Source organism: Taudactylus pleione, unplaced genomic scaffold (genome assembly GCF_031769625.1).
Source record: "Taudactylus pleione unplaced genomic scaffold, aTauple2 ptg000587l, whole genome shotgun sequence".
NCBI lineage: Eukaryota > Metazoa > Chordata > Amphibia > Anura > Myobatrachidae > Taudactylus > Taudactylus pleione.
Genome location: NW_028284989.1, coordinates 745,577 through 817,665, shown reverse-complemented (window position 1 = coordinate 817,665; position 72,089 = coordinate 745,577). Strand labels below are relative to the sequence as shown.

The 72,089-nt window shown below is 46.2% G+C and overlaps 1 protein-coding gene across 2 annotated transcripts; it reads left to right on the top strand.

Annotated features, from left to right (window-relative positions):
* Nucleotides 1–34,587: 34,587 nt before the first annotated feature.
* Nucleotides 34,588–68,991, top strand: LOC148481238 (SH2 domain-containing adapter protein D-like). 2 transcript variants are annotated; one of them, XM_088453775.1, is made up of 8 exons: nt 34,588–34,642; nt 35,050–35,142; nt 46,854–47,153; nt 55,750–55,867; nt 59,899–60,081; nt 62,371–62,575; nt 62,650–62,763; nt 65,930–68,991. In XM_088453775.1, the coding sequence occupies exons 3-8, from the start codon at nt 46,866–46,868 to the stop codon at nt 66,114–66,116; spliced, it is 1,095 nt and encodes a 364-aa protein (XP_088309901.1). In that variant the 5' UTR covers nt 34,588–34,642; nt 35,050–35,142; nt 46,854–46,865; the 3' UTR covers nt 66,117–68,991. The 2 variants fall into 2 exon arrangements, with proteins under 2 accessions (XP_088309901.1, XP_088309902.1); XM_088453776.1 differs by lacking the exon at nt 34,588–34,642 and adding an exon at nt 34,655–34,719.
* Nucleotides 68,992–72,089: the final 3,098 nt, after the last annotated feature.

The window sequence follows — 72,089 nt, the reverse complement described above, 5'->3', positions numbered from 1 at the left end:
AATCTTGTTTCTCTCAACCAGTGAAGTCCAGAGGCGAATGGGAGATACTGCGTAGTGTGCAATGTATTTGTATATGGTGTTAGGAACTGAGACACTGTGTGATCAAAGATTTGGAGATTATTTATTTTACTTCTGCTGTTTATTTTATCACAAGCGTCCCACCTTTATTAATGTAACACGGGACTTCCTCCCGCATACATTCTCTGTACAGCAAACACATGATACTGTAGCAAGGGATAATGGCAGCACGGGCATTTAGAAAAACAAAATCAATCTACTTTGTGCGATGGAAATCACTTAATGATAAAGATCATTTACTAAACGCAGAGTGCTGATTCTGTGTCACACGTAATACAATCGACATTCCAACTAAAGGTTTTCTAACACCACCATAACTCCCGCCTACTGAGTCACAGGTATCTACTGTTTGCGATCGCAGCACGGTCAACTGGGCAACATCGCATCGCCGTGGGAGCACGCAGATAGTCCGTACACACTGAACAATCTGGCCGATATATCATTTCAGGCCGAATAGGAATGATATATCGGACTGACATCATCCTAGTGTGTACCCAGCATTAGACTACAGGAGGGGAGATTAGGCACTAGTGGAGGGTTAGGCTACAGGAGTGGAGGTTAGGCACTAGAGGGAGGATTAGCCAACAGGAGGGGAGGTTAAGTACTAGGGAGAGGGTTAGGCTACGGGAGGGGAGGTTAGGCTACAGGAGGGGAGGTTAGGCTACAGGAGGGGAGGTTAGGTACTAGGGGGAGGGTTAGGCTACAGGAGGGGAGGTTATGCTACAGGAGGGGAGGTTATGCTACAGGAGGGGAGGTTAGGTACTAGGGGGAGGGTTAGGTTACAGGAGGGGAGGTTATGCTACAGGAGGGGAGGTTAGGTACTAGGAGGAGGGTTAGGCTATGGGAGGGGAGGTTAGGTACTAGGAGGAGGGGTAGGCTACGGGAGAGGAGATTAGGCTACAGGAGTGGAGGATTAAGCTATGGGAGGTTAGGCACTAGGGGGAGAGTTAGGCTATGGGAGTGGATGTTAGGGTTAGACACTAGGGGAGGGTTAGGCTACAGGAGTAGAGGTTAGGCACTAGGGGTAGAATTATGCTATGGGAGTGGAGGTTAGGCACTAGGGAGAGGGTTAGGCTACGGTAGTGGAGGTTAGGCTATGGAAGGAGAGGTTAGGCAATGGGAGGGAAGGTTAGGCACTAGGGGGAGGGTTAGGCTATTGGAGGGGAGGTTTGGCACTAGGGGGAGGTTTAGGCTATGTGAGAGGAGGATAGCCACAAGGGGGTGGGTTAGGCTATGGGAGTGCAGATTAGGGTTATACACTAGGGGAGGGTTAGGATTACCAATATATTTACCGCCGGAAGCACCACTGGTTCTGCTGGAAGTCATCACCTCAACGCCGGAGCAAGAAGACACTGGAAGAACAACACCACCTGCTGTACCAGGTAAGACACCACTACCACCAGAGATGTTTCTAATAATGTTCACATTTCATCGGTGTCGACATGATGAATGTCAATGTGGTCATATCGACATGCCAAGCATGTCGACATTATTACCATGTCGACATTCTCATGTTAACATTATGAATGTTGAAATGATGAGTACTGACAAAATGGATCTCCGCACTTCATCATTATTAAAGTTATGATACATTGCGCTCCAGTGGCCATGCAGGAGGATGTGTTGATATGGGGCTGTGAGGTGAGGAAATGTGTTGCTATAGGGAGAATGGGGAATGTGTTGCTATAGGGGGAAAGGGGGATGTGTTGCTATAGGGGGAAAGGGGAATGTTTTGCTATAGGGGGAAAGGGGGATGTGTTGCTATAGGGGGAAAGGGGAATGTGTTGCTATAGGGGGAAAGGGGGATGTGTTGCTATAGGGGAAAGGGGAATGTGTTGCTATAGGGGGAAAGGGGGATGTGTTGCTATAGGGGGAAAGGGGGATGTGTTGCTATAGGGGGAAAGGGGAATGTGTTGCTATAGGGGGAAAGGGGGATGTGTCGCTATAGGGGAAAGGGGAATGTGTTGCTATAGGGGGAAAGGGGGATGTGTTGCTATAGGGGGAAATGGGGATGTGTTGCTATAGGGGGAAAGGGGAATGTGTTGCTATAGGGGGAAAGGGGGATGTGTTGCTATAGGGGGAAAGGGGAATGTGTTGCTATAGGGGGAAAGGGGGATGTGTTGCTATAGGGGGAAAGGGGGATGTGTTGCTAGATGGGATGGCTACACCCCCAGTGGTGGTACATTCTGCTTTTACTATTGTCTCCATAGGGACCGTTTCACAATGCTGCAGGGACTTTTTCGCTAGTAAATTGAATGTATTTTACATGTTTAAGCAAGTGACCCCTTCAGTGAGTACGGTCTCCTAATACGGCCCTCGGACTAGAAAAGTTTGTGCACCCCTAAGCTATATGCTGTATCAATAACCCCAATTACCTGCCATATGATAGGCAGAAACACCCATTAGCCAGTTATATGCTGCACAGCTGCCAGGCTCATATTGTACAGATATACTACAGTAGCCCATTAATTGCACAGATTATGCCCATCAACTGCCATCTACCTGATATACAGATACCCCCTATATGTCAGCTATAGAAAATAAGGTTATGTAGCATAAGAGGCCGTTATGCTGGCCACAGGGTATATATATATATATATATATATATATATATATATATATGTATATATTACATTTAGGTGCACACCTTTTTCTCCATATAACACATGCTATGTAACTATTTATTTTACAGTCATTCACTCTGCAAATACAAATCTCAGATCTTCTTTTGTTTGTAAGATTTTATTGACTTTTACAGGCAGCTTTATCCCAAAGGTTTGTCTCTTGCTGAGATTCAGATGAGAGAATGTAAATATGTTTTATGTTGAATACACAAAACGTAACCATTTGTTATTATATTGGCCTTTACCCGTAGCAGTATCAAACTGGACAAGCTTATTGTGGCCTATGTAATATAGGGGTATTGTATGATTAAGGCAAAAACAAATACACAAAACCATGAAAGGAGGACTAATAACTTTATTGGGCTTTTGTGCACTACTGTCATTTCATTAAACACAATTTTCCTGTGATAGAGAGTAAGTGGGAGAGAGTGTGAGGATCTTTGGTGAGTTATACTGATCATATATTATTTTGATATTATATTATTTTATACATTTATTCTTATTTTATTATATTCACAATATTATATTATCTGTTATATTATTATATTTTTGTTCTTTTATTTTTAGACTGATCCTATATTGATTATGACGAACCAGGGTTTGGCATTCCTGCCATGCCTCTCGGTTTTATGAACAGGATGGGTTTGGGAAGTCGGCACTCTGGATCCCGGTGGTCAGACTCTCGTTACCGGCATCCTGACCAGGTTAGAATGCCGACGCCCCCAGGTAAGTAGGCCTAACCTAACCCTAACCCCCCCTAGTGCTTAAACCTAACCCTCCCTCCCCGCATACTAACCCTAACCCCCTAACCCCTTACCCTAACTCCAGTATTTACCTTCAGGATGTCGGCGCCAGTATTCTGACAAGTGTCGGGATTCCAGCATCGCCATTCTGACAGCATCCCATATGGACATGTGTAGGTGTCATCATCACCTTGAAGATCACCATCACTGAAGGTTATGTTAAGACCTTTATACCGTAGATCAGGTAAGCCATATAATTATAATAATGTTAATGTAGTAATATATAAGGTTGTCAGAACCGACAGGGTGGGTGGCAAGGCCTGGGTAATGGGGAAATATAACAGCAAGTTGGCACCTGTGTTAAATTAATTGACAGCTATAGGTTTATTCTTTTCATAGTGATACCGGAGACAACTATGCGGAGCCAGTGGTATTTACCATCGTGTTCTCCATCTCTGCTGCCCTTGGTAAGTGTCTCATATATATTGTGTATAAAATACATTTCTTGTTAATGTTACTAAAATGCTTCTATGATAACTAGGACCCTCGTCTTATCCGCACGTTCCCCTGTCCCACCCCCATCACACCTGGTGACTTTCCACATTCACCTTGTAACCGCCATCCAGCGCGAATTGCCGCTGCACCCGCCTCCTCCTCCTCCTCGCCTGCTCTGGGTCCTGACCTGGCAGTGTTACCGACCTCAGGTAGTGTATGGTCACTGTGTGAGCCGGAGGGAGCTACAGTATATGGATTCCTCTTCACACTCCAGAAGCTTTTTCCAAAGGAAATTGGAGATAGCCAACTTGGGATAAGCTCCGAACACTTACAGCTTTCAGAGGCTGATAGAGTAGCACAATCACATTATCCCCATACAGTATACTATATATATATAGTATGTGTATGTATATATATATATATATATATTGTGTATGTATGTGTGTATATGTATATATATAATATATATATAACATTCCAAATGGATGGCACTCACATGAACACTATGATAATGGCCAGGTGCCTTCAGTGGAAAAGACAGCACTTCCCCATGTATATATCGGAGTGCCGCCGACCTGCTGCAGATAATATATATATTTTCGCTGAGTTCTTCCCCCTTTTCTCCTGTCTCACTGTTTGTCCCTCATTCCTCCCGTTATACACTGCAGGCTTGCAAAAGGAGGGCCTTGGCCGTTCACTTAAAATCTCCATTCTGTACAGGTAACTGTGGGCCTGATTCAGAGCCGGACGCTCTGACAAGAGCGCTCGCTCTAAATCAGGACCGTCCTACCTAAAATTGGAGTGGCCTCCTGGCCACTCGCATAGCTGTGGGTGACCACCCACAGCTTATGCGAGCGGCCAAAAAGATGGTCGTGATGGTCAAGACTATCGCGACCATCGGGCTTGCGACGAGACCCTTGCGGTAGGGTCTCGTCTGCCGCAAGCCCGGAGTGCTTTTGGCTCTATCAGAGCCAAAAACACTCCCACTGACATCACTAATGATGTCAGTGGGGCCGGCCCCAGACGTCTGGGCAGCCACGCCCCCGGCACGCCCACCAAAGGGGACGTGCTGTCACTCATCATCGACAGCACGCCCCCTTTGGTGCGAGACCCATAGCGACGGCTTGGCCGTCGCTAATCGGGTCTCGCGCATGCGCATGACGGAGCTCCCTCTGTCGTGCGCATGCGCACTTGGGCACCATCGACCCGCTTGCAAGCGCTCAGCGCTCGCGAGCAGGTCTGAATTAGGCCCTGTGTGTGTATGTCTGTGTGTGCGTGTGCATGAGCAAGTGGTATTGATGTTTTGCCTTACACACTGGAAACACTAATTTAAAAAACATGAGAGTATTTTATTACACCTACTGCAATAACTGCATATATTACAGTAATGCCATTGGAGCAAGTTAAATACATCATTAGTACTGCATATATATCTATGATGTATGTATCTTGCTCCAGCGACACCTACTGTAATATATGCACAGGTTAGTTAGAGGTTGGGGGGCCCCAAACTGGTATCTTGCCTAGGACCCCATGAGGTCTATATCTGGCTCTGGTGACTTGTGTATCGGTCATGTATGTAACTATGTCCCCAACCATCAATATGGTTATGTGCCAGGAAAATACATGTAAGAAAGTACAATTACATTTACTTGATAAACATGTTGAAACTAAAAATAGCTGCACTGAAAATGAGCATACACCTTTAAATATGCAAATGACTTTATGGTGACAAAACAGTAGCATTTTATGGCATCACAGCTGGGAGCCTCAGTATGTGCTGCAAATACCATTATCCTGTGATAGCGAGTTGTGGGAGAGAGCCTGAGGATCGATTTATATTACTTTGTTCATTTATTACTTTATTGTTATATTATATATATTACTTTATAGTTTTATTCTTAGCTTATTGTATATATTTATTAGTTTATAGTTTTATTCTTATGTTATTGTTCATAGTTATTATTTTATAGGATTATTCTTATTTTATATATATATATATATATATATATATATATATTATTTTATAGTTATATTCTTATTATATTTATCTTATTATTTTCTATTTACTGTATATTATTTAGTTATATTTTCTATTTATATTATATATTAGATTTTTATTTATTTTTATATTGATCGTAATATAATGGGGATCCAGGGCTTGGTACTCCTGCCTTGCTTATGGGTTTTCTTGACCTGTGTCGGTGTCATCGCCACCTTGACATTGACGATCATTGAAGGGCATGTCAACACCTCTGTGCCATACATCAGGTAAGCCATATAATAATAATAATGATAATTTAGTGGCTGATTCAGAGATGTAAGCTATGCCGATATTTATGGGGTTGAGCGATTATCTGTAAACTGCGCATTTACTCGCAGTGTGATTGGCAGTCGGGGAGTATTTGGGGGAGGTAACAGGGAGTGGTAGGAAAAGGCCGGCGTGCACCGACGCAGCAGCGGCGACAGCGCCAATAACATACTAATCAGAGTCAGGACGATAGTGATATATGAGGCTGTCAGAGCAGACAGGCAGGGTGGATGGCAAGGCCTGGGTAATGGGGAGATATAACAGTCACATAGTTGGCACCTGTGTTATATTAATTCTCAGTTATATGTTTATTCTTTTCATAGTGATACCGGGAACTACTACCCAGAGTCTCTGGTATTTACCATCGTGTTCTCCATCTCTGCTGCCCTTGGTAAGTGTCTCATATACATTGTGTATAACATACATTTCTTGTTAATGTTACTGAAATGCTTCTATGATAACTAGGACCCTCATCTTACCCGCACGTTCCCCTGTCCCACCCCCATCACACCTGGTGACTTTCCACATTCACCTTGTAACCGCCATCCAGCGCGAATTGCCGCTGCACCCGCCTCCTCCTCCTCCTCGCCTGCTCTGGGTCCTGACCTGGCAGTGTTACCGACCTCAGGTAGTGTATGGTCACTGTGTGAGCCGGAGGGAGCTACAGTATATGGATTCCTCTTCACACTCCAGAAGCTTTTTCCAAAGGAAATTGGAGATAGCCAACTTGGGATAAGCTCCGAACACTTACAGCTTTCAGAGGCTGATAGAGTAGCACAATCACATTATCCCCATACAGTATACTATATATATATAGTATGTGTATGTATATATATATATATATTGTGTATGTATGTGTGTATATGTATATATATAATATATATATAACATTCCAAATGGATGGCACTCACATGAACACTATGATAATGGCCAGGTGCCTTCAGTGGAAAAGACAGCACTTCCCCATGTATATATCGGAGTGCCGCCGACCTGCTGCAGATAATATATATATTTTCGCTGAGTTCTTCCCCCTTTTCTCCTGTCTCACTGTTTGTCCCTCATTCCTCCCGTTATACACTGCAGGCTTGCAAAAGGAGGGCCTTGGCCGTTCACTTAAAATCTCCATTCTGTACAGGTAACTGTGGGCCTGATTCAGAGCCGGACGCTCTGACAAGAGCGCTCGCTCTAAATCAGGGCCGTCCTACCTAAAATTGGAGTGGCCTCCTGGCCACCCACAGCTTATGCGAGCGGCCAAAAAGATGGTCGTGATGGTCAAGACTATCGCGACCATCGGGCTTGCGACGAGACCCTTGCGGTAGGGTCTCGTCTGCCGCAAGCCCGGAGTGCTTTTGGCTCTATCAGAGCCAAAAACACTCCCACTGACATCACTAATGATGTCAGTGGGGCCGGCCCCAGACGTCTGGGCAGCCACGCCCCCGGCACGCCCACCAAAGGGGACGTGCTGTCACTCATCATCGACAGCACGCCCCCTTTGGTGCGAGACCCATAGCGACGGCTTGGCCGTCGCTAATCGGGTCTCGCGCATGCGCATGACGGAGCTCCCTCTGTCGTGCGCATGCGCACTTGGGCACCATCGACCCGCTTGCGAGCGCTCAGCGCTCGCGAGCAGGTCTGAATTAGGCCCTGTGTGTGTATGTCTGTGTGTGCGTGTGCATGAGCAAGTGGTATTGATGTTTTGCCTTACACACTGGAAACACTAATTTAAAAAACATGAGAGTATTTTATTACACCTACTGCAATAACTGCATATATTACAGTAATGCCATTGGAGCAAGTTAAATACATCATTAGTACTGCATATATATCTATGATGTATGTATCTTGCTCCAGCGACACCTACTGTAATATATGCACAGGTTAGTTAGAGGTTGGGGGGCCCCAAACTGGTATCTTGCCTAGGACCCCATGAGGTCTATATCTGGCTCTGGTGACTTGTGTATCGGTCATGTATGTAACTATGTCCCCAACCATCAATATGGTTATGTGCCAGGAAAATACATGTAAGAAAGTACAATTACATTTACTTGATAAACATGTTGAAACTAAAAATAGCTGCACTGAAAATGAGCATACACCTTTAAATATGCAAATGACTTTATGGTGACAAAACAGTAGCATTTTATGGCATCACAGCTGGGAGCCTCAGCATGTGCTGCAAATACCATTATCCTGTGATAGCGAGTTGTGGGAGAGAGCCTGAGGATCGATTTATATTACTTTGTTCATTTATTACTTTATTGTTATATTATATATATTACTTTATAGTTTTATTCTTAGCTTATTGTATATATTTATTAGTTTATAGTTTTATTCTTATGTTATTGTTCATAGTTATTATTTTATAGGATTATTCTTATTTTATATATATATATATTATTTTATAGTTATATTCTTATTATATTTATCTTATTATTTTCTATTTACTGTATATTATTTAGTTATATTTTCTATTTATATTATATATTAGATTTTTATTTATTTTTATATTGATCGTAATATAATGGGGATCCAGGGCTTGGTACTCCTGCCTTGCTTATGGGTTTTCTTGACCTGTGTCGGTGTCATCGCCACCTTGACATTGACGATCATTGAAGGGCATGTCAACACCTCTGTGCCATACATCAGGTAAGCCATATAATAATAATAATGATAATTTAGTGGCTGATTCAGAGATGTAAGCTATGCCGATATTTATGGGGTTGAGCGATTATCTGTAAACTGCGCATTTACTCGCAGTGTGATTGGCAGTCGGGGAGTATTTGGGGGAGGTAACAGGGAGTGGTAGGAAAAGGCCGGCGTGCACCGACGCAGCAGCGGCGACAGCGCCAATAACATACTAATCAGAGTCAGGACGATAGTGATATATGAGGCTGTCAGAGCAGACAGGCAGGGTGGATGGCAAGGCCTGGGTAATGGGGAGATATAACAGTCACATAGTTGGCACCTGTGTTATATTAATTCTCAGTTATATGTTTATTCTTTTCACAGTGATACCGGGAACTACTACCCAGAGTCTCTGGTATTTACCATCGTGTTCTCCATCTCTGCTGCCCTTGGTAAGTGTCTCATATACATTGTGTATAACATACATTTCTTGTTAATGTTACTGAAATGCTTCTATGATAACTAGGACCCTCATCTTACCCGCACGTTCCCCTGTCCCACCCCCATCACACCTGGTGACTTTCTACATTCACCATGTAACCGCCATCCAGCGCGAATTGCCGCTGCACCCGCCTCCTCCTCCTCCTCGCCTGCTCTGGGTCCTAGTGCTAAGTAGTTATGCCTACAGCACGTGGCAGGATGCCCTGCTGCCAGCTCCCAGCAGCCTCTCCTCACACCTATATTGCATTATAATAACATGCCATACTGTGATCATTATAATAGGAGCTGGTAGCTGTCAGCAGGTTATGTCTGGGGGTCCTCAGTAAGCTGGAACCAAGAACTACATCAGCCAGTGTAACAGAAGTGCTTAGTGTGAGTGCCCAGGAGTAGTGTATAGTTATGTGATTACAGCTCTGTAATATCCCTGGGTACAGACGCAGCTTGTTATGGTGAGATAAATGGCATGACAGGGCATGTTACACTGATCATACCTTCTGCCTGTAATCACACTGCACTATAGTGTTACTGCTCAGTGGCTGAGGTTCCTTATGTTATGATTGGCTGTGATCCTGGCAGCTTGCAGGAATGGATGGACTGGCACACGGGTGTACAGGGGAACCCAGATTAGCTGCATTGCCTGTAGGCCCCGTCCCCTACTCTAGGGGTCAGGTTTCAGACCGTGCACTTTGTTTCTACAGAAACTACACTGAGATTGCCCCCTCCTGCCAGTCATAGTGGGTGGTTCTGACACACCCCTGTCTCCTCTATTACAAAGGGACCCTGGCATTTGCATGTTGGCCAAGTTCCTCTGTGGTTCCTGTCCACTCCCCATAGACATGGGCCCCTAACACTGCATTTCCTGCTGGGGCCCTTCATGCTCCAGTCTAACACTGCTTGCAGGCGCCTAGTCCCACCATTTGGCTATATAAAGTGGGCTCCATCTGACTGTGTAACTTGGGGTGACATTTGCACATACGCCCTGATAACCAACATTACTTATTGCCGCTATTCTCAGTGATTTGGGAACTATTTTTGGAGCTATTAATAATGAATTTAATGCAGGGACCAGTGCTCTGATAATAAGTGATACATATAATATTTCCCCGCTAATGGGAGCAGTGAAGGTTACAGTGCTGGCTCCTGTCCCGGCAGTGTTACCAGCCATAGGTCACGTATGCTCACTGTGACTGCTGCAGGAAGTGGGAGGAGCTACCTGGATCCATCTTCACATCCTGGAAGCTCCTCCCACAGGAAGATGGAGCTACTGTAGCTAACTGAGGCCACGGTCCCAGCACTTATAGCTTTCACACCCTGATACACTAGCACAATGGCATTATGGGGATGGCAGGGCTGCGATTCTGCAATATCTCCTGCATTAGTGATAATCATCTGGACGCTTACAAAATACACACACTTTCCCCGCTCAGTGTAAATGTTAGCTAAATGTATAGATATACTCTTTTACACAAACTCACCTAGTTTCTATGAAGATGTGACCACTTTGCTTTGAACTTACAGATAGCCTGTGTGCAGTCTCCATCACAGGCCCCCTCCTCTCCGTCTGGCGGGCGACCACGCACTGAGCTGTGTGTGGCCAGGACTGCATTGATAGACTCTGGGCACTAAAGTGTGCCCAGTGTCTATAACGCATGTGCAGGTCACCGGGAAAATGGCCACGGCGGCCATTTTCCTTGTACTGCACATGCGGCAGGAAAATGGCCACGGCAGCCATTTTCCAGTCATTTTTACAGCGCAGACACCGGTGCCGATGCGGGACTCCGGAGAGGTAAGTATAATATGGGTGCAGGGTGAGTTGTGTGGCCCCCCTAGACCCAGGGGCCCATGTGCACCCATTATGAATACGCTCCTGCTCCCATAGACTAAAGTACTCACGGCCACTTACAGAATGTGATATAACAGAAGAAGTAACAGTGCGTGCACGGCCGAGGAGCAGTGACACCAATGAGCAGGGACAGGCTATATAGAGAGATGGAAGCGGCAGCTGATGGTCTGACACAGAGCCCCCCACTAGTGTATGGTTATGGCGGCTTCTCAGGTGCCGGGAAGAGGTGCCATGTATTGAGCGGCCATGACGGTACACTCCGGGTACATAGTTACAGCCCTAATTGAGGTGAATATATTGTGGGAGATGGAAGAGTTCAGTGCTGGTGCCCGGCGGCAGGTGCCCCCATTGTCTCCCATAGTAATGCCCCTGGGTTAGGGGTAGGAGAAGGGTTAGGATGCCTACTGACATGTTTCAGTATCCTATTCCTGTCGGGGTGCCAGCATCCGGATTTTGACTGTTGGGATCCCAAGGGCCGGCATCCTTTACCCAACCCGTTCATATAATATAATATAACAAGCAAATGGTCTTTTCATTCAGGAACAAATGTAAAACTGATGGGATAATATAATTTATTGTTGCTGTTTCAGAAGCATGCACAATGTACATAATGTACAAAAGAATGACCATCGGAAGCAGTGACGGGGAACATAGCCGCCATATTGGCCAGATGATCCTGCTACTGATAGGACTGATGTCACCTGCAGGGATTCTGCTTCTGACTATTTTCCAGGTTTGTAAACTCACCAAAAACTTCTTACACTAAGAAACCCCCTGGCTGATAATTTCATTTCCTTGCCTAATGGTTAGGGAGCCTTAAAATAGGACTCCCCCCCACTCTATACCCTGATGGGCCAAAAGTAATTTCACTGGGGAATAATCAGCTAATGTAGCTGCAGGTTTGAGTCTATATGGGAGAAACAGAAGCAACTATATCAGGGATAAGGTTTTATGTGCTGTAGAATGTACGGAAATAATTAAACGCTTTCAACCAGTGTATAAACTACACGGCAACGCCCCTCCCTAACCCCTACTAATAGAATAGCAGGGATGTAGTGTTTGAGGTGCCCACATCTCAGTCACCCCACTAGCAGCTCTTTTGAAATGTTAAATTCACAGCCCCTCACTGCACATCTATAGAACATACCTGTACTGGGTCAGAACTGTAGAACATACCTGTACTTGATCACAACTGTAGAACATACCTGTACTGGATCACAACTGTAGAACATACCTGTACTTGATCACAACTGTAGAACATACCTGTACTTGATCACAACTGTAGAACATACCTGTACTGGGTCAGAACTGTAGAACATACCTGTACTTGATCACAACTGTAGAACATACCTGTACTTGATCACAACTGTAGAACATAGCTGTACTTGATCACAACTGTAGAACATACCTGTACTGGATCAGAACTGTAGAACATACCTGTACTGGATCACAACTGTAGAACATACCTGTACTGGATCAGAACTCTAGAACATACCTGTACTGGATCACAACTGTAGAACATACCTGTACTGGATCAGAACTGTAGAACATACCTGTACTGGATCAGAACTGTAGAACATACCTGTACTGGATCACAACTGTAGAACACACCTGTACTGGATCAGAACTCTAGAACACACCTGTACTGGATCACAACTGTAGAACACACCTGTACTGGATCAGAACATTCCAATCATGATAAAATATGTTATGATGCGGACTGATGACATGCACAAAGCTTTATTGGATAATTCCATACAATGACTACAGAACATTGAAATATAAGCTCACATATATTGTATCTGTTTTTGTTTTAGATGAAACTCCATCCAGGATGGCACACGGGAGGATCACTTCTGGCTATTGGAATGGGATCGGCCTACAGCATCTTCCAGGCTATCTGTCTGCACAAGTTTTCTAAGTGCAACAAATATATCAGCTGCCTTAGAACAGTACTTTGTCTGCTAACGCTAGTAACCATTCTTGCATGTATCCTTTTCATGTGATAGACAAAGTGACAAATTTGGGTTCAACTACTGTCTGGAGGCGGGGCTGTGGGCGGGGCTTTGGTGGGGTGGAGCATCAACGGGGGCATGGCCAAATTGTATCTTTATTTATATTTTTATTTTGTCAAAGTTTGGGCTGTGGGAGTGGGTGTTATCTATCACATAATAAGTCTATACAAACACAGAAGTATAGGAGAGAAAACACCCACCCACAGTAAAGCACAATCCATACTAAATATATAAGGAAATCCACATCGATTCTACATATAAAATGGGAATGTAATACCGGCAGCTGAATAGCGCGAATGCTGAAGAACCCGTCAAGGGTGGTAGGTATACTATCCCTACCCCTCTCCCCCCCAACCCTAACCCTCCCTCTTTCTTTGGTGCCTTACCCTAACCTCCCCCCTCTAGTGCCTAACCCTAAACTCCGCCCAGTGGTCACTAACCCCCCTTACCACACCCTAAACCTAACTCTCCCGGGGGGGGTTGCCTAACCCTAACCACCCCTCCCCATAGCCTAATCCTAACCATCCCCGAGGGGTTCCTATCCCCAGGGCCGCAACTAGGGGGGGATAAGGGGGCACGTAACCCGGGTGCCGGACTTGAGGGGGTGCCGGGAGGCTAGGTTGCTGCTCTTGTGGGTTTGGAGCCGCATCCCAGCCTTCAGAGGCACAGAGACACCGTCAGTCTAATGTGGTGCAGGTCGCAAGCCAATCGGTGCTCGCTGACCGGCAGCCAATCAGCAGAGGCTGACAGTCCGTGAGCTCCAATTTGTTCGCAAGCTGTTGTAAGGTGCATTACTGTGTTGCATAATGTGTTGTAAGGGGCATTACTGTGTTGCATAATGTGTTGTAAGGGGCATTACTGTGTTGCATAATGTGTTGTAAGGGGCATTACTGTGTTGCATAATGTGTTGTAAGGGACATTACTGTGGTATAATGTTTTGTAAGGGGCATTACTGTGGTATACTGTGTTATAAGGGACATTACTGTGGCTTAATGCATAAGGGGCATTACTGTGGCTTAATGTAGAAGGGGCATTACTGTGGCATAATATGTTGTAAGGGTAGGGCCGGCTCCAGGGGTAGCCACGCCCTGTGCTGGATGGGACCTCTAAAAAAAAAGAGACACTCGATGCTAGCAGAGTCTCACGGGACATGGCACGCCGGGAGATGCATTTTAGCGTAACTGTGGCAAAGATTTATGAGGACACATCTGTACATTGAAAAACCCAGATCCGTATAAAAAATACATTGAAAAAGTTGCTCACACAGACAGAATAGCAGGATACATACTAAATTTTGTTTTAAGCTGCCTCATGTTAAGGACTGGCTGCCTGGTGGGAGGAGTGTCCATCTTGTCTGACTGCACAGTGACAGGAGGACCCTGAGCAGTGATGGGCTGACTCCTCCTCAAGATGGCTGCTGCCTAGCAGACACCGCCAAGGAATAGTTACAGGCAGCGCAGCAGCCTAAGCCACAATAATTCATGCCACTTGCCCTCCGCGCGCTGTGTGCTGACAGGCGGTTCAAGAACGCAGTTCCTGACGACAGCGTATTTCAGAAGACCTCCAGAAGCAGCGTTCTGCATGAAAAATAGCCCTGCCTAATACATTGTTTATAGGGTTTTCACTCGTGTTTAAAGAATACTAGGCAGCGAATTGTTATGCAATATTGTCTTCCTCTAGGGCTTGGGGGAAATTATGCATTTATTAACAAAGTATCTAGCTCTATATAGCGTATGGCTTCTTACCTGTAGTTAGAAATTGAGGACTCAATTAAATGAACTCGCCCCCGCACACAAGATGGGCGAGTTTCCATTTCAACAGTGTTTAAACGGCAACAACGGCATTGGGACTCTCTCCCCCTGGCTATCATATCTCACCCCACATTTGTGGATTTTTGTACGCAACCTTATGGGGCTGGTAACAAAAATCGGTGAATCCGGGAGTACCGTAGGTACGGCATATAGCTGGTGAGGGCGAGAACATCACAGCTAATAGGATTGAGCCCTAAGGACCGCAAAGGTGGGAGTTCAGGTGCTGTTGCCGGCATTTACACGCCGTTACAAAGGCGACTCTCCCCCATTATGTGCGGGGCAGGTTAATTGGACTGAGCCCTAAGGTTTGGGGGGGACTTATCTTAATAAAGCATTTGAAAAGTATAATAATGTTTTCCTTAACACATCCACCCCTCAGTGATTGCCTGTAAGGTATCATTTATATAGGTGTGTCCTGGAGGATACTGAAACACGGTATGTTTAATTTGCTATTAATCTGGGAGATATTGTGGTGTACATGTATGTAATTAATGTGTACCAATTACACATGTATAGCGTAACACATTTCGGCCAGGCTGTCTTTGCCAGGCAACAATATAACTGTGAAAATGGTTGGCAAGTCCGACCCTGAACAGGGAAGACCTATGGCACTAGGTGTGGCTAAAAGGATTGGCAGCAGTGTCGGGCATCATCTAGAAGCCTAAAGCTGCCATATGGTAGCACCGGCCCTGCGCATATAGTATAGACCACATTATATAGAGTCACGTCACAAAATAGTGATAATTATAACAAATGAGTCTCCTGGCATTTAACAGTCCAGTGAAGTCTGAATAGTGAAAGCTAACACTGGATTATATCTAATGGTTTTCCACATGCGTCTTATGCTGGTTTCCTGTATAATGGACCCACTCCCCTGTTTTGTACAAGCAGCTGTACTGTCCATGCCTCTCCCCTGTGTAATGTGTGTGTGCCATTATGCCTACTCTCCTGGACGGCCGGGGGGCTCCCGATTCTCAGGTGTTGCTCCCGTCTGCCCGGAAGCACATTTAAGTCTCCAAGGGGCTGCACCACTGCGTCCGTCCATCAATCTCGCTATTGTAAGCAGGGGCGGGGCCACAATGACGCCCCTGCACCACCCCCTTTGCTGCACAACACTCCCCGCATGCTCCCTACTGTGTCGACCTGGTTGCGTCCTCCGGAGGGTTCAGCCAGAAAGTTGGCAACTATGGGGCACTGGTAACTCCTTTGCATGTGTGACTCAGCACAGTAACTAGTATGCAGGAGACCGGTATCGGTGCATTTGGTGAAACTGGTGAATGTAGCATCTGCGGTAAATAAATGTCAGCGGTCAGTAATAGAATGAATAAAAGGTAATTTCACGTGTTCTATTTCATTAAAGGTCAGCACTGTCTCTGCCATTGGAGAATGGATAATTTCAATAATATTTATGCTCAGCATCTTGTCCATTGCACCAGAGTTTCAGGTATGAAATCTTACCGATACAAATGTATATAATTACTGTGTATTTTGGGGCTGACTCACTAAGGATTCACTAAGGATTACACACGCAGTCTCACTGTGATAGTATGGTAATCCATTGCGATCGCTATGCCATCGCAGCACAACATAAGGACGCCCACCTTACCTTACACACATCCGTAATCCTTAGCAAGACTGCGAAACCATCGGAACCATGGAGGACCATCGCAGCCTCACACACACTTGCACAACCTCTGACCTTACTCAGGAATTGCTAACTTCCACGCACGTTATGAGGCCTCAGGCTGCTTATGGCATCGCAGTGGCTAATTTATGCACGCCCATGCAACAGCGTTCGAACGCACTGGCACGCCTGCATTTCCCCTCCCGTCACCACCCACAAACAGCACTTCCTGTCAATCACTCTGCCATGGGTCTGTGTAGTCACTGCGATCACAGGTACTGATATTGGTCAGGGGGCGCAGTGTTTGTGGTGCTAAATAAGGGTCTCCAGCCAGCAGCATAGAGTGTTAATATAAATTATGCTTTTTATTGTCAGCTTAAATGAAGCAAAAAGAAACAAACAAATAAATAACAGCAGCCTATCCCCATTCCGGGCCTATTGTACTCACTCTACATATGGGCAGCTTGTCCGCTTACCAGCTTTTATTACAGTCACCAGCCTGACGCCCAATGGCTCTCACTGGGCTCTCCAGTCAGCTCCGTGCTGTGTGTCCCCCTGGTGGAAACCAGTCTTCTTGGGACAGACACAGTAAACCCCGAGACATTGGAAATATCGCTGTTAGGACACTCAGCGCTTGTAAGGGTGGAAAGGCGGTGTCTTTGCCGTGGTGCTATTTTATTCCTATAATATACTAAATAAATAGGTGTATGACTGGGCTGAGTGGTTTGTCTGAATGGAAGAAAGGTGGGATGGCTCTGCAAGTACTGTAATCACATGGGAGTTTATTCACAGAAACCTACTGTAAAATCCTTTTCTCTGAATGCCATGGGGGACCCCTGTAGACGTTGGAGTATAATAGGCGACACAAGAAGCTTGGGAACTTTATATAAAATGCTGCAGCTCAGACTCCTCCCCCTCTATACCCTGATTGGCCGGTTATAATACAGTCGTTAAACTAACTAAGCTCGGAGGAGGAGGAGTAATTGGAAGGGGAAGTAATAAGTGTAAAAGCTTAAACAGGAGAAGAAAGAAGAACAAAAGCCTGGGGGAGGGCGTCCAGTGTCCCCCATGGAATAGAGGGCCTGATTCAGAGCCGCTCGTAAGCGGCCGATCGCTCGCTCCGAGCGATGTTCGCACATCTGCGCATGCGTATGGGTCGTAAATTCGTAATGCGCATGCGCCAACCAATCAGTGCGGTCGGAAATCGTGTGCTCGCAAAATAGCGAGGGGCTTGTAATTTGAGTGACACAGGGCTCTATTTACTACAATCCGCATATTGAATGCGGATTGTAGTGTGATATTACCGAGTGAATTCGCATTGCGAATTCAGGCAATATCACAGGGATTTACTATAAATCCCTTGCAGGGACAGAGCTTGCGATAAAGCTCTGTCCCTGCGGATCCCATCCGCACTCTAGTCGCGGTATTTTCGGAAAAAATACCGCGACTAAGAGCCCGCGCATGCGCCGACCAACCACCGCTACTACCCCCCACCGACGCTAAGCCCCGCCCCCGGCGCTAAGTCCCGCCCCCGCGATTGCGGGGTCCGCGATTGCGGGGGCGGGACTTAGCGCCGGTAAGTAAAAATAATGTTAATAAATAGAGCCCACAATGAGGCGTTTGTGGGTGGTAACAGGGGAAGGTGCTTGAAAACGGGGAGTGAAGATCCGAACGCAGGCGTGCCAAACGGTCAAAACGGGCGTTTTAAGGGTGTGCATAATTAACAAAGCAGCGTCATTGACCACGTCACTTGGTTGCCTTTTAGCCTGAACTGCTCGCATGATTGCGGTAAGAAAATGCTACCACAAGAATAGCGAGCAGTTCATACGCCTTTCGATGTACTTGATTAATCAAATAAATAGCGGAAATGACGTATGATACGAGCGGCCAAGGGGCGTCTTTATAAAATAGCGAGCGCATGTTTCGGACGCTCGACTCAGCCATAGAAGCGTCAACAGACCGCAAAGAGCGAGCGCTCAATTTAAATAGCCAGCCCCTTTTTCTGAACGAGCGAGCGCAAATAGCGTCCGGCTCTGAATGAGATCCAGAGTCAGTATAAGCCTGTCAGATTGTAGAGGGTAACCTGTATTATGGCACTGGAAACGTCTATAGAGATTAATCTATACATTTGTACAGTAACAGCAATGTATATAGGGACTACATATTACACAGGGGCTTCTGCAAGCAGGGATCCAATAATTGTTGGACTGGTGACCTCTCTAGGCTCTGGTAACACAGTAAGTGGTGACATCACTGATCACCATTTCTTCAAATAATTATTAAATGACTGTGTTTATGTATATATAATGATTACATAATGAAATTAAACTTCTATTGACTTGCTGTGCTTAGTAATAATCACTTTAGTAATGTGATATTTTTTTCACTCCTCCTATAACAGCTTTTATGCATTAAACGTCCCAGCAAATGGTATCAGGACTGGATATGTCTGCGAGAAACACTGCATGCTGGGCCAGAATACCCATGATCTATCACAGGTAACAAGCGCTATAGTCATTGTGTATCTAGGCTGGTGATAACTGGATATCACGCGTACAGGACTATATATAGGTGGCATTTGGGTTGGTCTTCTATCTCCACTTATAGTAGTGATAGAAAACCTCCTATTTCCATGACTTACTAAGAAGATATCGCTGTGGCAGCTGAGTGGTATTGATCTGTCTCTCTATACTGGCTGGCAGTGGTAAGAGTAGACTTGGTGGTTCTGCGTAACCCGCATGCGTGACCTAACACATGTGCAATTGAAATCTTGGTACTTGTGTACTTTACGGACTAATTGCAGAGAGACCCCAAGTGTTCTACACTCCTTATTATTATTATCAATCATGGTAATGTCTAAATCCTCTTCATGGAGAGGACCCTGATGTCAGCAGCCAGTGTCCAGCGTCATTCCCTACCATCCAAGTGGGTATAAAGGGGGAATATAACCTTATGGCAAATGTAGCAAGCCACCGAGCCCGAAGTGTGACGAGCGCAACGTGCCCGCAAGGGAACAACTCTCTTCTTTAGGTGGGGACAACTTCCAAGTACCATTTAAAACATTCATTGGGTTCTCTCTGCAATGAGTCCGTAAAGTACACAAGTAACGAAATCTTGACTTGGGATTTGAATTCCACTCATAAAAAAATGTATAATAGTAATTTAAATAATACTAATGCTAATAATAATAATAATAATAGAAAATATGAATCTAATATTATTCAGTTGAAAAAATATATTTTGAGTAACAAAGCATTCTTGTCATTGAATTTCTCCTATCAACTTTCTGATATAGCAATATAAGTAGGAGGATTACGGCCATACATACATACATACTGTACATACATACATACATTCATGTACCGCCACGGTACTTGTTAAATAGGCTTTGCTAATAAATGTTATTTCTGGCTGGAGTTACCTCCTTGATAGACAGAAGACACCGATATCTTCCACAAATAGGACTATTCTCTCATAATAAACAAAGATCTGCAGCCTAATAAGCGGCTGATAGAGAATAAAGGTACAGCCAGTGTATGTTGTATACTCCTGTCTGTATGAAGGTGGGATGATTTTTAATGAGTGACTAGAACTTTCCCTTTGGAATCTTATTCAGTTCTTAAGCAATTCTGTGATACAGCAGAAGTGCTGACAACAGTTATCGCTTGTCTTTCAATGGTTAATGACGTATTATAGAATATGGAAACTATTTTATTTGTTATTATAATTAGGGACGTGCAGGCTCGGATTAGTTCTGATTTTCCCGCCAAGTTTGGATTTTTCCCGCCAAAAATCGTGTCTCAGGGAGAGGCAAAACGTCATCTTTCATGGACAAACATCTTTCATGGACTTTTGTCCAGGAATGATGTTTGTCCATAAAATATGACGTTTTGCCTCTTTCTGAGACCCGATTTTTGGCGGGAAAAATCTGAATTTGGCGGGAAAATCCTAACTAATCCGAGCCTGCACATCCCTAGTTATAATGACAGTAACATACTTTGTGATGGTAAAAAACAAGTGTCTATGCAGAATTAATAACATGCTTATGATATTGTAGAGGAGGGGGAGCTGAAAAGGATTTGTCAAAATAAATAGATATTTTGTTGTAAAAATATCTGTCATTTACTGTGTTTTACAGGTTGGACAGAAAAGCTGAGACTCCATGACTTATGTCACACGTGGTGGTCTTAGCCCCCATTACCGGGTCCAGCGGTGTCATGTGACTTCCATCTGTACTACTCCTGTTCGCATCGGGCATCCCTGAGACCTGTGCTGGCACATCTGCATGTGGGGAGTTTCTGGCAGCAGTGGAGCATGGGTACCACCATCTTGGATTTACTCACATGCCTGCATCCACCAACCAGATTCCTGCAGTCACGCTCCCATGAACCGCTTGGCCAATAGGCGCTAGGAAAGCCAGTCTCCAGAACCATCTAATCAGGTTTGATGGACAAGACTCACGCATCCAGGTAGCTTTCCTGCTTATGTTTATTTGTCTCAAAAATTCGATTTTGTGTAACATTTACATTCTCCACACTTGCACAAAGTTGCATGACAGATGCATTGAGGCCAGACAGTATGTGTTAGAGCCATATGCCTGTCCTGGAATGCAGCCATTGGCTCCAGGAGTGGGAGGTGGCTTTTCTATCTCTGGACTGGTTGAGGATAGGAGCATTGGTGGGTGGGTACACACCTGAACGACTGGCAATTGTGCAGATGTTCAGGGCGATTTGCCTTCACCCTGGACATCGCATGATTGCCTGTTCACATGTAAAAGATTTGATGAACGACAGAACAATCATTGTTCCTTCCTTTGTCAGTATGTACAGCCTCGTATGCGATATCGTGTGATTGGCCGTGCTGCCCGGCCAATCACACAATATCGCGGGAGTGCTCAAATTGGGCATGCACTATATGCCCAATTTGTTGTTCCGATTTGGCCAAATCAAGCAGTTATCGTGTAGGTGTGTACCCGGCCTTTGTGGGGAAAACTTCAGCACGATGACCTCTTCTTCTGCTTCCACAGGTCCACAATCTGCCTCTACTGTAGGTGAATGTTGAGCATCACTCTGGGGATCTATATCATTTGCTCAAAAACTATTGCTGAAAAAACAACTTTGGAGGTATATATTTCTGTTATATGAACAATGTTGATGTTGCTATGTCTCACCCTCCATAACACAAACTAACACTTAACACAGATGAAATAAGCTAAATAAAACCTACACTAGTACTAAACACACACTCTTCACACGCACAGCCCAGACACACACAAACACTGACAAGACAAAAAAAAAACAAATAGACAAACTGTAAAAAGACACAAAACAACAGATCACTACATAAGACTACTTTCAGAAACACTCACCAAACACAGAAATCTGCCACACGCACCAAGATCCAGCTACTAATTCCCTCCTCTGCACAAATGCAGCCATCTGCCACCAAAAGCCACTACAGTCAGGGGCATATTTATAACGGGTGCAGGATGTGCGGTGCACACGGGCCCCTGAGTCCAGGGGGGCCTGCACCGCACACCTTGCACCCATACTTTTTTTTTACATTTTATACTTACCTCTCCGATGTCCCACAGAGTAGCGCTGCAGAAGATGCCTGGAAAATGGCCGCCGCGGACATTTTCCCGGCGTTTTGCGCATGCGCAGAAGGAAATCAACGGGAAAATGGCTGCTGCGCCATTTTACCAGTGACTTGCGCAAGCGCAGTAGACTCCAGGCATACTCTAGTGTCCGGAGTCTACCGCAGCTGTCAGTTTGCCGACGGCAGCCGGGGAGAGAGGAGTTCGCCCCGGACGGGAAGTGAACGCAGGCCCCCTCCTCTCTTAATATGCCCCAGGCTATAATGCATGTGTTCTGATGATTTGGGGCGTTTTTAAAAAGAGACTTGTGATGACACAGTAGCATGTGATGCCTTTGACCAATAGGAAAACGATCGGTTTCCATAGTGTCTATTGATTTGTGAAGTCGATTGTAAACGGGACAATCCGACTAAATCTACAGACACGGCACAAACCGATAAGTATCACCATCGGGTCTAAATAGACAGTCAAATATACAACTTAGTAAATCCATGATTTTGAGCTTATAAACTTGCTGCAATGTCCAGTGCCTTCAGTTAGAAGTCAAACATGATTCTTAGTAAATTTTGCTCTATGTCTCTCCTGTTATCTCTCACCTCAACATTCCTTGGTTGGCTATTGGGTAAACTCAGGGCTACGTCGAAGGACTACAACTTTGGCCAAGCCCTTAGCTACAGATGCTTCTAATTGCTTTAGAGTATCAGTTGCAAAGTCCACTTAGCTGTCTCCTAGGGATCAGACAGGAGCCCAAGAACAATTCTCGGCACAAGCAGCGACACAGTTATTGAATCCTCTTACTTGTATGATGGTGATATTATTTATCTGACACTTATGAGCTATGGTCTTCTTCCTACACAGATATGGATGGCAAAGCATTCTCCATCTACAAGGAAGACAATCGTCCTGTGGATATATTACCCAAGACATTGACTGCTACAGTGGATTCTCTCTGTGCCTGAAATCCTGCACGAAGAAAACTGAAAACATGTTGATGTTCGGTTTGGTCAATGGATAAAAAAATAGCAACAAAATATTCAAATCTTTGCCAATAAACAATAATATTGAGGGTTGTTATTTTAATTGTCAATAGTGTAATGTGTGGCTGGCCAGATTATCATTCATTGCAATTCCCAACAGTGATGAATACTGGTAAAAGAAGAAATCAGTGGTGATAGCCTCAGTAATCCGTCAGATTCTACAGGGGAAATTAAATTCTGCGCACTGTACAACTGGACATCACTACAGCGTATGTCTGCACACATTACTGTTTGTTACGCCAACTTTGCTAATTTTCCTTGGCACCTCAGAGGGCGCATCCAGCCAACCAAAATGTGCAAACTGATTGAATAAAGTGCAGATGCTCATTATCATATCATAAAGGATTCTGAAATGGGAGATGTTATAATTAAAGTCTCTTAAAACTCCAGAGATGCACTATGGATCATCACCAGTACAACCAATAAAGTGCCTGTGCTTACTCCAGATGTATACACTGATGGCACTTTTCTAAATTACACATAGGGGTATATTTACTAAAGTGCGGGTTTTTAGAATTGGAGATGTTGCCCATAGCAACCAGTCAGATTCTAGCTATTATCTTCTAGACGGTGTTAGATACAACTCAATATAGTTAATCTGTCAATATGCGCACTAAGGACCTCATTCAGAGCCGCTCGCAAAATGCGAGCGCTCGCTCTGAATGAGAGTGGCCGCTACTTTAAAATCCGGCCTCCTGGCCGCTCGCTAAGCTGTGGGTGACCACCCACAGCTTTAGCGAGTTACCAGTGATGGTCGAGACCATCGGGGCTTGCGACGAGACCCTTGGGGTCGGGTCTCGTATCCCTCTAACAGAGCAGGAAGCTTCCTACTGACATCCCTGCTGATGTCAGTAGGGCCGCCTACAAATGGCAGGCGTTCCTTCAGGAACGCCTCTGTTTGTCGAGCCACCCGCCTACAAAACGGGGCGAGCTGTCGACCAACATCGACAGCCGCCCCTTTTCCAGCGAGCCCCGGAGCGAGTGAATTTGTCACTCGCTGCGGGGCTTGCGCACGCGCACTGCGGCCGCTGCGCTTGCGCAGGGCCTCACCATCGACCCGCTTGCGAGAGCATAGGCGCTTGCTAGAGGGTCTGAATGAGGTCCTAAGTTCAACCAATGAAGGAAGGAAGAAGGTTCTGCCTCACTCCCCAAATTGATACACGTACAAATCAGATATTACTACAAATAGGCGTTCAATTATAAGCCATGGATAAAAAAAACAAATAAGACACCCCTAGTGCAAATTCACAGAAGTGTGGGTACCACATCCTATGTATCAGTAACACTTAAGTCTTACGCTGTTTAAGCTTCAGAACAGGGTTTAAATACCCCATATAACATCCTTTTACAATTCTTCCATAAATTGAGTCTTTTGTTTTCAGTGCAAGAAGCGATGAAGGCACAGTTAAGCCCGGTTACAGCTCTGGGTTGCTATGGGCAACGTCTTCATTCTTTATAAGGTTTGAAACATCTGAAGATGTTTGTTTGGGGCGACACCAATTACTACAGTAAATAAGAAGAACTGCAGTTTTCCTTTCTAATTCTACATAACTATTAATACTCCTCTCGCACCTACCCAGCAGAAAATCAGAGCTTCTTCCCCAGGGTGTCTACCGTTACCGAGATACTAAACGAGCCTCCTGGTTGCTGTACTCTCCATGTCCCTCAGGCTGGGGATTGTAACAGTGACATCAACCTCTTCAGCACCAGTGATATTTTATACCCTTGTGACCAGATCACGTTAAATGAAGTATAATTTATTAAAGCTCTTTGCTTATCCCAGTGAGTTTGGCACTGTTTATTTGGGACGGAATCAGTATGATGGCATGGCCGGCGGTTCAAATCCCGACAGTGGAAGCCCAACACTGGTGAAGATCCTGACTGCTAATTAAGGTACAGCTAACCTAGGCCCTCATTCAGAGCCGTTCGCTATTTGTGGTCGCTCGTTTAAAAACAAGGGGTGGCTATTCAAATGATCCGTACGCACATTGCAGTCTGTTCACACCTCTAAGTCTGAACGAGCGAGCAAAACATACGCTCGTTTATTTGTTAAAAACGCCCCCTGGCCGCTCGCATCCTACGTCATGTCCGCTATTTATTAGATTAATCGAGTACATCGAGCAGCGTATGAACTGCTCGCTATTCTTGTGGTTGGTGTTTGCTACCACAAATTTGCGAGCAGTTCTGGCTATAAAATAACCCAGTGACGTGGTCAATGACGCTGCTGTATTAATTATGCACTCCCTTAAAATGCCCATTTTGACCTTTAAGCACGCCTGCGTTAGAATTCCACTCCCCCGTTTTCAAGCACCTTCCCCTGTTACCACCCACATACGCCTCATTCTGTCACTCAAAATAGCAGGCACTCGCTATATTGCGTACCAACGATTTTCGGCCGCACTGACTGGTTCGCGCATGCGTACTAAAAACCGTACGCATGCGCAGATGTGCAAACATCGCTCGTAACGAGCGTACTGCCGCTAACGAGCGGCTCTGAATGAGGGCCTTAATTCCTTAACCTAACCCTCCCTTAGTGGTGCCTAACCCTAACCTCCCCCTCTAAGTGCCTAATCCTAACCCCCCTCTAAGTGCCTAACCCGAAGTCCCCCCCGGGGAGCCCCTAACCTGACTTTCGATCGGTATGCCGGGCGTCGGGCTCCCGGTGTAGGTAAAATGACAGGCATCGGGATTTCAACGCCTGTCATTAGACCCTTGCCGGGATTAGACAGTTGGGATGCCGACAGACGGCATTTAGAGTGACCATCGGCATCCCGACTGTATACCATTTGGGACAGACATGGCTTTCTTTAGCAACTTATAGATTAATGTAGATTTTTTAGGAAAGATATGGGGCGATCCAATACATTTGCAGTAATATAGCTCCCAGGCGCAGTGCCCGGAGGGATCTATGCAATTACTTCCCGCGACATCCAGTTTTTCCCGCGAGAATGCCTGGGATTAGTTGTGTTAAGCTGCAGCTCCCGGGCTAAATGCCGGGTGCGTCTGCCCGATGTGCCAGGCTTGGCAGCTCAAATGGGTGGCTGCAGCTGCCAGGTGGCAACTAGCCCTGAATCCCTCTTAATGCGGATTTCTGCTCACACTTCAGGAGGGTGCGAGCAGAAACCTGCGATAAGTGCAGCCTCAGTGCTAGTCACGGGAGGTAATTGAATACCCCGGGAGCTAAATTCCCACAAATTAATTGAATTGCCCCCATAGGATGATTTTACAATATTCTCTATACTTAATTTAAGGCGCAGATGTAGCATTGCACCTACTGCATTTATGTAATGTAAGGAGACGTCATGAGACAACAGGAGAACTTCCTTCCATCTTCATGCACAGAGCATTACCACGCACAGAGCATTACCACGCACAGAGCATTACCAGGCACAGAGCATTACCAGGCACAGAGCATTACCAGGCACAGAGCATTACCACGCACAGAGCATTACCACGCACAGAGCATTACTATGCACAGAGCATTACCACGCACAGAGCATTACCACACATGAAACAGAGGAGCCACCTAAGTGTGCCAGCTGCAGGAGTTTGGGAAAGGCAAATGCCCAGGGACCCCAACCCATTTGGGGATTCATTCACTAAGGTTTTTTATTTCCTTCAGAGTACAGTGCCAGGCACACTTGTACAAGGGCCCTTCTGTAGTAGAGCTCCTGCTGCTTCTCCATGAATAGCTCAGTGTAGAGTGGGATGTGGTGATGGGGACTAAGGGGTATATTTATATTTACTAAAGTGCGGGTTTTTAGAATTGGAGATGTGGCCCATAGCAACCCCTCAGATTCTAGCTATTATCTTTTAGAAGGTGCTAGATAAAAGTAGAATCTGATTGGTTGCTATGGGTAACATCTCCAATAAAAACCCGCACCTTAGTAAATATACCCCTTAAGGGTGGTGACATCCACAGGCGTGGACAATATGTAATCCCAGCTGTTACGGAATTTCAGCAATCCCTGTCCATCATTTGCCATGCCACGTCTTTCGCTCTATAACAAATGTACACTGTCTAGGTGTTGTGAAACTACAAGGCCCAGCATGTTTTCTCAATCAATGATAGTGAGTGCAAAGATCTAGAATTCCATAACAAGTGAAGTTTGCCTAATTCTCACTAGTAGCTACATACAGTGGGTCTTCATCATGTGCTAGTGATCTCACTTGACTTTGAGCAGAGCCCCAGGACAAATATCTGCATGTTGCAGCCCCAGAACAAGATAGTAAAAGGGGCACCTTAATACAACATTAGAACTTCTGTTTGAAATGTGCCTAGAAACAGGTTTTCATGTAGTGGCATGTATAAAAACATCCTATTGAAAGTATAGGCTGAGGCTTTGTTTCCACCACCTCCGAGGATATGTAACTACTGTGTGCATTAGACAGGCTTGCCTACCCTCCCAATGTGGCCGGGAGCCTCCCGATTACCCCGGGAAGGCAGGCAAGCCTTCTGCAAGCCACCATCCCTCCCTACCCCCCCCCCCCACCGCAGAGTTACTAGCAAAACCCCCGCAGCGGGGGAGCCCGGTGACGCGATTCGCACTGAATTGCGTCATCGTGGCCCCGCCCCCCGCTTTACAATGCCGTTTTCTCCGGAATTAGGAAGAGAGGGCAGAGCCGTGTTGACGCGATCTCGCGGCCACGCCCCCGGCCCACACTGGTCACGCCCCACAACATTATCGTGCGGCCACGCCCCCCGCTGTAAGCTGACATTCAGCCCCCTCCCGGAAGGAGGGAGCTGAATGTCGGCAAGTATGGCATTAGACAAGAAAAATAGGAGTGCAAATAGCATACCCACTGCAAGTGGCGCACCTTTGCCCTATATGCCACTGTGTCACCATAAGGGGCATGCCTGTCTTTTGCACATGTTGTGGCATTATATTGCTATTATTATCATTTAGTTGTACAGGACCACCATTTTTGCAGCACTGTGCAGAGGAAATTTGTGTACGTTTTTGGGGCGTGGGAGGAAACCAGAGAACGCGGAGGAAACCCTTGCCAGCATGGTGAGAACACACAAACTCCACACAGATGGACCCTGTTTGGAAATTGAACTCATAACCTGAGTGCTGTGAGGCAGTAATGCTAACCTCTGCGCCACCATGCTGTCACACATTTATAGTGATCAAGTACAGAGCAACACAATTGTAGAAAATACATCTTATATATAAAATTCAATGGTGTTTTTTTGTTGTTAGTTTGTGCGGTTCTGCATTCGGACACCCTGCACAGATTCGATGAAACCAACGCGAGGTGGTCCAGTTGGATCCTGGCCAGGTTTTAGGGGGGTGAAGGTCTTGGTTGGACCTCCCACCGAGCAGAACTTTGGAAGCCTGTTTTGGGCCTTCCACTGCATGGATTTGGATGACATCACATAATTTGGACAAAAACTTCACGGAGCGGTAACTAACACTGGATCCCAGAAAACTTACTAGGGGGTTGAGGTCCCGGTTGGACCTCCCGTTGTTCTATGCTTGACAGAACTTTGACCTGGGGAGCCTGTTCTGAGCCTTCCACTGGATGGATGCTGGCCAGAGCTTTGATCCTGGGTTGCTGGCCAGAACTTTGACCCGGTGAGCCTGTCCTGGGCCTTCCACTGGATGGATTTGCACAACGTCACATAATAAAACGTAATAACTTGAAGACTTAAACCAGAGCAACGTCAGGTACTTCAGCTAGTTTAATATATGTTTCTTGCGTATACTGGAATTCCTAGTTCAGTTTCTTTTTGCAGAATTCAGAGGTACAGTTTCGAGCCTGACTGCACGCTATTACACAGCCGCTGCTAATTTGTACGCTAATGTAGTAGGGGGCGTCTTGTGTATCGGGTCGGATCACTCTGTGTGACCATCGGTCATCTGACTAACTTTCAGGTGTTTTCACTCAGCTGAAGCCAGTGAAGTTGCGTACAAGGACGTGCCTGAGGCCACCCCCAAACGGCCGCAGCCTGTCAATCAGGCGGCGGCGCCCAGACACCGTATATGAGTTTGCAGAGGAGATCTGCGCATGGGCAGTACAGGTCTTGCACAATCGCAGATTTTCAAACATCAGAGTTGTACACAAACCAGGCCCATAGTTGGATTAACTAAGCTTGTCTGCCTTAGCAGGGTTAGTAGACATGAATAGGAGCCTACTGACTGTTTTACCATATACCGCTGTTTGAGCTTAATGGATCCTATTTATTAACCTTATTTCCCCTAAAATCATGCAGAAATGGTGGTCTCTACATGATTTATGTAACTAGCCCAGTGGTTCCCAAACTATCTTGAATCAAGTCACCCTAGAGCATAGAAGGGGAACCTCAGGCCTGGGGGCCGTATAAGGCCCGCGGAATCATTTGTTCTGGCCCTCTGAGCTTTTAGAATGGCACCCTGCAGACAGAGGAGCTCATTCAGACCTGCTCACTAAGATGCATACTCTCGCTGCTGCCGATGGTATTCAGGACCTCATTCAGAGTCGGTCGTTGCGGCCGCAAGGTCGTAAGGGAAAAGGGTCCGGATATGCAAATGATGCACTCGCAAGTTGCGTCCTTAATATCGGATCGGTAGCTGGACGACCAAGGGGAGGATGCGGCCGTAAGACCAAAAAATACGCCCCCTTCTCGTACGCATTACACGTCATCTCCGGGCATATAAGGATTATATGCCCGGAGACCATCGGGAACCATCGAAACTGGTCGTAGATCTTAAGGTTGTCCATACCCTCTTTTAAGCACTACGATCATGTCAGTGTAAAAACCTCCCATGTCACATGTGCTATGACACTACTTTGTTAATTATGCACTCCCATAAAACGCCGTTCGCATAGTCAGGCACGCCTGCGTTCGGATCTCCACTCCCCCGTTCACAAGCACCTTCCCCTGTTACCACCCACAAACGGTTTATTCTGTCACTCAAACTAACGACCTGGCTGTGTTGAAGGAGAGAGACATTTCTGATCGTAAGAGCTAGTTTGCGTACGCGCATTGCGAACTTTACGCATGCGCAGTTTAGCGAACATCGGTGGCGTACGACCGTGCGGCCGCAACGACCGACTCTGAATGAGGTCCTCAGTGTGTATGCATCGCAGTACGCATGCGCATAACATAGCGAAAGTTCACAATGCACTCGCTCGCTGCACATAGACAGCCCAGCAGACTGACAAGGGAAGCTGTTTGTAGGTGGTAACAGGGGCTGGTCATTAAAAACGGGGGAGTGGAGGTACAAATGCAGGTGTGACTGAGTATCTCAGCGGCGTGTTAGAGGTGTGCATAATTATAAGACAGCATCATAGTACACGTCACCTGGCTTGTTTCTACACTGAAGTGCTCGCAGTGCTTGCGGCAGGGTATGGTCAACTTCAAACGCTGCAATAGCATCCGATGTACCGATGGTTGCATACACTTCCTGGACATGACGTGCACAAGTGGGCGTCTTAAAACAGGCTGGTGGGCGTCTGCATACACTATGTGATCGCTCTCTAAGAAATACTGGGCGTGCTAATGCATTGCTGTGCGACAGCACTGCCTACGCAATTTGCATACACATCGTGCGAGCGGCTCTGAATCAGGCCCAGAATGTATGCAGCAGTGCCGCCTGGTGCGTCCTTAGGATGCTTCAGACGGTCACACCGCTGCCCTTACAGCTCCTCGGAGCATCCTCAGGAAGCTCCGGGCAGTGCTGTAATCACCGGAGATTGTGGCCCCGCCCCATGTGACATCACACAGACGGGGGTGTGTCCTGCACCGCCACTGCAAATAATGTTATAGATATCAAAATGTCCCTCAGCAGAAAAACAGTTCCCCACCCCTGTCCTATCAACATTTTTTTCATGGCACCCTTAGGCCAAAACCTTTTTTTTATTGAGGAAGTTAGCAACATTTTGAAGTAAATTGTGCAGCCACATTGACCATAAATAAATTGATTTGGTGTTGGACCACCAACATGTGGCACCCCTGCAAGTGCCCCAGGGCACACCAGGGAACCACTGAACTAGCCTATTTATCAAAGGCTCATAGCAGGAGATATCTCATGTGTTACACAAAGTTATGCTGCAGATCGCAGTACCCATTTTTTTCAATAGGGACTGTGGTCTGGTCCAATTAATCAACTATCAATATTAGCTCTTTGGGGCTTGTCCCCATTAGCTAACTCCAGGCCTGATTCAGCAAGGAACGCAAGTGCTAAGACGCAGTCGGACGAATTTCGCAATCTGCGTATAAGTAGCAGTGCGCTAACCAGGCACTGCGATCGGATCTGCAATCGCAGTGTGTACGCAGACCCATCGGAAAGTGACGGGAAGTGCAGTTTGTGGGTGGTGACAGGGGGGGTGGTCTAGTGAACGCAGGCGTGTCAGAGGTGTGAATGAATTATCCACTGAGAACCCATACGCAGCCTGAGCACTCACTGAGTGCAGGAAGTTTAGCAATTCCTGAGTGAGGTCAGGTCAACCACTATATTGCGCATGGGTCCGATGGTTCTCGATTGTACCGATGTTTTCACAGTCTTGCTAAGTATTACAGATGTGAGTAAAGGGAAGGGGGCGGCTTCATGTAGTGCTGGCCGTCTGAGTATTGTGCTGCGGAGGCATTGCGATCGCATTCATTTGCATGTTTTTGCAGTGGCTGGGTGCGTGCGTCTTAGCACTTACGTTCCTTGCTGAATCAGGCCCTCCATCTCCAGATTGTGCAAGTTATTTTATCCTATGGGCTACACTATCACCTTAGAGGGCTCTTTGGATCCCTCTGCCATTGCTACGGGCATCTATAAAGTTCGCTGATAGGCCTCACAATAGGGAAAGTGCATGGCTGGAAGTGGAACAGATTACTTTTGGAAGCACTGTCCCGGCAAGCAAGCATTCTCTCTCCATCTCTCACCTTCTCCTGCCTCTCCCCATCTCTCACCTCCTCCTGCCTCTCTCCATCTCTCACCTTCTCCTGCCTCTCCCCATCTCTCACCTTCTCCTGCCTCTCCCCATCTCTCACCTTCTCCTGCCTCTCTCCATCTCTCACCTTCTCCTGCCTCTCTACATCTCTCACCTTCTCCTGCCTCTCTCCATCTCTCACCTTCTCCTGCCTCTCTCCATCTATCACCTTCTCCTGTCTCTCTCCATCTCTCACCTTCTCCTGTCTCTCTCCATCTCTCACCTTCTCCTGCCTGTCCCCATCACTCACCTTCTCCTGTCTCTCTTCATCTCTCACCTCCTCCTGCCTCTCCCCATCTCTCACCTTCTGCCTCTCCCCATCCCTCACCTTCTCCTGCCTCTCCCCATCCCTCACCTTCTCCTGCCTCTCTCCATCTCTCACCTTCTCCTGTCTCTCTCCATCTCTCACCTCCTCCTGCCTCTCCCCATCTCTCACCTTCTCCTGCCTCTCTCCATCTCTCACCTTCTCCTGCCTCTCTCCATCTCTCACCTTCTCCTGCCTCTCTCCATCTCTCACCTTCTCCTGCCTCTCTCCATCTCTCACCTTCTCCTGCCTCTCCCCATCGCTCACCTTCTCCTGCCTCTCCCCATCCCTCACCTTCTCCTGCCTCTCCCCATCTCTCACCTTCTGCCTCTCCCCATCCCTCACCTTCTCCTGCCTCTCCCCATCTCTCACCTTCTCCTGCCTCTCTCCATCTCTCACCTTCTCCTGTCTCTCCCCATCTCTCACCTTCTCCTGCCTCTACCCATCGCTCACCTTCTCCTGCCTCTCCCCATCTCTCACCTTCTCCTGCCTCTCCCCATCTCTCACCTTCTGCCTCTCCCCATCCCTCACCTTCTCCTGCCTCTCCCCATCTCTCACCTTCTCCTGCCTCTTCCCATCTCTCACCTTCTCCTGTCTCTCCCCATCTCTCACTTCTACTGCCTCTACCCATCGCTCACCTTCTCCTGCCTCTCCCCATCTCTCACCTTCTCCTGCCTCTCCCCATCTCTCACCTTCTCCTGTCTCTCCCCATCTCTCACTTCTACTGCCTCTACCCATCGCTCACCTTCTCCTACCTCTCCCCATCTCTCACCTTCTCCTGCCTATCCCCATCGCTCACCTGTCTCTACCCCATTTCTCAGCTCCTGTTTTGTCCCCTATCTCTTGTCTCCTGCATCTCCCCATCTCACTTCCTAACTCTTCCCCATCTCTGACCTCCTGCTTCTCCCCCATTTACCACCTCCTGCCTCTACCCATCTCTCACCTCCTGCCTCTTCCCATATCTCATCTCAGGCCTCTGCCCATCTCTTACCTCCTGCGTCTCCCCCATCTATCACCTCCTGCCTCTCCCCATCTATCACCTCCTTCATCTCCCCATCCCTTACCTGTCTCTACCCCATCTCACCTACTGTTTTGTCCCCTATCTCTTGCCTCCTGTCTCCCCCATCTCTCACCTCCTTCCTCTCCCTTTTCTCACCTCCCAACTCATGCCCATCTCTCACCTCCAGCCTCTCCCCTTCTCCTGCCTCTCCCCTGTCTCTACCCCATTTCTCACCTCCTGCCTTCCCCTCATCTCACTTCCTGTTTTGTCCCCTATCTCCTGCCTCTCCCCATCTCTCACTTCCTAACTCTTCTCCATCTCTCACATCCTGCCTCTTCCCATCTCTCACCTCCTGCCGCTCCCCATCTCTCACCTCCTGCCTCTTCCCATCTCTCGCCTCCTGCCTCTTCCCATCTCTCACCTCCTGTCTCTTCCCATCTCTCACCTCCTGTCTCTTCCCATCTCTCACCTCCTGCCTTTCCCATCTCTCACCTCCTGCCTCTTCCCATCTCTCGCCTCATGCCTCTTCCCATCTCACCTCCTGTCTCTTCCCATCTCTCGCCTCATACCTCTTCCCATCTCTCGCCTCCTGCCTCTTCCCATCTCTCGCCTCCTGCCTCTCCCCATCTCTCGCCTACTGCCTCTTCCCATCTCTCATCTCCTGCCTCTCCCCATCTCTCACCTCATGCCTCTTCCCATCTCTCACCTCAAACCTCTTCCCATCTCTCGCCTCCTGCCTCTTCCCATCTCTCGCCTCCTGCCTCTCCCCATCTCTCGCCTCCTGCCTCTCCCCATCTCTCGCCTCCTGCCTCTTCCCATCTCATGCCTCTTCCCATCTCTCGCCTCATACCTCTCCCCATCTCTCACCTCAGGCTCCTGCTTCTCCCCGGCCCCTTCTCTCACCTCCTGTCTCTCCCCCAATACCTCCCCCCGTGTGCAATGCAATCTGCAGGCTCCTTCAATCAGATACAGACTTTCTCCTCTCCCCCCAGTGTAACAAGGAGCCAGGACAGCCCCTCCTCTATTCATCTGCTGCTGCTGCCACCTCCTCCATCCTCCAACCACAGGGACAATAATAATAAGCTACTTGGATTTATTTGCTGCACGGGAACCAGTCCTCCTGCTCAGGTGAAGTTACAAGTGGGATACCGGGGCTATCTGTGGGAGTGGGCTCCCTCTGATCCTGGGGGCCACAACTTCAGAGAGTTAGTGGGATCCTGCCTGCATTCCGTGCACCCCTCCTCCGACTACTCCCCCACTCCCTTCATCCTTTGTGTGATGCGGACAATACACCGAGTGGTTACAGGCTGTGCAGCTTAAGGGGCCAACCTGTGGCTGTGACTTCCCAGCTCTTGCTGCACTGCATGCTCCAGCATGCCGTCACGTGGCTTGTCCCAGATGACTTGCTGGGACTTGTAGTTCCACATCCTAGGAGGATTGATCACTACTTGCCACAGGCTGCTGCAAAAAGATGGGAAGATGGGGTAGTTACATCAGATTACCATTGTCACTCATTTCTGTTCATTTTGTCACAGGTCTCCATCCCCAGCAGTGTGCTGGTCACCATGCACTAGTCTAGAAGTGGTCCAGAACACAGAAGTTGAGTTTGGGTGTCACATGGTGGCAGGGTAAGCCTTTCTCTGTATTAGTCTGTTTCATCCTCCTATCATGCTTTCCCTTACTTACCTAGCACAAAGCTGAGAGACATGTTTTGTTCCAGTTTATTATTATTATTATTTATTTATATGGCTCCACAAGTGTTCCTCAGAGCCTTACAAAGTACATAAACAATGACCAGTGACTTACAGTACAATGCAGGACAAGGACATGGATAATATACATTGCTACATTAGCGACCATAACACCCAAATAAGCAACAGCATAAGCAACCAAGGGGTCTATTTACTAAGCTGTGTTAGGAGATAAAGTGAACGGTGATAAGGTACCAGCCATTCAGCTCCTAACTGCCATGTCACAGGCTGTGTTTGAAAAATGGCAGTTAGGAGCTGATTGGCTGATTACCTTATCACTGTTCACTTTATCTCCTAACACAGCTTAGTAAATAGACCCCCCAAGTGTTATGGGGGGTATCCACTTAGCGATATACAAACGAGAGCATGATTGCGACATTGCAATCGTGCTGTCGTTTGTATAGCTAGTGATGTGCTAGGACTGAACGTTCACTCGTTCAGTCCCGGCACACCCCTCATCCCCGCACATGCTGAACCTGACGAGATCGTCAGGTTGACCTGCATGTACGGGCGATGTCGGAAGCGACCCGCGGGCACGTGCATCGCGGATCGCTTCCGTCCAAAACATCCCTGATGCATGCACGATGCATACGCGATTTGCAAGCGATTGCACGATAATGACATCGTTATCGTGCAATCGCTTGTTTAAATCGCTTAGTGGATACCCCCCATTAGGTGCCCTAGTGGAGAGTAAGGAGTAGATGAAAGCAAAGTAAGGAGAAGCACAAGAGGGTAGAGGGCCCTGCTCGTAAGAGCTTATATTAAATATATTAAAATAATCGTAATTCTTTTCATCCTTTTGTTCCTCATGCTCTGTTGGCGCACTGAACGCGGAAGATACTGGCTTCATGCCAGAATCTACAGCGCATGAACGGGTCTCCGGGAAAATGGCGTCGGCGCCTATTTCCCAGGGACATCTTTTCTGCGCATGTGCAGGTCACCGGGGAAATGTCCGCCGCCATTTTCCCAGTGATTTTTTGCTGCTGTGCAGCGGCGGTCCAGCGCTGCGGAGCAGCACATCGGAAATCTGTGGAGAGGTAAGTATTTATTAACTATGGGTGCAGGGTGTGCGGCCCCTCTGGACCCAGGGGCCCGTGTGCACCACACACCTTGCACCCATTATAAAGACGCCTATGATCGCCGCCAATTAGTATTAAGACATCACCACACTAGTTGAGTGATACTCATTCCAATGACAGAAAATGCATTATTTAGTAAATAAATAAACATATTTATTAATATTAATATCCTCTGCTGTTATGATCCCAAGATGGCGATAGAGAAAGCAGGACGGCGGCGATACATGTGCTGCTGTTGTCCTTTTTAAATAGGAGCTTTTGGCCTAGAAACCTGCAGAACTTTTCTCCAGCGTAGTCTTATACTGGCGATAGCCCGTTAATAGTTCGGGTGAAGCCTTTCCTCTGAAGAAAGGCTTTTCTCCTGATAGTATGTAGACTTAGAGTGTGTGCAAAGCGGTTTTCAGATGCTTGTTTTGTGCTGCAGGTTATTATTTAAATGCTGACTGTTTTATCGCCTCGCCATGGAGTATAAACCAGAGAAATGTTGTTAATGCATTCCGTGTATTCATGTGCATCCTTTGTACAGCACACACATACGTTTGCAAAATTGCACCTGCGCAGATATACACAGATGCACATGAAATACAGCTTTATAAAGTATTTATAGTGACTGTGCTGGGGCACATCTCGCCTCAGTGGTGGCTCCCGAGGTGGGGCGGCAGCGCAGTCCAAAATTTAAATAGGGGAGTCACACCAACTGCCAGTAAGTCGGACGGCGATGTTTGGCAGCGTTTGGGGTGGCAGTTGGTGTGGCTCCCCTATATGAATTTTGGACTGCGCTGCCGCCCCACCTCTGAAGCCGCCACTAACCCACACATAAGTACTCGCATGGCACTTTGTGTAGGTGCAAAGATTACGCCTACACGACACTCCTCAGGTGTAACTCTAACCTGAAATACATGTGCAGCTCAAGTGGGCAGGGTTCACTTAGTGTACGGCACTGGCACAGGAGTGCCCCTGATCTGCCTCTCAATGTGAGGGGCAGCAACAACCAGATACTTACAGCTATAAAAACTGGCTCAAGTCGTGTGACAATTTGTACACGGTGCCCAAAATCTTAATACAAGAATTCATATCAGACCTGGATTACTGAAATGCAGCCATTATGGTTGAAGGCAGGAATTCTGTGGACTAGACCACTTCTAGTAAGTTGTTGTAATTAAATTATGCTGCTTGAACTATTTAAATGAAGTGACTGTACAGGAAACAGACACTTTCTATACACAGGCAGACTATTGTGGTGTAGTGCATTCCTCTGTATATGTACACAGCTTAAATACACTTTTAATTAGAGATCATCGATCATTTTGAGGAACAGGACGCACCAGAAGTGTTTACATGTTTCAATGGCACTTTAAAAGCATTAGGAGAGAAACTAGGGGGGTATAATTACTAAAGTGTGGGTTTTTGAGATGTGGAGATTTTGGCCATAGCAACCAATTAGATCCTAGCTATTATCTCTAGAAGGTGCTTGATAAATAATAAGTAGAATCTGATCGACACTTCTAAAATCCTGCACTTTAGGAAATATAACCCTAAGTAAAGCTGCCCATACATCTGCGACCAATTGTTGCGATCCGGCGATGCGATGGGAAATGCCGGCGTTTCCACCATCGATGTTCAGCGATCCGTCGCAGGATCGCTGAATTTTGACATGTTAAATGTCCCCGATTAGGCAATCACGATCATTATTTGATCGCGATCGTCAAATCAGGAAAATCCAACATGTTGGATTTCTGCGATCCTGCAATGCCGGGTTGCAGGATCGCGGCAATTCATCGCAGATGTATGGGGCCCTTAATTTGCTGTGTCTGGTTATCACTATGGTGGCAAATCCACTTTCTGGACAGACCATGGGCGTATTTCAGAGCCTGGACAGGCGACTGTGGGGATGGTTTGGGGGGGGGGACACATTCATAGTCACATTACTTGTATGACAGTGACCCCTATAAAACACAAGTTTGTGTCACACAGAATTGATGAGCTGGGGTAGACGTTGAGGGATGACAGCTTTATTTTAGTTTTTTATATTTATTATATATTTCGTTTTTTTCATTTATTTCACTATTTAATTCATACCCTTTTTACACCAGAGCTAAAACCCGGGTTATTGCAGGGTTAACCCGGAGAGCTCATTGGTGTAAAAGGGGACAGGGTTGGATTCCCAGGTGGAGTGAACCGGCAATCTAACCCATGTAACTTGCAGGGTTTACCACGGGAATGACCCGTGAAACCCCGCAGTGTAAATGGCGCGATCCGGGTCACGATGACATGGAGCACGCCGCATGCCGGACGATTGACTGGCTTCAGTGGCGCTTGGAGATGACGTTATCTCCAAGCGTCCACTTATACGCTTGAAGAGCTGGGTCACTACAGTTCGACTTCGGCGTGAGCGGCGCCGACTCGGCGCCGGCTACATTCCGGGTCTGATCCGGTTTGTAACCCTGTTCCAACCTCGGGTCAGACCCAGAATTTAGGTATAAAAGCGGTATTAATGTGTTAGATTTTTCTGCAGGGGAACAAGACCCACACCCCCTGCCTCCAGCTATGCTGCACCATGTGTAATAGTAATTAGATAGTAACTGGCATGTCAGCTGAGATCTATTACTGCTGATTGAAAGATGGACAGCTTGGTTAATTACAACCTTCCTTATGGGTTCCATACAAACAAAAATAGTGTCAATGAATGAAGTACCTCCTCAGTTATTCCCTCAGGCCTCAATCAGTCATTGTGACCAACCTCCGTGGTTTCAGCTGTCTGATCACAAACCATCTGCCTGTTTGCACATAGTCACTCCTCTCATTCTGGACTCCTGTGTCCAAAAGGGCATTACAGCAGCTGCACATTGAGCTTTGTGATGGTTGTAGTCCTACCCAGGAGTGCCGAGAGGGTGGGTGCGAGTACGTATTACACGGGCCCAGGCTTCTGTAGGCCCAGGTATGCCTCCCGTGATACCATATAAACGCAGCCATCCCCCCTCCTATGGCCACTTCTCCAGCCCCCGGACCTGCTGGAAGTCTCGGGGACGCTGGGCCTACATACTTTCACTGCTGTTGGGTGGATATTTTTCTCCAGGGATGGAATGCTGTATCTTATGCTGCGTACACACTAGACGATAAAAGTGAATGATATGAACGACATCGATATCGTTCAACGATATATCATTCATATGGTCCAATGATGCGCGCTGCCATGGGACGATAACGATGTCTGCTGCCGTCCGAACATGCAGGTCAATCGGACGATATAGTCAGGAACTGCCTGTTCGGTGATGTGGCAGGATGACGTCACTGAACGATATCGTTAGCGATATTGTTTAGTGTATATGCACAATGTCTTTTGGCCGGCAATTCAAGGGCAAACACTGACGATATCACTCATGGAGCATATCTTCTAGTGTGTATGAGCCTTTAAGCTGGGTACACATTTAACGATGTGCAGCCAGCCGACCGGTCGTGCGAGAGGACCCGGCGGGGGTCTCGGCACCGGCAAGTGCATACACACTGACCGATGTCTTTAGCCACATCACGATGGCGGGGGCCATGCTGGATTTCACGGCATGGACCTCGCTGACGATGTCGCCAGCCGGACCCTGCAATGCGGGAGTGCGCATTGTCAGTGACATTGAGGCGATGTTGCCGTCATGTTGTCCGATCCGGCCGGATCAGACGACATATCGTCTAGTGTATACTGGTCATCGCAGATGGGACAAATGTAATAGTCTGCAACTTGACTGGGTGATGTTTTAAGGAGGCAATCATTGAAAAGGCAAGACCAGGTTGGTTTTTGCCTTTTAACCACTTAAATGACAAATATTTTTTCCAAAATTGTAAATTTTTCTTTTTCTTATTAAACTATGTTAATATTATATAAACATTTTTTTAACTTTATAAAACAGAACTTTTCTTGCAGGATCAAACAGATTTTACAATTTAGTTACCGTTTACGCAGGGCCGGCTCCAGGGGTCGGAGCACCCTCTCTACAGTGCGCTCTAGCATCAGGGGCGTGGCCTAATATCCATAGGCCATGCCCCTACGTGACGTTATTTGGAGGCGTGCCCGCATGGCACGCCTCCAAATAAAGTCAGGCTCGGGGGAGCCTCACTAGCTGGGCTTTCCCCAGCCCTCTCCAGTCACTGAATGGATGCCGCATGCATGCGCACAACATCCATTTTGACTCCAAGGTCCGGCACCGCCGCACGGCTGCGGCGGTGGGGGTCCCCAACCTCCCGATTTGACCACCCGTTGGCCACTTCGGACAGTATTGTCCCGCTGAAATCGGGATGTTGGGGAGCGATGCGCCCTCTATGGGTGGCGCCCCTGTTCGACCGCACTGGTTGAACACCCCTAGAGCTGGCCCTGCCGTTTAATGTCCTCTCCTGACATACCTTCCGTCTGATGCTGAGACAGAGCAAAGCTGCTGCAAGTGCGGAATACAGCGGCAGCTAAATGTATTTCCTTATACTAATGCGAGCATCTGTCCACCTATGCGAGTATCCACGTGGCTTCAGCCCACTGTTTTTCTAGCAGCCGTGGCTGCCGTCATCACTGGAATCAGCACTGTGAATGCTTCATGCGATGCATGTGCAGTCTCGGAAAAATCACGAGATGCGTCACGGTTTTGTAGTTGCGTGTGACCATACTTCCCAACAGTCCCAATTTCAGCGTGACAGTCCCACTTTTCATACACCGTCCCTCCAGCGGGCCGCAGTGTCCCGTGGGAGTTTGGGGGGACACTCTGCACCGCTGTTCTGCATAATAAGTGTCGGGAGGAGGCTAGGGGCTCGTCCCCAGCATGATGAAAGACAGCGGCGTGAATCACGCCCCCAAAGCGTCACACAAATTGGTGCAGCAACGAAGCCACACTCCATTTTTGCGCGTGTTGGAAGACCCAGGTCCTGATTTAGAAATGTTGGGAGGGGTGCATGTGACTATGGCTGCTCCAGCTGAACATTTTTTTGCATTGAATTTCTGTCAATATTTAGGTACAAAACATAAATATGGAAATATATATGTACAAACAGTAATTTTATTCAGTTTCATACCCATCCACATAATAATAATAAAAACAAAAAATAAACAATTAAAAGCTAATATATACATAAAGCAATAAGGGCCTGATTCGGAGATGGAGGTAATGGCGATTCTTAGTTGCACTAGTCATGGGTCAGCATGCTGCTACGTTTGGGGGCGGAGCGGGGGCGTGCCTGGTCATTGTTCCTGGAATGGACGAGGCCAGAGTCTGTGTCGGTGAACAATACAGATTCCTGACCAGGAGCCGGCCAGCTTCAGCTCCCGCAGCCTGACCAAAGAAGAAATCGCAATGGTGATCCCAGACTGAGACCTCGATCGCAGCGCTGGGATCGCAGATGCAGCAAGGAGGTGTCTGACACCTCCTGCTGCGTTTTAATTTTAGATGGACGGTATTGCGCAGACGTTTGTGTGCGGCTCTGTAAATCCGTCCGTCTCCGAATGAGGTCCTGTGTGCGGATCTCATGATATTTAACTGACTACATGTGTGTCGGGATTACATATGCAACTAATGGTGCGCAGACACGGTACGACATCATTCACTTGATAAAACTCAAGTGGGACGCTCTCTCTTCCAGATGTTTTGTTTCTAGGTAACCACAAGATGACATTGTCTATATCTTCTAGTGATCTACAAGGCTAGATATTCCATAGTCTCTTCATTGATCATTTAGGCAGTTTTATTGTATCTAGATAATCAGCTTTAGCGTAGTATAATACACCTGAGATGTAATGTATATATCTGTCAATAGAAAAATACTTTTATTACCTAAAGATTATTTCATGTCCTGTTACCATTTCTTTTGCCTTCAACATATTGCGTCTATATGTCCACAAACAAGTAACCTACCCTTTGACTTTTCGGTAATCAGACCGGACTACAATATTCTGGCCTCAACTGAATGTGTTGTGAGATAAATGTGTTGCAGCTCACGATCTTGTTTAGACTTTAAAGTGATTTCCACACCCAAACAAAATTTCGCTGGACGTTGAACAAGGGTAGAAGGACATCAAGTAGCGGCGTGTTTGGGATTATTGGTGGACCCAGGAGGAAAAGAGTTATTGAGCCGTAGGTTGGACGTTTGACACACACATACACAGATGTGTCCTCATACATCTAGCCTTAATATGACACGCAGTGCGACTTGCCTGGCGTGAGTGAGCCGCCAGGTCCCGTGCTACTCTGCTAGCGTCCGGTGACTTTTTTTGCCGAAGATGCATCTAAGTCACAATGCGATGCGCCTAAGACGCACCAGCAGACTGCGCTGATTAATGTGATATGTGACACCTGTATATCTGTGTGCACCTGAGTCTGTATATAGGAGACTGTGCTGAGTACTGTGATATGTGACACCTGTATATCTGTGTGCTCCTGAGTCTGTATATAGGAGACTGTGCTGAGTACTGTGATATGTGACACCTGTATATCTGTGTGCACCTGAGTCTGTATATAGCAGACTGCGCTGAGTAATGTGATATGTGACACCTGTATATCTGTGTGCTCCTGAGTCTGTATATAGGAGACTGTGCTGAGTAATGTGATATGTGACACTTGTATATCTGTGTGCACCTGAGTCTGTATATAGGAGACTGTGCTGAGTAATGTGCTAAGTGACACTTGTATATCTGTGTGTGAATCTGTATATGGGAGACTGTGCTGATTAATGTGATATGTGACACCTGTATATCTGTGTGCACCTGAGTCTGTATATAGGAGACTGTGCTGAGTAATGTGATATGTGACACCTGTATATCTGTGTGCACCTGAGTCTGTATATAGGAGACTGCGCTGAGTAATGTGATATGTGACACCTGTATATCTGTGTGCACCTGAGTCTGTATATAGGAGACTGCGCTGAATAATGTGATATGTGACACCTGTATATCTGTGTGCACCTGAGTCTGTATATAGGAGACTGTGCTGAGTAATGTGATATGTGACACTTGTATCTGTGTGCTCCTGAGTCTGTATATGGGAGACTGTGCTGAGTAATGTGATATGTGACACCTGTATATCTGTGTGCTCCTGAGTCTGTATATAGGAGACTGTGCTGAGTAATGTGATATGTGACACCTGTATATCTGTGTGCACCTGAGTCTCTATATAGGAGACTGTGCTGAGTAATGTGATATGTGACACCTGTATATCTGTGTACACCTGAGTCTGTATATGGGAGACTGTGCTGAGTAATGTGATATGTGACACCTGTATATCTGTGTGCACCTGAGTCTGTATATAGGAGACTGTGCTGAGTAATGTGATATGTGACACCTGTATATCTGTGTGCACCTGAGTCTGTATATAGGAGACTGTGCTGAGTAATGTGATATGTGACACTTGTATCTGTGTGCTCCTGAGTCTGTATATAGGATTCTATGCTGATTACTGTGATATGTGACACTTGTATATCTGTGTGTGAGTCTGTATATAGGAGACTGTGCTGAGTAATGTGATATGTGACACCTGTATATCTGTGTGCTCCTGAGTCTGTATATGGGAGACTTTGCTGAGTAATGTGATATGTGACACTTGTATATCTGTGTGCTCCTGAGTCTGTACATAGGAGACTGTGCTGAGTAATGTGATATGTGACACCTGTATATATGTGTGCACCTGAGTCTGTATATAGGAGACTGTGCTGAGTAATGTGATATGTGACACATGTATATCTGTGTGCACCTGAGTCTGTATATAGGAGACTGTGCTGAGTAATGTGATATGTGACACCTGTATATCTGTGTGCTCCTGAGTCTGTATATAGGAAACTGTGCTGAGTAATGTGATATGTGACACTTGTATATCTGTGTGTGAATCTGTATATGGGAGACTGTGCTGATTAATGTGATATGTGACACCTGTATATCTGTGAGCACCTGAGTCTGTATATAGGAGACTGTGCTGAGTAATGTGATATGTGACACCTGTATATCTGTGTGCACCTGACTCTGTATATAGGAGACTGTGCTGAGTAATGTGATATGTGACACCTGTATGTCTGTGTGCTCCTGAGTCTGTATATAGGAGACTGCGCTGATTAATGTGATATGTGACACCTGTATATCTGTGTGCACCTGAGTCTGTATATAGGAGACTGTGCTGAGTAATGTGATATGTGACACTTGTATATCTGTGTGTGAATCTGTATATGGGAGACTGTGCTGATTAATGTGATATGTGACACCTGTATATCTGTGTGCTCCTGAGTCTGTATATAGGAGACTGTGCTGAGTAATGTGATATGTGACACCTGTATATCTGTGTGCACCTGAGTCTGTATATAGGATTCTGTGCTGATTACTGTGATATGTGACACCTGTATATCTGTGTGCACCTGAGTCTGTATATATGAGACTGTGCTGAGTAATGTGATATGTGACACCTGTATATCTGTGTGCTCCTGAGTCTGTATATAGGAGACTGTGCTGAGTAATGTGATATGTGACACCTGTATATCTGTGTGCTCCTGAGTCTGTATATAGGAGACTGTGCTGAGTAATGTGATATGTGACACCTGTATATCTGTGTGCACCTGAGTCTGTATATGGGAGACTGTGCTGAGTAATGTGATATGTGACACCTGTATATCTGTGTGTGAATCTGTATATGGGAGACTGTGCTGATTAATGTGATATGTGACACCTGTATATCTGTGAGCACCTGAGTCTGTATATAGGAGACTGTGCTGATTAATGTGATATGTGACACCTGTATATCTGTGTGCTCCTGAGTCTGTATATAGGAGACTGTGCTGAGTAATGTGATATGTGACACCTGTATATCTGTGTGCACCTGAGTCTGAATATAGGAAACTGTGCTGATTACTGTGATATGTGACACCTGTATATCTGTGTGCACCTGAATCTGTATATAGGAGACTGTGATGAGTAATGTGATATGTGACACCGGTATATCTGTGTGCACCTGAGTCTGAATATAGGAAACTGTGCTGATTACTGTGATATGTGACACCTGTATATCTGTGTGCACCTGAATCTGTATATAGGAGACTGTGCTGAGTAATGTGATATGTGACACCTGTATATCTGTGTGCTCCTGAGTCTGTATATAGGAGACTGTGCTGAGTAATGTGATATGTGACACCTGTATATCTGTGTGTGAGTCTGTATATGGAGCACAACGGAACTTGGAATGGAGAAATCTGCGGCCGCTACATTGTAGCACTTCCTATACAGAGTCAGAGACTCAGGTGCACACAGATATACAAACTAGACAATGTATACACATAAATTGCACTGTTCTGATTGAGACACAGTTTCAGAATTGCCTTAGAAAGCGATGGGTGGTGGTTAAACAGAGCCACAGATATAGGTCATCTTATGGAAGTGTTATAGGAGTGTCCCGGGCGTGGCGCTGAAGGCTGATACAAGTTTTGATGGTGGCATCTAAAGACACACCAGAACTAGACTAACTAGACTTTTTGGTGCCCTGTGCCAGAAAGAGCATTGGTGCCCCCCTCATTTTTCAATGGGACATAGGGCCTGATTCAGAGCCGGATGCTCTGACAAGAGCGCTCGCTCTGAATCAGGGCCGTCCTAGCTGAAACTGGAGCGGCCCCCTGGCCGCTCGCATAGCTGTGGGTGACCACCCACAGCTTATGCGAGTGGCCAAAAAGATGGTCGCGATGGTCAAGACTATCGCGACCATCGGGTTTGCGACGAGACCCTTGTGGTAGCGTCTCGTCTAGCGCAAGCCCGGAGTGCTTTTGGCTCTATCAGAGCCAAAAACACTCCCACTGACATCACTAGCGATGCCAGTGGGGCCGGACCCAGATGGTAGGCGTTCCCATGGGAACGCCTCCGTCTGGGCAGCCACGCCCCCGGCATGCCCACCAAAGGGGGCGTGCTGTCACTCACTATCGACAGCAAGCCCCCTTTGGTGCGAGACCCATAGCGACGGCTTGTCCGTCGTTATTTGGGTCTTGTGCATGCGCACGACAGAGCTCCCTCCGCACTTGGGCACCATCGACCCGCTTGCGAGCGCTCAGCGTTCGCGAGTGGGTCTGAATTAGGCCCATAATGCACCCAAAAAAGGGGAATGACTTCATGGGGAAGGGCCAGGGAAGAGATAGGATAGGCCCGGAGATGCTGGGGATGAAATAAGAGGAAGCTACAAGTGAGAATGATAATAAACAGAAATTTTGCAGGCCCAGACAGCGCCCCCTAACCTGTGGTGCCCTGTGCGATGGCACCGGCCGCACTACCCTAGCTACGGCCCTGAGACACACCATGCGGTATTGCACCACCTACAGATGCTCATAATGAGTGTCTCAGTCCTTGTACACAAGGGCCTGGCTTTGTAGCGGCATTCGCATAAAGTCGCAGACGGATGACCGCCAAAATCCGTGTCTGTGTCCACTTCTGAATCCGACCTATATGTTTGTGTGGGGAGCCTAATGCCAGGACTTGCTTTCTGAAATGCAATATTACTGACACCCTTTCTCTCTTTCTTTCTCTAGGCCAGGTTTCTAATGGCGCGGTGGCTGAGGGATTACTTAAATTTTGGGAGTAAGAGGTCTCCACCACAGCCTCCCAAGCCCGATTACACGGAAAGTGAGATCCTCCGGGCCTACAGGGCTCAGAAGAGCCTAGATTTTGAGGACCCCTATGAGGAGAAGGACCATGAACCGGGATCCCAGTCCAGGCTTGATGAGCTGCAACTGACCATAGTGTCTCCTAGACACCGTCTTATCAAGGTGGAGCCATCGGAATGTAAAAGGAAACCTCATCTTGGATCAGAGGAGGACGCCGGAGAAAAGGTCAGTGACTAAGTTGGGTGAATCACGTTAATATAGCTTCTGTGTCTGTTAATGAAGACATCTTTACCGAGGATCTGCTCATTTTGATTTCTGGGCCTGGAATTTTGTCAAGCTCCTATATTTAAGTCTGCTACCACCAATGAACCAGATACATATCTGCTTAGGCTATTTTGTATTACATTATACGGTAACTTCCTGTGTATTATTACTATCTAAAATTTATTGAATAGTAGGACCATACTGTACTTTAGAGAAGGAGCATTCATAAAAAAAACACAAGCACAGTTCTTGATATCATGCTACACAATGGTCCCAAATTCGGTTCTCAAGGCACCTATAACAGTCCAGGGTTTAAGGATATCCACGCTTAAGCCCAGGTGGCTTAATTAGTACCTCAGGCAGTTCGATTATACCATCTGTGCCTTGAGAACTAAGTCTGGGAAACTCTGTGCTACACATTGGTATAATGTGCTTTAACAGACATGGGGGGGAAAGTATCACACCTTCTAGAGTGGAGGAGTTTCCCATAGCAACCAATCAGCTTCTAGCTAGCATTTATTAAATACATTCTACAAAATGATAGTTAGAAGCTGATTGGTTCCTATGGTCTACTTATCCTCTCCTCCACTCTTTGGAGGGTTTGATGTATTTCCCCCATTAGCTTTTAGTACTCAGTAGTCCCAGCAAGCAGGGCAGGTTTCCAGATCACAAGTCAGGACAACAGGTGTTTTTATTCTTGAAGGTCCATGTATCTGTGGTCCTGTGAGGACTTCTGGAAGACAATCAACTGTTTATGACTGACTAAGTTAAATAGATGGTTGGTTGCTAACAGTTATATAGAATAGTGATACTTACCGCACATTGGCCCTCATTCAGAGCCGCACGTTAACAACAGTACGCTCGTTGCGTTCCGATGTTGACTAACCGCGCATGCGCCGGTGTTACACCGCGCATGTGCGTACGGCAGATTGCGAGCTTTTTTTCTCTCGTTCCTAAAATAGCGTACAGGAAGTGACATGTCAAATGTGATTGACAGAACAGGGCGTTTTTGGGTGTTGACGGGGGTGGAGATGAAAAAACGCAGGCGTGGCGAGGCGTTTTTGGGGCGTACATACATTAGCAGATGCGAACGTCAAATGTGTTCGGACCGTCTCATACGTCACTGAAACATCCGCTTTCCCTTCAAAATGCTCGCACAGCTTAGGGTCAGGATTACTCGACCACATTGGCGATGGCCTTCTCCTCCGTCCCGGGACTCTACGATGGTGCAGCGATTAATCGTGGCTGGTCAGTAAAGTAATTAGTGTTGGATTGAAATCCGGCTTGGTATGTGTTTGGAAAGCAGTTTATTGGGATAGCACAAAAGCGTACGCAGGTGGAAATCCGAGCTGCTAATGTCATGATTACATAATCAATTAGCGTACATTTTTGGGCTTTTATTTTGACCACAATTTGGTGGTTATGGCCTATTGTAACAATAATGTCATCATCTTTTAATTAGCTCCCCTTTTTTTTTGTTTACTGTGGAATTTGCATCGCTATGTGTTTTTTTAAACGTTCCTTAAAGAGGCCTTTTTTTTAAAAAAAGAGGGTCAGTTTTTGCGTTTAAGGCCAGGATTAAATGTAACCCATTTGTACAATAATGTCACAATACAATGTCAGTGTTTTGTTTTTAATTTATTGTTTACACACAAACAAATTGGCATAATATTGTATTGCCTTTTTTTGTGGCCAAGATATTTGATCAAAAAAAAAAAAAAACATAACTACTAACATAAGCGTAAATACAAAATTTAAAAACATTTCACAAGAAAGGAGAGGGAAGTTTTGACCAGAAAGGAATATGAGCCAAGCACAGAAGGAAAGTGGGAAAAGTCGCCATTGCTGTCACCGTTTTCTCGCCCGTTTGGCTGGGTGAGGGTGGGCGCCAGACCGGGTCCGGGATGCCATCGGGCTGGCCTGTCCAGAGGCAGATGTTGTGGCCTCTGGACTAGGCACAGGGCTAGGCACATTTGGAGGATTGCCTGATGTTGTGCCAGAGGTAGAGGATCTGGATGTTCCGGCAGGAAGGGAGGTCGGCTCCACCATGTGCTGGCGAACGAGCTGCTCCAGGGCATCGGCGATGCGGATGTTGGCCCTGGTATTTTCCGCCAGGGCCTGAGCAATGGTCACGTTGGCCGCAGCATTTTGCTCCAGGGCCTCAGCCACCCGTATCAGACTGGCGTCCATCCTCTGCAGAATCTCCGTATGGCAATCCGATTTAAAATTGAGTTCTGTGAGGAGGCCCACTGCCTGCGAGGGGGCACGCCCTGGACTGGCTTCTGCAGGGTCCTCAGCCGGATGTACTGGTTCCTCCCCTGCAGAGTCAGCAGAAATTCTGCGGCCAAGGCTCCCCTCTGGAGCAGACTCATCCGCCTCTGTCTCTGTTAGGAAATTGGAGAAAAGACTCACATTAGAATCTACATATTGGCACAATAGCATTTCTGAGTTGGTGACATCACAAGACTTACCTTGGCCAACATGAGGAGCCGCAAAGTCTGGCATGTCCGTATCCATGTTGGACACGCCAAACACCTCCACAGCCTGCACACACCCCTGTGCCATCTCTTCTAAGTCTGTCAACTCCAATGACACAGGGGTGGGACCCCCACCTGTCCCCCTTGCATGCCTAGCCCTGTCGGCAAGTTTTTGTTTTAGACGATATTTGAAGTCTGCCCATCTGTGGAATGAATTTGGAACCATTATCCTTTTTTTTACAATGGGGTTTGTTTATAGGATGGGAAAGTGTTTACTTACCGCCGTTTGACATCCCGGGCTAGACGGACATAATCACCCACCCTATTGACAGCAACGGCGACCTCCTCCCACATTCTCCACTTCTGGCTTTGGCTCATATTCCTGGCTGCCTGGGGCAGGATGTCAACGCACTTCTGGATCAAAACCTCCATCTCCTTGCTTGTGAAATGTGGCTGTCTTTTTTTTTTTGCAGCTTTGGCGGGTTGACTGGGGCCAGCAGTCTCTTCCATGTCATCCTCCTCACCTATTTGGGTAAATATGCAGATTTAGCCACTTCACAACTTGCACAATATTATGTTTTAAAATACTCATTGACACAAAATGCATGAAGGCCTTACCGCCGCAATTTTGACCATTGTTTCCCTGGTTTGAAGCCATGTCTCTGCTTCCAGCATGAAATCATCCAGAAATTCTATGTGATTTCGTGACGTATTTATACATGCGTCGTTAGTTTGCGGCCGCATCATTGATTGTGCGTCCCTATGATTCATCCTTAATTTGTGCGGGAAAATAAACACTATTTATGGCTTGGTGTGTGTGGATTCGAGGTGGGGTTGTTGGAGTGTTGTCGGTTAAGTGGTTTGGATTTGGTTGGTTGGTTGCGTTTGGAGGATTTTGGAGAGTTGTTTTTTTGTTTGTTTTTGCTACATTTCTTTGGTTTTTCCGTTCGCATTTTTTTCATTTTTTCAACATCCTTTCCTGATTTGGTAAGTTTTGTGCATTCAAATTTGTGGCCAATTGGTGTATTCTTCTGTTTTGTGGTTAGTTAATTTGTTTAACACTCATTTCATCTTTTTAAGTTTTTTTTTGTTTTCGGACCCAAAGAAGTTTTTTTAGGACATCTTATATATTCGAGTTGGGTAAGTCCATTTTTTGTCTTGCATTTGCAAATGAATTACGGCATTTTTTACTGTTGGTGTAGCGCCTTGCATTTGCGAAAGAATTACTGCATTTTTGACAGTTGGTGTAGTGACTTGCATTTGCGATTAATTTACCGCATTTTTGACTGTTGGTGTAGTGACTTGCATTTGCGAATAATTTACCGCATTTTTGACTGTTGGTGTAGTGACTTGCATTTGCGATTAATTTACCGCATTTTTGACGGCTTATTCATCATATAATCCAGTTTTGCTTTTCCCTTTTCCATTTTTTGGGTCCATTTGAACCCTATTTGACGTACGGTGTGCAATGTAGTTTTCATCGATGGCCAAATGTGTTTTTCCGCTATTTTCTGTGTTGGCTTGCAACAATTTTTAAACCAAAAAAACACCCTCTAAATTTTTGAAGTCTCATTGTTGCCTTTTTTACAGTTTATACGTATCATGACAATACCCCGGCATGTAAGCAGCTATGGATGGTATCAGAAAGCTAAGTTGTTTTTTCTTACTTTTGGGGTGGGTCAAAAGCCTTACATTGTAAACTTTGAATTTCAGGTAGATCTGGGGCGAATTGTTCTGGCCCTGCTCCCGGAAGACGACCAACCTCAAACTCGTCCCAGGCGTAGGCATCGTAGGCATGCAAGGCCCCAGATATTTCGAACACGTGTCACCCTTTTTGGAATGCCCGATGATGAGGTTTTAAGACGCTACCGTCTACCTCCCAAAATCATCATAGACACTCTCTCATTAATAGAAAGTGATCTTGAGCGGCAAATTGACAGTCCAACAGCAATACCACCACTGACGCAATTTATGGCGGTGTTACATTTCTGTGCCTCAGGATCGTTTCAAACAACGGTGGGAATAGTGGCGGGCATCTCCCAATCCTCCTTTTCCCGGATCCTGAGGGCAGTGATGGAGGCACTTTTCAAGCACCTCCATCATTTTATTAAAATGCCTTTGGATATGGGTGCCCTTAGTGTGGCCAAGGCCAATTTTTACCAAATAGCTGGCTTCCCACACATCATAGGGGTTGTGGATGGTACTCACATACCACTTCAGCCTCCAGCACGGCTGGAGGCAATATTTAGAAACAGGAAACACTATCACTCCCTGAATGTAATGGTGGTATGTGATGCCTCCCTCCAGATCCTGTCCCTGAATGCTAAATTACCAGGAAGTGCACATGACTCCTTCGTCATCCGGCAATCAGGGATATGGCAGAAATTAACCAACCTACAAGCTGGTGATGCGTGGCTTCTGGGTAAGTGGAGACCTTTAGTACATAACAATGTTAAGCTTGATACACAGTGTTCCTGATGTGGTCTATTTTTGTTCACAGGAGACAGTGGATACCCTTGCATGTCCTGGCTGCTCACTCCTTATTTGGCTCCCACACCAGGGCCACAAAGTGCATATAATTCCGCACTTACAGCCACCAGGCAAGTGGTGGAGCGCTGTATCGGCCTTTTAAAAGGCCGATTCAGATGCCTCCACCGCTCTGGTGGCGAGCTCATGTATGTGCCGGATATGGTGTCTAAAATTGTGGTCCTGTGTGGGATATTTCACAACATTGCCATAAGGAGTGGTGTCCCAATGCAGCCAGAGGATGCCTTACCTGAGGATGGCCCCCCCGAGGTTGGTCGAAGGTCAGTATGTGGGGGGGCCATACGCGATGATGTGGTGGCCCGATTTTTTAGGTAAGTTTGTTCAAAACTCCAGTGTTTATACCTAATGTGTTTGTTTTTTTTGGCAAACATCTAATTTTTTTTAAATTTTCTCACCATCTTCTGTTTGTTCCCATAATCTTTGGCACTCCAACGCTCACTACTTCCTGCTACCCTTACCAAACCTGGATCTGGTCCTTTTGGGCATATATTCTGGAACCCATATCGCAACGCCATGTTTGTGGAATCATGTTGGCATGGTCCTTCGTCAACCAGTTCTTGATTTTGTGTTTTTTTTTTTTTTTTTCTTGGTATGTGTTGTATTTGAATTTATCACTGTGTATTTTTTTTGGGAGTGACCACTTTGTTTTCTCTGTTATGTGGTGAATAAATGTTTGAAGAGTGAAATGGTCTTCCTTTTTTGGGACGTTAACAGCAAGTGTAACCAGGTTAACACAAGTTACATTTGACTAAGGGGTAAACCAGTACTGACGCCAGTTGAGCAAAACTGAAATATGTTTTCAGCTTTCCAATCCACACCAAAAGGAAGCCTGGCCCAACCTTGGGATTTGTAAGATTGGCCTAAGCAGCTTGCGCACCAAGTAGGAACCTGGAAAATGTAGAAATCTGAAATTGACACTACACCCAAAAAGGGAAATTACATTGTGACTGTTATGTGTTTCTGGTGTCTGTTTGACATACAAAGACAAAACACAATCTAACTTTTAAAAAAGGGAAATCCTTGCAGGAACTTATGTCAGGCTAAACTATCTTGCTTTTGGTTTTTAAAAATGAGCCACAACGTATATTTGTCTTTAAAAATTTATTTGGCAAATACAACAAAAAAAAAAAAACTAATGCCGAAGGAGGCCAGACAGCCGGTCGAGGGCCACCAGAAGGCCGATTACATGGTGGCGCATCTGCCCCACAACATCCGCCACCTCTTGCCGACGCCTCTGTTCCTCTGTGGGTGAGAAAAGTGTGTGGGTTAATACAACAATAGGGACTCCACAGAAAAACATAAAAAAAAAAACAAATCACTCCTAAACCCAAAAACATAAATAAAAAGGGTGGGCTGGCCAAAATACAAGGCCTAGGTACAAATTCCCACAGGTATGATATGTGTATGCTTAAATCACCAGGAAGAGGTAAAGGCAAACCTTCACAATCAACAAAAGTCAAGCCACCAAAACACGAAGAAAGGCACGACACATGATTACATACAAACAGTTTGTGGTTTAAAAAAATAAAATAAAAAACATACCGGTAAACAAATCGGGAGCTCCGGCAAAACCTCCATGATCCTCCTCGGAGGATCCGTCATTCCCCAAAGAATGGGGCGGAGTTATGGTGGACTCCGGGGAGGGGGTAATTGGAAGAGGGGTGGGTGGAGGAGAGGGGGAAGTGGGACGGAGGGGAAGGAGGCCCGACATTTCCGGGAGAGGGTCTGGGAAGGATGGGGAGGAGTGGGGAATAGGCGAAAGATTTGGGGTGGAGTGTTGGCTGGGGGTTGGGGAGAGTGGGCGGGAACGCCGACGTTGACGGCGGAGTCTTGGCTGTCCCCCTAAAATATGTCAAATACATTGCGTTTAGTTTATGGACAAATCCGGGCAAACAAACAAAAAAAAAAAAAGAAAAAAAAAATAAAACCAAAAAAAATAGCAGTAGAATTAAAAATTCATAAAAAGAGGGAAAACATGCAGACGCAGATATGAGTACAAATAATAAATAGAACAGACAGGAAAACATGCAGACGCAGATATGAGTACAAATAATAAATAGAACAGACAGGAAAACATGCAGACGCAGATATGAGTACAAATAATAAATAGAACAGACAGGAAAACATGCAGACGCAGATATGAGTACAAATAATAAATAGAACAGACAGGAAAACATGCAGACGCAGATATGAGTACAAATAATAAATAGAACAGACAGGAAAACATGCAGACGCAGATATGAGTACAAATAATAAATAGAACAGACAGGAAAACATGCACACGCAGATATGAGTACAAATAATAAATAGAACAGACAGGAAAACATGCACACGCAGATATGAGTACAAATAATAAATAGAACAGACAGGAAAACATGCACACGCAGTTTGCCCCACAAACACAAACATTAAAACCACAATACATAACACTTACTTGCCAGGATCTGCATGCGAAAGCATGCCAGCAAGCGGGGCGTTCGCCGTTGCAGGTCGGACCACCTGCGCTCCAGCTGCCCGATGTTGCGGCGTGATCCGAAGGACCGCAGGCGGGACCGTACCTCCGCATACGCGGAGCGCTTCTGCCGGTTGGTCATGGGTTCTGGCTGGCTGGTGATCCGGCGATCCATGACCTCCGTAAGCACCAGCAGCTCACGCCTGGTGAATGCGGAGGCTCTCATGATGGCAATGGTGTTTTTCTTAAAAATCATTTTTGATAAAGTGTGTAAAAATTTTCTGATTGGCTAATGTATTTTGGAAATTAACAGGAGCAATTTTATTGGTTAGTGTATGAGTCATGTGTTCGACAGGGCCAGAAATCTCTGGAGAGTTAGGATAGGCTTGATGCAGTGACATGCGTAAGCAAATTTACATAAAGAAATGAACCCAGGGAAATATGCGGGGATACACAGCAATAGTACAATTGTTTAATTGTGGTTCACATGTTTTTTAAACAATAAAAGCGAATGTTTCATCCGTACGTATTCTGCGGGTAAACACAAACACAGACAAGAGTAAAGTTTCTTGCATTGTGTTGAAAAAAAACAAACAATTAAGCTAATTGATACATTGATTGGCATGATACGATTGATGGAGGTAGGCAGAATAAAGGAGCAGGTAATCGACATCTGACAAGGCCACTTCCTGTTTATACTTGTGCGTGCGTTCCTTTCAAGCCATTTCGGGGATGTACGCTCGCTATTTCGTACGCTCGTTAGTTAGAGGAGGGGTCGTCAGAGTTTAGGGAGGAATTTTAGATGCGAACGAAAATACGAGCGAGCCATTGAATTTAAATATTTTTGTACGTACGCCTAACGTACGTGCGCCCGCTTGCGTGCGGCTCTGAATGAGGGCCATTATGTAGATTCATGAGTTCCGGCCAAACCTGATTTGTGTTTGGTTGACAGTCGTGGTAGCTAAGATATAACTTAGGGTGGGGGCTGGAACTGGCCGCTGCGGTACCGATGGCACTGCCTGCACTTGGTTATTATGTTTATAAGGATTTTGAGTATGTCTTTTTGTCATTCTTAATGCAGGTCACCAGTGTGTATGATTATTCCAACCCATTTGATTTGAAGAACAATCCGTTTGATCCTGAGGAAATGGAAGACACCAGTTACATGGAACCATATAACAGTCAGAGACCTCTGGAAGGTGAGAAAATTAGGATGCTTATAAATGCAACCTATAGGATTGACCTCTAAAGACAGATGTTAAGATTATATTTAATGTTTACATTGTTCAACATGTTCATATAGCTATGAAAATATAACTATTATCAATAAAAAGTTATATTGATACAGTCGTTACTAGCAGTCATGGACACTGGTCTGCCTCCAACACTCAGCAAGCCACTGATTGCCTTCTCAAACAGAATGCTTAACAGAACCCAGCTGGTCACAGGCTAGAGTTGACATAACACCTCTCTCAGGTGTTACCACTAATCTCCAGCACCGATGACTCATGAGGGGAATCACCCATCATCCAGCTACAATAAGAACCTGCTCAGTGCACTCCTCCAGTATCTGAGTATCAATTGTGTTCTACGTAGGTGCTCCCACTCCGTAACTATACTTTCCAGTATCTTTGTATCTTTTCCTTCCAGGGTTGCTTTAACTCTGGTGTTCAGTTTCCTTGAGAGCAGTATCTCCGGACCCGCATTTCCATCTGTGGTGTTTCCAGTCAGAGTGCTCATACCAGCTAAGTACTCTGGGGGTCATTCAGACCCGCTCGCGAGGGAAGCTCGCTCGCAAGCGGGTCGATGTTGTGCGCATGCGCGAGACCCGGCGAGCGACGAGAAATACGTCGCTCGGGGTCTCGCACCAAAGGGGGCGTGCTGTCGATGGTGACTGACAGCACGCCCCCTTTGGTGGGCGTGCCGGGGGGCGTGGCTGCCAGACGGAGGCGTTCCCATGGGAACGTCTACCGTCTGAGTCCGGCCCCACTGACATCAGTAATGATGTCAGTGGGAGTGATTTTGGCTCTGATAGAGCCAAAATCACTCCTGGGCTTGCGGAAACGAGACCCTACCGCAGGGTCTCGTCGCAAGCCCAATGGTCGCGATGGTCTTGACCATCGCGACCATCATCATGGACGCTCGCTATAGCTGTGGGTGGTAACCACAGCTATGCGAGCGTCCATGAGGCCGCTCCATTTTCAGGTAGGAGGGCCCTGATTCAGAGCGAGCGCTCTGGTCAGAGCGTCCGGCTCTGAATCAGGTCCTCTGTTGCTTTCACGGTGGGAACCAACTACACTGCGCCGCGACCTGGGTCCTCACTGAGTAAAGTCCATATTCCTGGTTAGGTCCGGTGGGGGTCTTAGACGCCACGTCAGGGTATTTGCTTGCAAAAATTCCACCTATTTGCATTTATCAGCAGTCTGTGTGTGTGTTTGTACTCTGATACACTTGTTGTATTTTTTGAGCTCCAGTGTTATTTCAATATACTCCATGTATGTCATTGCAGTGTACGCGCTGTTCCCACTGTGCCAGCACATATGTGTATGTTGTTACATGCTACGCACTGTCCAAACAGTGGCAACACCTCTGTATACCCTGTTCCACGTGATACACGCTGTTCAGACAGTGCCAATACTTTGTGTACCTTATTGCACGCTATATGCTGTACAAACAGTGCTAGCGCGTCTGTGTACCTTGTGGCACGCTACCAAATTCCCACACTCGTGTACTCAGCTGTACCTCTGGCATTTGTGCCTACTGTTTTACACGGGATGTAGTTATTGCAGCCGCCGGGTCTCAAAACCGACATCCGAATCCTGACAAGGGATTTATGATAGGCGTCGAAATACCGACGCCTGTTTTAATCCTAACGCCGGAACCCCGAAGGACGCCGGACCGAACGAGGTAAATCCGGGTGCCCTTTGCGTTAGCCGCGGGGGCGGAGGGTTAGCTTTATGTAGTGTAGCGGGGTTAGGTTTTGGGGGGAGTGGTTAGGGTTAGGCACCCCTGGGGGGGGGGGGGGGTTAGGTCTAGGGTGCAGTCAGGGGGGTTAGGCACCCCAAGGGGGAGGTTAGAGTTAGGCACTAGGGGGAGGGTTAGGGTTAGGCACCACTAAAGCAGGGTTAGGGGGGGGGAGAGGGGTAGGGTTACGGTACTTACTAGCCCTGTCTGGATCTTCTCCCTTCGGGATGCCAGCCGCCGGGTCTTCATACCCATTCCGTGTTAAACACCTCATTGCTGAAGCTGGGGAGCTGCTGCCAAGATGGAGCCGTCAACAGATTCCCCGGGGTGGGGGTGCACAAGTACTAAGTGCACCCCCACCCCGGGGAATCTGTTGACGGCTTCATCTTGGCAGCAGCTCCCCAGCTTCAGTTTTTGTCTACCTGCATAGCCAGATAGATTGACAGTGTTGTACATACCAATTACATAAGGACAGTTGGTCCTATTCTCTGGCATTCTGTAAGGACTATATCACATCGTATCACCATCCAATTTACAACATCCAGCCCACAGTTGTTGCCCACCTGTCAGAAGCAGAGAGACTGATTGCTTTAATAAAACATCATTCACAATAATCATTGGACCAAAAATTCAGAATTATTTATCAACTACCAGCCTCAAGTTATTGCCCACCTGACATCACACATTTGTCTGTAAATAGAGTCATAGTTATATATACATATATATGTGTATACACATGTGTGTATGTATATGTTTGTATATATTTACTATAATACTCAAATTCTCCATTCACTACAGCCATTAGCCATTCACAATACCCAGATCCCAAATCCTTTGCACATTCTTACATCTATATATCTCCTTACCACAGAGCGCTTTTTTCCTTTCTTGTATTTTCTGCTATTGGGAGAGTTTAGGACACCTTCCGGAGAAGCAGCTAGTGGTAATAACTGTCCCTTGCATGTGAGCGCTGACTGCTTCTTCTCTGTGTCAATTATCATTGGTTATAAATTGGTAACATTAGTAAATGTTTGTGGCATAACCAGCCACAATTTGAAGGAGACATTTCGTTATTGCATTCAATCAAAATGGCTGTCTGAAAAATAAAAAAAAAATAGTTCTTAGTTAAGGATGCAACACGGAAAATTTATGATAAACTTTGTCCACCATCAATAAAAATGTAGTTTATAACTTGTCAGGCATCACAACTGTATTCATATACTAGTATAACGGACTGGATTACCTCATTCTCCAACACCTGCTCGACCACGTTTTCGCTCTCATTGGCACCACCTCTTTTCTGCTGTTCTTCCTTCTCCGTTGTGGCTTCATCGTGACGCTCCCCCCAAGCTTCATCTCTTCTCCATCATGGCTGCGTCCTGACCCTCCCCTGGTCACTTGGTTCCCCCCCCCCCCACTCCCATACTTACCCCGTTGGCTGGTCCTCCTCGCCAGATTCTGTCCCGTTTTCCTCACAGTGGGAGCCATTAAGGAGCACACCAAGGCTTCCACTGTGCACGTTGAGGCGACGGGACGGATCTTACACAATTATTATCAAGTGGATATTGTTCATAAAAATATTTTGAGCTAGAGCCATAGGACCGTAATGTATGGTGTAACTATGTGTAGATCAATTCTTCCTGGGCGGCAGCCATTCTGTCCCAGCCAATCTTTTTTCAGTAAGGAAAGAGAACTACATGGAGAGTGTTGTATGTGGGGCTACGCTGGAAGACAGACATAGCTGCAATGGCAGAAACCAGGGACCAATATAAATATTGTTGATGGATTACATTTAAAAATGTGTTGTTTTTTAGTAATACATTAGATGTATAAATCATCAGAGCAGAGCCTGCCCCAAAATGGAGTGTCTATTTTTGTTGTGATCAGATGTCTAATTTTTTCCTTGCATTTAAGTAGGTTTTATCAAATGAAGCATTTTGGCCTATCTATGATACAACTAAGTTGCATGAAAAGGACCTTACATCAAGTATTTATCATGCAGTGAAAAGTGTGGAGAAGTTGCCCATAGCAACCAATCAGCTTTCAAGTAGCATTTATCAAGTACAGTCTATAAAATAATAGGTAGGAGCTAATTGGTTGCTATGGGCAACTTCTCCACACTTTTCACTGCTTGATAAATAGACCCCTTAACCCCTGATTAGTGCAGGTCTCCGTGAATGATGGGTCGTATTTTAAAAGCAAATTATGCGTTGTAGTCTTCTTTGTTTTATATTAATAACTATAATATTTTTTCAACACTCTAAAGATCAGCACAGCTCCGGGGAGAAGGAGTCGGACAAGGTTTTCCAGCTGTATGACTCGCCGTATAATGATAAATACAGGACCATCCCTCATGAGAGGTGCCAACCCTCTGAGGACGAAAGACCAGCCGATGAGTATGACCAGCCCTGGGAGTGGAAGAAGGATGACATCAGCCGAGCATTTGCAGGTAGAGTGGGGGGGAGAAGAGGACATTGTAGAAGGACACTTGGCATAAGATCCTCTGCGTAAAATGGGCTTGGACAGTCTAGTAATAATATATTTCTCTTTGTTTGGGAGGATATGTCCAGCTTTTGTTGTTTTTAGCTCTTCTTCATGTAAACACGAAGGGTCACTCTTCCTAAAGCGAGCCCATGACGTGATCCTATAGTTACTTATATAAAGGGTCTCATTCAGACCCGCTCGCAAGCACGTCGATGGTTGTTCATTGCGCACAATTCAAATTCACTCGCTCCAGGGCTCGCTACAAACGGGGCCGCTGTTGATGTTGATGGGGGGTGGCTGGACACACGGAGGCGTTCCTGAAGGAACGCCTGCCGTTTGTGGGCGGCCCTACTGACATCACCAGTGATGTCAGTAGTGAGCTTCCGGCTCTATTGGAGCCGGAAGCTCACTGGGGCTTGTGGCAGACGAGACCCTACCACAAGGGTCTTGTCGCAAGCCCGATGGTCGCGACCATCACCTGGCTCCTCGCAAAAGCTGTGGGTGGTCCCCACCCACAAATAGCCGCCCTCATTCAGAGCGAGCGCTCGCTTTTTGCGAGCGGCTCTGAATTAGGTCCAAAGTCCATAGTAGTCTATTTGATGCTTACCAAAGTTTTAACGCTTTGCTCGGTTTACACTAAAAAAGTTTTGTGAGCTTCGCGTACAGCCCATCTACCATCATCTTCCATCTCTCTTATGTACACAAGTATTGCCGGCGGCTTTCCAGACTCCAGTGTCAATAACTTTATCGTGCTAGAGATATCACATTAACGATAATGATAGTAGGTTCCTATGGAAGAGACATACACAGATTAGAAAACAGCTTTTAGTCTGACGTAAGAGCTAGATACATTATTACTAGAGAACTATATAACCACGAGTACAAACTGTGGGCCTGATTCACTACCGATTGCACCTGCGATTACCCACGCGATCGGCCGATTGTTGCATACTGCGCATGAAATGCAGTGTGCGTGCACCAACCGGCCACGGTGATCGGGACAGTAATCGCAATGAAAACGCAGACCTATCGCAGAGTGATTGTGGGTGGTGACGGGGAGTGGGCGGCGAAACGCAGACATGCCAGTGCGTTCGAACGCCGTTGTAGGGGCGTGCATAATAGTGTTTACTATAGCTCCGGCAGCACGCAGTGGGCCAGGAGCTCGAGAGGGCACTTCCGTGCGCGCCCGAAAAGGGGGCGTGTCTATAAGACACGTCTCCTTATCGTTACTCTTGGGGGCGTGCCCGGCACTTACGGACACACCGGGCAGCCCCCAAGCGATGCTGACAGGTAGAATAGATGCTGGGCGCATGCACCCAGCATCTGTTCACCGGCGGTGACCGGGTCACCGCACATTTCCCCACCCGCGGGACACTGCGACCCGCGGATGAAGACGGCACCTGCAGGCTGTCTTAGCGGGGTGCTGTGCGTTGAGGGCAGGGTGCTTTTTGCCCTCCAGAAGGAGGGCAGGGCACAGCGCCCCGCTAAAACAGCCTAGCGGGAACGCTACATAAATTACCCACTGTGATGCCTTATGCAGCCTGAGGACTCATAGGGTGCGCTGAAGTTAGCAATTCCTGCGTAAGGTCAGAGCTTGTGCAAGTGTGCGTGAGGCTCCAATTGTACTCGAAGTTACCGAAATGGGTGGAATTGGCTGGCAATGGCTCGTATGCACTTAGCATAAGTTTGCTGCAGATGTGTGACATGAATTGGGGCCTATTCAGAGGAAAGCGTAGGCTCTCACATCGGATGTTTAGTGGTGGTGAAGCCACATGGATCCGTCCCATTCTGAATGCGGAAGGATGTCGGCAGCTATTTTTAAGCATGCGATGCGGCCGCTGTAGTGCCCTCTTCATGTTTGGCTTTGAATCAGACCCTCAGTGTTTAATCACTCATTCCCGCACTTGCCTAAAATATGGATCTCTCTCCTCCTGGAGATTCCAGAGGGAAGGTCCAAGTGGCAAGTACAGGGGTGTTGTGCCGCGATTTACATCATCGTGGCTCCGACACTGTTGGGCAATGCTGTGAGTCACTATTGAAGTAGGCTGGATACGGGAGGGGAGCCTAGTGCCCTAGTGGTCCAGGAGGACGCCCTGAAATTCGGGAGTCTCTCAGACATCCTGGTGTAGGCAGGTACGTGTGATTCCTCTGCCCGTTTCCCTGATTCAATCTCAATAACTTATAGCTAGAGTCAGATCGTGAGTTACTCTATAGAGAAATGTTACACATACATGTTATGTCTGATCACTTACAGTTCAGTTTGAGGGCTCAGGATGGCCCTGTGACTCCCCCCATTCAAGAGCACGGCTTCTGCAGTCCACTCCCAGGAGCCCGGTAAACCTTCGACCCTCTACTCCGGAGCATACTGGCAACCAAAGAGAACACGGACACCCCCCTAAAGATCTAGCAGACGCCTTACGAGTGCGGAAGGCAAATTGTGGAGAGCTACAGAGACAAGGGTGAGTCCTCATGTAAATGATGGTGACGAAGGAGGGTGATGTTGTCGGAGTCTTAAACTCTGCTCACTCTGCAGGTGGTTCCACGGAGCTATGAGCTGCACTGACGCGGAAAGGCGCTTGCACAAGAGTGAAGCGGGGAGCTTCTTGGTGCGCACAGAAGCTGAGAGCATGTATTTCCTGTCGGTGAGGTGAGTACCACTGGATCAGTATTGGGCCTTGTCCTAATCTATTACTTGGTAATGTCCTTGGGGATGACCTAGAGAGTCAGGTGTCCATATTGTCATGTGACACTAAACTGGTAATTCATGCAGGATCAAATCAATACTCATAAACAACAGGGAATGGGGATGGGGAAATAGTCGCACAGGCAATTAGATCTGATCTTATCTATTATTATGAAAAGCCTCTATTCCCTTCCCATAGCGCTATTGTTAGACTGATCAATTAATAATGGGCTCACTAGAGTTTGATATAATTTGGAGAGAAATAAAAGGAGGAAAGAACTCTGTTATGTGAGCACTGCTTGAAATATGAAATTGTTAAAACGTAACCTTTAATGTAGAATATTTTTATAAAATATATTCAGATAGTGTACTTAGGGGTCTATTTACTAAGCTGTGTTAGGAGACAGAGTGAAAAGTGATAAGGTGCCAGCCAATCAGCTCCCAACTGTCATTTTTCAAACACAACCTGTGAGATGAAAGTTGGGAGCTGATTGGCTGGCACCTTATCACTTTCTTATCACTTTTCACTCTGTCTCCTAACGCTGCTTAGTAAATAGACCCTTAGCCACCAGACAAAAAACATAAATACGTATCTAACGTGTATCATACACTCTTTACAGAGATAATGGTCCCTGCTGGGATACAAAAATCAATAATGAGGTAGGAGGTGTAAGTGCCTCCTTATTCATATTCACAAGGCAAAATAATTAAATAACATCTATTCACATGGATGGCTTCAATAGCACGATTCCAAATAGCATCAGTTCGTACCTATTGTGTGATCACGCAAAGGAAATATCAGGATGGTCGGGGTAAAGACCCTGTTACTCCTAATTCTGCTGCTCCTAACTTAACCTTAGGCCATCAATGAGGAGTGAGAGATTATTAGAGAGCAGTTTGCCCTTAGAAACAACAGTGTAACTGCAATATACCTCAATTTTTCATTTCTGCCGTTGGAGGTCTTACAATAAGCATTGGACCCCCAATGAGGGAATTAGTCTATTTGAGATAGTCATCAGTTAATAGAGGAATAGAAAAGATACAAAAATAAGGGATTGAATATTAATCCTATGAGCATGACAAATTGTATAGGTGCACCTTGTATCAGATGGCAGTATACAATAATACCTCTTTTCCACCAAAAACCTGGGTCTGACCTGTGTTGTCAGACATGGCCCCAACCCAGGTCAGACACTGTTTATACAGCACCATTGATCTGGGTTATTCTCAGGTCAGCCCCGTTCACACTGAACCTGGGTCTGCCCTGCTAAACTTGTGAGGTCATAAAAAGTGGGAGGTGACTGTCCCACAACCACCAATCAGCTCATTTTAGGCATGACCCGGGTTGCGCCGTTTACACTGCGCCATTACCCAGGTCCATCCTGGATCCAACCCTGGTAGCTACTTGGGTTGGATTGCTGGGTCACTTGACCAAGGTTATTTTTCAGGGACCCTTTTACACTGAGCTGCGACCCGGGTAGACCCAGCAGAAACCCAGGTTTTTTGTTGTGGTGTAAAAGGGGTATCACTGTGCATATAGATTACCCACATAATAATTTATTGTAACCGCCCTGAATAGCAGCAAGTGGAGAAAGTGCTAGTGCACAAGTAAATGTATTTTGTCATCACAAAAAAACAGCATAGATACATGAACATATACTTTAGATTGCTATGGGCAAATCATGTGGTATTTGTAGGTTTTGAAGACTCTTTATATAAACCTACTCACATACAGCTCAGCTGTCTGTGTGAGCCCTTAGAAAAAGACTCCAAGATAGTGCTGGTGCATACGTAAGCCAGCCATGTTATCACATGTGTTATGTCTCATAATGGGTTAGCATAGAAAAGTGCCTATTGCAACAGCCCTTAGTAGCCGCAAATCAAGAAAGTGCTAGTGCCCAGGTAAACAGGTCATGTATCACAGAAATCAACAAAATTACATATACACATAATCCAAATGAGTTACAATGGGTAATCTATATAAAACCATGGGTTTAGACATTTAATACATATAGGTATTCACATATATCATAGCTGCCTGTATGAGTCCATGTGTGTTATACTGTATTGGTATAGAAAAAGTGCATATTGCAGTCAGCAAAATAACCTATACACCTGATCCAGTAAAAGTCACTGAGGGTGATCTATATGGGAATCACAGGCTTGAAGATTTAATACATATAAGTATTCACATATATCGTAGTTACCAGTATAAGCCCATAGAAAAAGCCTTATAGTGCAAGTGCACATGTAAACCAGCCCTACCTTCAAATATGTGGTGTATCATGATATATAGGCATAGAAAACATGGTCTAAAATCTAAAGCGTGGTTCTAACAATCTATGCATCAAGTAAACAGTCTAAAATGCTATGCATGAGGATAAGTCCACCTATTAGGTACAAACTTGATACTGGGTTGTCCTGTACTGTGCAGTCACAGGCACCTGTCCAATAAGGCTTTTCCTATGGGATTAACACACATCTAGGGAGTGTATGTAAAAGCTTGCGAGTTGCAGACAGACGTCCAGATTTCAGCAATCTAGCTTGTGGATTTAAAACGGCATTCATTCAAAAGGCAAAATTGGGTTGATTTTGTCTTTTAAAAAATTGTCGCCTTAAATACAGCAGCTAGATTGCCCACAACTCTCAGGCTACTACATACGCACCCTAACATTTAGAAGACGTTATACTTGTGTCTTGTTTGTTTTGTTTTTTTAACTTTATTAACCGAGTAACCTGCACACACTAGGACACACACTCTGCAAAGCTGACAGCTGCATCCCATTGTGCATTGTTAACAAGGTTACAACTAGGGATGTGCAGGCTCGGATAGGTTCGAGTTTGCACGTGGAGTTCGGATTTTTCCCTCCAAAAAAACGGAACTCAGAACGAGGCAAAACGTCATCTTACATGGACGAACATCATCATTCCTGGTCTTTTGTCCAGGAATGATGATGTTCGTCCATGTAAGATGACGTTTTGCCTCGTTCTGAGTTCCGTTTTTTTGGAGGGAAAAATCCGAACTCCACGTGCAAACTCGAACCTATCCGAGCCTGCACATCCCTAGTTACAACAAACCGTTATAGGGCTCAGCTTTTTACATGTTGATTTATTTCTCTTTGTTTGACAGGGGGCACTACAGCATCTTGCACGTGAAGCTGATCGGCACGCCAGATGGTCAGTTCATGCTCGGCGACAGCGGCCCGTCCTTCCCATGTATCCACGATCTGGTCCAGCATTACAGCCAGTGCCCCCTGCTTTTCCCCGGGGAGGGACAAGTATGTCTCCAACATCTGGTGTCTGCAGTGACACAATGAGATGTACTAACCAAATAGTGACACTTTGATTGTGACAATACCATGGATTAATGGTAAAGTACATGCCTTAAAACCTACAAGTATGGAAGAAGCATCACGGACTACATTCTGATCATCTGCCATGTTTAGTGTTGCAGAGGAACTCTCTCTGTTTATAATATGATGATATCCTTACACACTTGGCATACCTACACCAATTAAAAAGTGAGGGTGCCCTCCTCATTACCTAATATCCCTGCCAGGATGTTTAATCTAAATTTATGGGAATAATGCTGCTACGCTTACTGGGCAGAGGTATGGAAATGGCCAGGGGTGGGGGAGGCTGTGTTCAGCAACCCCCCCCCCCCATTCCCCTACTCTCCATACAGCTGGGCCAACCCCTATACCAGGCCTGGCCAACCTGTGGCACTCCCAGCATACCCTACCAACAATCAGCTGGCAAAGCATGCTGGGCCTTGTAGTTTCACAACAGGCGGAGAGCCACATTTTGCCCAGGCCTGCCCTGTACTTTCTGCCAGTGGCCATCTTTCCTCTGACATTTTCAGGAAGTTGGTGCACATGTAGAAGCCTGCAATGGCACTGTTTGTGCCAACCTCTACGCTGGCGCCATGTTTCTGAATATATTACAGGAAAGATGGCCACCGGCAGCAGGTATGAGAAAAGGGATCTATTCTGGGCGCAGATTGCACCCACTATAGATGCATCGCTGGATCTGGGGTTTTAAACCAATCCTCCAACACCAAATGGAATATACCCAGCTTGTCCTATGGAACGTCATTACAATGCTCTATAGAAGCCCTGCAGTGACCTTCATTTGCACATGAAATAGAGTAATTATTGTATGGGGAGGCTTTCCCCGCAGGAGGCACAGCCAACAAAGACATGACTAGGTGCGGTACAATTATTGTGACTCCTCTGACCACCTGGGATTTGCTGCCTGTTAAATCTGGATACACACTTGTCGATATATCGTTTGTTCAATCGACAAACGATATATCGCCAGTGTATCGGCGGCTGTGTACACCCAGGGCCTGATTCAGCAAGGATCGCAGTTGCTAATGCCAATTGTTGCGTTCTGCATAAGCGTATGCATCGCAGTGCACGTGTGCGAACCGGCCAGTGCGATCGAGACTGCGATCGCAGAGGCTATGCAGAGTGATTGACAGGAAGTGCTGTTTGTGGGTGGTGACGGGGGGGTGGTTGGCCGAACGCAGGCGTGCCAGTTTCAACGCCATTGCATGGGCGTGCATCAATTATCCACTGAGATACCATACGCAGCCTGAGGCCTCATAGCGTGCGCTGAAGTAAGCAATTCCTGAGTGAGGTCTGATCTGCCTTAACTGTACGTATGGGTCCGATGTTACTCGATGTTACCGATGGTTTCGCTATGTTTCCAAAGTAAACGGATGTAAGGAGAAGTGGGCGTCCTTATATCGGCCTGCGAACTCAATGCGAGTGCAAACATTTACATATCACCGCTGATATTAGCAACTGCAAGCAGAATAGCGATCCTTAGCGAATCAGGCCCCAATATGTCTGTGAACGATGTCGTACAGTATCAGGTCAGCCCTGCAGCACAGCCGATACCGATATATTTTGCAAATATATAGGTATGCCTGACTGTGTGTTCAGGCGACCCGCCGACCATCCGTACACAGGGACCGCCGACACTGACATCACAACTTGGCGAGCAAATTTAAATGCCCATCCAGTTGTGATGTCAGGTCAGACATATCGAGCGACCGATAGGTAAGTGTGTATAGTTTACAAAACGGCCACTCGGACGGCGGATCAGTCTGCTGATCAATCTGTCGTTGCATCCAACATTTCTTGGGAATTAGATTTGTACAAACTGGCCATATTGCTTCATTCTAGACTTCTATATATTAACTCCATCATTTTTAAAGCATTTATATGAAGAAATTAAATGTTTTATGTTTGCTTTTTCTCTATCATACTCTTGTTCTCTTACATACTTTTTTATAATACTGTAGATATGCTCTTCCGTCGGGTCGTAACCCCAGACGGAGCCCCAGAATTTGGTTTTGGGGTCTCCTTATTGATATGCAATACTTTTTATTGGGAATGGCCGCTTTTGGGTTCCCAGATCAATAGCACATTGATCCTTGGGGCCACAGCTTAAAGCAGATGAGCAGCGCTGTTTTAAAAGATCACTAAATCGAAAATACCATTTACACACATAAGCAATCTGCTAATAACATTCACAGAGCTGTGTAAGGTTCCTGCATCTTGGCAGAACCTGGATTGTGTTATATGGTATTACTAGTACACATGCAATGCAGCAGTGCACACGCTATTGTTTTCTGTTATCAGACATTTTCTGACTGTACAACGTCGACTGCTGGTTACTTTAGCACATTAAGGCAAGCTAATAAAAAAATACCAATGCATTATGTTAGTAATCTTAAGGTACTTGAGTCACCTGTTGGCAAATGTTAAAGCTGGTCTGTAGAGAATTCTTTGTGTTTAGTCCGCTGTGTCAGTATTGGTTCTTTCCCATTCTTATGGCACGTACATACTGACGATGTGTGTACGGGGCAATGTGGTTTGCAGTTCAGGTTTTTTCCAGGTCACCTAGCTGGGTACAGATGTATTACCAACTGTCACATTTTAAAGATCCACAGGTGACCTGGAAAACATGAACTGTTTGGGGTCCTAAGGACGGAGTTTGAGACCCGCTGCACTATACAATATCTTGGTTAATCCACGATGGATCACAACAACAACCATAGTATAGTGTGTATTCCTAATTCATCGTGGTCTCCAGTTCTCATCTCATGTGCTGCACATCAGACGGGACGATGAGACGGGCGACCCTGTGTAGTTACATTACGCATGGGGTAGATTTACTAAAGTTTCTAAAACAGACAAGTGGTGGTGTTGCCCGTAGCAACCAATCAGATACTGTCTGTCCCTTGTTAGAATGCAATAGAGATATGATCGCTAAAATCTGATTGGTTGCTATAGGCAACACCAATGCTTTTCAGTTTTAGAAGTTTTAGTAAATCTATCCCTAAAGGCCTGATTCTGATTGGCACACAAGTCAGAGGCTGCAGCAATTACTGGCGATCCAGAGCCCTATGGCTCTCAGCCGTATCTCCAGTTGCAGCTAAAGGATTATTGGCGGCAAGTGTGAAGTGGACACGTCTTTGGCGTGTCGGCGGATACGTGTGCACGGCCGAACTGGCCATCTGGCACTTTTGGCAAATGTCAGAAGGGCTGTTGGCTAAATGGGGCTGGTCTGGGCGTGGCCAAACAGCTCCGCCTCCTGGTTCTCTATTGGCATGCTTACACTGAGGCATGCTGTGATTGTGAGATGTGGCCACGCCCCTTTTCAGTGTGCGGGCACCTGCGTGCGTTTTACATGCAAATCTGAATCAGGCCCTAATTGTGTCCCATGAAAACTGTCCCACAAACAGTACAGTGACCAGTGTATTACACTACAATATGTGCCTATGCAACGTGTTTTTTTTATGGTTATTGAAAATACAAACAAGTGACCACCTGCTGGTTCACGTTTTTGAAGTATACTTTGAATAATCTGTTTTTGCTCATAATCAATTAAAAATGTTACATTTATTGTTGTAAGTATTTGATCTGATCTTTTATTGCTGTCAAATCATTTAGCACTAGAGTCCATTGTATGTGTGTGTGACATAAATCACGTGTATTAGTTCTGCTCATACAAACAGGCCACAGGCACGTGCAGGAATACAGAGGGGCTCACATCTCCCGGTAACGTCTCCTTTACACCTGGAGAGGCTGAACGGGTGGGTGGGGGGGCATTCTCACTCAGCCCATGAGATGTGGGCTCCCCCCACACATGCCACTGTCCGCACTAGGCTATGACAACCTGTTCATTCACATAGGCTCCGGCTATCGTCTGTCTTCCATGTAGTACAGTGTTCCCTCAAGGTGCGCTGACAGTCCTGGTTTTAAGGATAGCCATACTTGAGCACAGGTGACTTAATTCATATAACAGTTATTTTGATTTAACCATCCGCGCTGATAACCTTGAGGGCCAAGTTAGGGAAACACTGACGTAAAATAATGCACTTGTCATGATGAGTTGGCCATCTTGTTCCTGTTTGTATTGGGGCACATACAGTAAGCAGGTCATGTCCAATTCCTTAAGATGCGATACTACAGCATTTACTAAAGGGCGTTTTGACATTCTAAACAAAACCCACCTCCGATCCCTTACAAGAGTAGCATGGGTCCTTAGGATCTGTTCAGGATTGTTTTTTTACATTGCAAAGATTCCTAAAATGTTAATTAGGTCTTGAAGCCTAGACTTTTATTGGAAAAATTGGGATGACAAAGAGCAAGGGGTTCTCCTGACCAGCACTAGGCTTTACTAGCCAGTGCTGGTGGCACTATAGCAGGGGGGACACTAGGCCGATCAGCACAGGGCTGGTACCCATACGGAAGTGGGGCCAGCAAAAAATGTCCTACAGTAAATCCTTTGGTAAGGGTCCTCTTCATTTGCGATGAACAGTTACAGTCAATGGAGTCTGGATGATGATGAGAATCCATTGCCGTTCACTCTCATAGGAATGTATTGGAATGCTCTGATTGGTCAGAGCAGGGCTATTCTAATGCAGTAACCAATCGGAGCTCATTTTCACCTTAAAACTGACTTAGCACATGTAGCCACTGTGTCCAACCTGTTCTGGCCATGTATGATCACTTTATATTATTTGTAGCCTTAATCATGCTGAAATAGATGCTAAATTGCAGGCCAGCTCATTAAAGACATACAGTCAGGTGCATAAATATTGGGACATTGACAGAATTTTCATATTTTGGCCTCTATTCACCACCACAATGGCTTTGAAATGAAACAAGCAAGATGTGCTTTAACTGCAGACTTTCAGATTTAATTTGAGGGTAATTACATCCAAATCAGGTCAACGGTGTAGGAATTACAACGGTTTCTATATGTGCCTCCCACTTTTTAAGGGGCCAAAAGTAATGGGACAAACTAAACAATCCTAAATTTAACCTTCAATTTTTAATACTTTCTTGCAAATCCTTTGCAGGCAATTACAGCCTGAGTCTGGAACGCATAGACATCACCAGATGCTGGGTTTCATCCCTGGTGATGCTCTGCCAGGCCTCTACTGCAAATGTCTTCAGTTCCTGCTTGTTCTTGGGGCATTTTCCCTTCAGTTTTGTCTTCATCAAGTGAAATGCATGCTCAATTGGATTCAGGTCAGGGGATTGACTTGGCCATTGCATTAACATTCCACTTTTTAGCCTTAAAAAACTCTTTGGTTGTTTTTGCAGTATGCTTCGGGTCATTGTCCATCTGCACTGTGAAGCACCGTCCAATGAGTTCTGAAGCATTTGACTGAATATGAGCATATAATATTGCCCGAAACACTTCAGAATTCATTCTGCTGCTTTTGTCAGCAGTCACATCATCAATAAATACAAGGGAACCAGTTCCATTGGCAGCCATACATGCCCACGCCATGACACTACCACCACCATGCTTCACTGATGAGGTGGAATGTTTTGGATCATGAGCAGTTCCTTTCCTTCTCCATACTCTTCTCTTCCCATCACTCTGGTACAAGTTGATCTTTGTCTCATCTGCCCATAGGATGTTGTTCCAGAACTGTAATGGCTTTTTTAGATGTTGTTTGGCAAACTCTAATCTGGTCTTCCTGTTTTTGAGGCTCACCAATGGTTTACATCTTGTGGTGAACATTCTATATTCACTCTTGTGAAGTCTTCTCTTGATTGTTGACTTTGACACATATACACCTACCTCCTGGAGAGTGTTCTTGATTTGGCCAACTGTTGTGAAGGGGTTTTTCTTCACCAGGGAAATAATTCTTCTGTCATCCACCACAGTTGTTTTCCGTGGTCTTCCGGATCTTTTGGTGTTGCTGAGCTCTCCGATGCGTTCTTTCTTTTTAAGAATGTTCCAAACAGTTGATTTGG

What these genes read in the sequence shown, in the direction of transcription:
- LOC148481238 (XM_088453775.1), top strand. Translation starts at nt 46,866, where the DNA reads ATGGCGCGGTGGCTGAGGGATTACTTAAATTTTGGGAGTAAGAGGTCT. An exon ending in CATCAGCCGAGCATTTGCAG is followed by an intron (nt 60,082 to 62,370) that starts GTAGAGTGGGGG and finishes GATCACTTACAG; the next exon opens with TTCAGTTTGAGGGCTCAGGA. An exon ending in GGAGAGCTACAGAGACAAGG is followed by an intron (nt 62,576 to 62,649) that starts GTGAGTCCTCAT and finishes CTCACTCTGCAG; the next exon opens with GTGGTTCCACGGAGCTATGA.